This window comes from Mixophyes fleayi, chromosome 1 (genome assembly GCF_038048845.1).
Source record: "Mixophyes fleayi isolate aMixFle1 chromosome 1, aMixFle1.hap1, whole genome shotgun sequence".
NCBI classification, from domain to species: Eukaryota; Metazoa; Chordata; class Amphibia; order Anura; family Limnodynastidae; genus Mixophyes; species Mixophyes fleayi.
The window spans coordinates 399,451,751-399,523,839 of NC_134402.1; positions in this window are offsets into that span (position 1 = coordinate 399,451,751).

A 72,089-nucleotide genomic window follows, 5' to 3' on the forward strand; every position below is an offset into this window, starting at 1 on the left:
AAAGCCAGAAAAATAGTATGCAAAGCTATAATTTAGACATAAAAGATACAACAGATGGAGATCATCTCAACAGTTATGGTTTGAAGAGATTTATTTTAATAAAAATACTATTTGTATCTAAACTTTGCTATTCCTATCATGTATAGGTGTGGTTAAATTTAAGAACTGAGTAGAGAAATGTAAAAAAATTAAAAGGAAGGAATATGGAAAAACCTTAAAAATTTGTATTTTGTGTGTTAACAATGTGTAATGGCAATATGTAGTTGCTGTCCAATTAGTAATAACCAACATTTGTGGTGGGGGGATATTAGTATTTAAGCATTATTTGGGTGTGGCTCACAAGCCAGCCCTTGCTACATGTAAGCCCCTATATCTTGGAGGTGAGTGCATGTGATTGTAACATAATTTGTCTGGTGTTAAAAGCATATAGTAATGTAAATTGGTTTTACAGTGTAATTGGATGAAAAACAATAATAAGAGTAAACATAGCTGACCATTAATAGTGAGGTGCGGTCAAGTGCACATTTTGGAAGAAAATTAGTACGATTACACCTGACTGTTTATTTGAGATTTTACCTTGATGTTGATGGAGCTGGAAGGGGTTCGGGACTGTGGACTACTGCTTCCTCTTGACTGGAGTCTTGAAGTCGTCGCTCTTCCTCTACCTTATCTTGTACAGAAACACACCTCCTATGATCCCTAGACATAATGTAATATTATTGGACTACTGCAACCTCCTCCTCATTGGCATCCCCCACTCTCATCTCGCTCCCCTTCGATCTGTTCTTAACGCTGCCGCTAGGCTTATTTTCCTTTCTCGCCGCTCCTCTTCTGTCTCCCCCCTCTACCTAGACCTTCACTGGCTCCCATTCCCCTTCAGAATCCTCTTTAAGCTCCTCACACTCACCTACAAGGCCCTTGCCAACTCCACTGTGCCCTACATCTCCACCCTCCTCTCTATTCATGCTCCATCCCGTCCTCTCCGTTCTGCCTCTGACCGTCGCCTCTCTTCCCCCCCTTATAACCTCCTCCCATGCGCGTATCCAAGACTTCGCCCGCGCTTCCCCCCTCAACTGGAACAAGCTCCCTCCATCAGAACTTCCCCTAATCTGTCCAGTTTCAAACGGGCCCTAAAAACTCACCTTTTTCTTAAAGCCTTTCTGTCTCCCACTTAACTTCCTACCTTGTCTTCTGCCTCCGTCCCCCTACTATCCCTCTCTCCCCTGCGTCTCTCTGTCTGTCCACCCCTCCCCTTAGATTGTACGCTCCTCTGAGCAGGGCCATCTCTCCTCCTGTTTCCACCACTTCTAACTCTGCTTTCCAGCTACTTAGCCCTCCTCCTTGAGGGTCCTCCACCCCACGTCCACTCTCGCTCCCTCCTCCCCCTGGGGATCTCCCTGTCTTCTGTGCCCTCCTTCTTGGGCCCCGTCGTTTACGGATCCTCCCGCCCCTTCCCCGTCCTCTCTAGCTGTGCATTGAGCTTATTGAGTTACTGTGCTTACTGTTTACTGTACTGTGCTGTCTCCCATTGTATTGTAATTTGTTTGTCCCTGTACGGCGCTACAGACACCTTGTGGCGCCTTATAAATAAAAATTAATAATAATAATAATAATTAGAGAAGTAAATGAAAATAAATTAATTGTGCTTTTAAAAAAGCAGTTTTGGTGTCGGGAATTCGGTTGCGAATGAACCACTATACAAACTCTGCAGCACTGGAAAAGGATTTCTAGAACCAGAAACTGGGTCAGCAAAGTCAGATCCACCACAACAACCAGCAAGCTCATCAGAATCGTAGAAATGACAGCGAGCATATTCGCGCCAAAGATTTTTATAGTAGGGGTTTATAAGTGTGAAATGTATCAATTTTATGCTAATCATTTGCATGTGATAGGCTAGTAATAATATATTCATATTTGTGTGACATCATCAGTGTATTAGGAGTACAAGTACCTTTTACTTTATTCGAACAACTGTGACTTTATTTAGCACACAATTGCAAAGGCCTGTTTTAGTACCTGTTATTGTATTTGAACAACTTTGACTTTATTAAAAAGACAATTGTAATGTTCTTTTGTTTGTAAAGGGCTATTTCGAGGATAATTGTGTTTTGATACCAATGAATAAAAAGGAACATGAGATAAATAGTATTGATATATGTAAATAGTGGATGCGCATTCTTAGGTCAATACTTATGTCGTGTAGATTAATATGTCTGTATTTGTGTAAGGGTTGGAGTTATCTAAGTCGTGATTTCTCTTAGTAGTTTATATTTTGGATCGTTCATTAAGTTGGTCTGGTTCATAAAGATTTCGTTATTTGTGTAGTTATTTGGTTGTGGTCGCGGTTATGTACGTCATTATTAGTTTTGTCAGGTATGCAATATTTTCTTTTTTTTTTTGGTAGGTATGTTTGATATCGGTTTTGTAAATGTGTAGAGATTAAACATGTCGTGATTTTCATTACCGATTTAGTTTCATTTTAGTGATTTTGTACTATCGTTGTTTAGGTGGTCGGGTAATGTCAAGCGTCTACATATTAGCAATCGCTATTTTCGCTTCTGATTTTTTGTTGTTGTGATAATCAGTGTAGGGAATGTGACTACCACCGCGGTGATTGAGGTTAGTTGTTCGCATTTGAGCTTCGCAAAACAAATCCGGTAAGCTTGAGTTTGAACCGGCTTGAAAAATGTCAGACAGACTAGAACATGTTTGAACCTGTCACACTAGATGTTGTAACCAGTTATAAAATTCGAGAAAGTCCAAATAATTTTCATTGATTGTTTTGAGCATCCCTCGTGGTGATGATACACATGTTGATTGTTCTTGGATTGTTAGATTTCTGCAATAAAATCATAGCTATTTCAATATACGCTGCCTCTTTCACCCTATGCAGTTTTCTACAAGCCACTTTATGAGCACAGAATTGCAGCAAATGTTTTAACCACATGCTGGGCCACCATCAGGGGAGGTACGGACAATACAGATGTTAGGGGCCCGGCTGTTGTTAAGGGGGTATTGGAAACAGCCGGCGGCAGTATAATGTAAAAGTGTTTGTCAAATATTTCAAATGGGTCTTCTCATGGATCTATCAATTTATTCTCAATAGTGCCAGAATCGGTTAACACAGCCATCCACGGTTCATATAAAAAATATAAAAATATCTACATAGTGTGATACTGTATCAAACTTTAAAACTTTTTATTAATAGCATTCAGATAAAATATTAACGACTAGCATCCTTAGTTAAACAACATAGTACCCGTACCAGATATAAGATGGAAATAAACCTTGTATGATCAATCAGTGCTTGTACCCAGGATAAAGCAGTGAAAGGCACGGGTTCCAGTATGTGGTTCAACAGATGACAGGTGCAGTCAGATCCCCACTCTCACACCAACGCGTTTCAGCTTACCTGGAGCCTTTCTCAAGGTGAATTGGTCCAATTGATCATACAAGGTTTATTTCCATCTTATATCTGGTAAGGGTACTATGTTGTTTAACTAAGGATGCTAGTCGTTAATATTTTATCTGAATGCTATTAATAAAAAGTTTTAAAGTTTGATACAGTATCACACTATGTGGATATTTTTATATTTTTTTTATATGAACCGTGGATGGCCGTGTTGATCGATTCTGGCACTACTTGACTAGATTTGAGAATAAATTGATAGATCCGTGAGAAAACCCATTTGAAGTCTTTGCCATTCTTTTGTGAATGTGATCTGATACGATCAGAGTAGCGTCCACAGGTCTATGAGAGCTCACCACTGAACTGCTATATTATCGTGATGTGAGAACTGAGATCTACACTGAGAGTTTCAGGTTCATTTATCACGTCTGTAGACATATTGACTGATACGAATGATATAAGGAGCATATTTATTAAAGGAGCTTTATTGCTGATTTTGATGATAGGATCATTTCTGTGAGGATCTATATCTTCAATAAGACTCCTTCTTACTGACTTTTATGTGTACATTTTTGCTATATTGTATTGTCTTCTTAAGTATTGATTGGCGCCTGTCAGTTTATCCCTTATTTTTGTGATGTTATTTACTTTTAGGGTACGGGTGTGTCCCTATTGATTTAGCTACAAGCTGCCTTTCTGAGCGCCTGTTTGACTGAAGTGACACTTTATTTGTTTGTCAAATATTATTTTACATCATCGGCTGCTTCCATTATCCCCTTAACAACAGCAATAAGAGAGTCGCATCGCAGACTGACGTCATTTCATCGTGTCGGGATCTTCAGTCATCACATTAGTTTCACGTCACTGAAAGTAACAGTAGGCATTAGAAGTGAGCCAGAAATTACAGCATCGCCCTGAAGTTGCCGGGTAAGTGTTGTCGGGGTTTAGGCCATCGGAAAAGGGTACCCAACCTGAGAACAGGAGGAAGGGCTACATATAGAAGATATTGATCCAAAACTCACAAGATCCGACACTTTACCAGAAAAACCAAGTCATGACTCAGTACCCCAAACTTTATCTCTAATCTAGATGCATTCTATGCAGGAAAGTACATATACTTTGCATGCACATATAAATAATACTTGATATTCTGATTATAACTTTATTAGTGTAAAACTAATATTGTTAATTTTCATACACATAAAAATTGATTATAATTTTAAAAATCATTAAACTTTTTAAACTTATAACAACTTATAAAATAGCAGCAATCTAATATAACATAGAAGAATTCTTTATTTAATCTTGCAGACTATATGTTATGATTCCTAGCGAATTCAGGAAGCGGCAACAGAAGTATAAAAACCAAATGTCTTTATTCAGGCAAAATATAAGAAACAAGGATTCAGTTCATGGAATGTGCAGATTTCAGGTAGCAGGATAAACAGGTATACTCCAATACACAATTATGAACAGGTATGATGAATTGCAGGAATAGTCCACTGAAATAACAGGTTCCAAGCAATTGCAAATACAGTTGAATGCAGGAGCAAGTATATTGCATTACCCAATTGTCAGGAGGCACAAGGCAGTCCGGGGAAGCAAACAGAGTAGCTGAGTCCAGTGACCAGGCAGAGGTCAGGCAACAGGAGTTCAAGCAGAATCCAGTATCCAGGCAGAGTTCAGGGTCACAAGAAAACAAGCATAGTCCAGCAATCACGCCAAGGTCAGGGCAACAAGAGTTCAAGCAGTATCCAGTACTCAGGCAGAGTTCAGGGTCACAAGCAAACAAGCATAATCCAGAACAGGCAGAAGTCACAACGGGAGATCAAACAGCAGAAGAACAAAACTGGAACAGGGAGAAACAAGCAACAGCCAGGGATAAACACAGATTGAGGCAGGTATTTGAAGCTGTGAGACTGGTGCAGTTCTAATCAGATATGGAGCTTAACTCCTACAGGCATGGTGTAAAGTTCAGGGGCAGAACAGCAGCACCTCTGGTGGATTTGAGGTACTACTGCCAAATACAAAGTATAGGCAGAGTTGTAACACTATATTTTTAATCTCGCAGACTATATTTTTAAAAAAGGAACTAAGTCAAAATCTTTGTTCAACCCATTAGGAACTAATGTGTTCATATTATAAATCCACTTTGCTTCTGCTTTTGCAATACTTTCTGTGTAGTTTCCTCCTCTCCAGCATTTTGGAATCTGTTCTATTTCCATAAATTTAAGATTCTTAGGATCTCCATTATGTTTTGTTAGATAATGTTCTGACACACTATGTGTCTTCAGACCTTTTTTAATGTTGCAGATGTGTTCAGCTATCTGTGTTATCTTGTCATACCTATATACTCTATACAAGGACATTCCAACACGTATATGATTCCTTCCAAATTGCAAGTGATCCTTTGTTGGATGGTAAAACTTCTGCCATTTGTATTTGACGTAAAATAAGTGGTAGATTCTGTTGTGATATATATCATTGTTTTTGCAAGCAATTAAGACAATTGTAAAATCCTTTATTATCTTTGTCTTCATTTTGTTTTTATACTGACGGAATGCAGCTTTTTGTTAAAATGTTCCTCAAGTTTTTCGCTCTCTTGTATATGATTCTTGGTTTCTTTAAAATCAAATCTTTGCATTCATCATCCATTTGGAGCATATGCCAATGTCTCTGGATAATAGATTCTAATTCCTCTATATTACTGTTAAACTGTGCAGTGAAACTGATATCAAAAAGATTTGAATTATCTTTATCTTTGCATTTGAGGAGTATCTTTCTTTCTAGTTTTTTTTACTTCATCAAAAGACAAATGTATCTTCTTTGCATTGTAGTTTTTTTTTATGAATTTCTCCTTAAGTTTCTCTCCTTGTGATTCAATGGTTTCCACATCTGTACAATTACGTTTTATCCTTCTAAATTGGATTCCCGGTATATTATAAATCCTTCTCTTGTGATGATTACTTGAGGGTGGTAAAAAATTGTCACAATTGACTTCCTTTCAATAGGCTTTAGTTTTGATTGTCTTCAATGAAGGTACATCTTATTTCTGCGGTGATCTTCATTTTACATTTATTGTTATTAAGATGTTGGATGAAATCCTCTAAGAATCATAGTTCACCATCCCAAATAAAAAATATGCCATCTATATACCTATTCCAGCATATGAGATGATTTTGATAGGGATTGTTTGACCAAATGTGGTCATCCTCCAAGTTGGCGACAGTTATATATGTGTAGCTCAGCGCAAAACGCGTACCCATAGCAGTATCTGTTACTTGATTATAAAATGTTCACTCATTCCAAAATAATTGTGCTCTAATATAAATTCTAGTCTGCTCACAATGAAGTTTACTTGTGCTGTCTCCAATTTTGTGTAGTACATATATAGTGGGATATATGTTCACATCCTTCTGCATGTCTAGTACATGTATTTAAAGATTTCACATCGCATGTGACTAGAAAATAGGTATCCATCCTTTTAAAGTCTTCTAAAATTTGGAGAATGGAGGTGGTATCTTTCAGATAACTTCTTTGCTAAACATAAAATCTTGTAGAAAATGGTCTATGTAGCCAGAAAGGTTCGCCTTAATGGACTTAGTTTATCTTTATGCACCTTGGGAAGATGATAAAATACTGGAATTCTTGGATGTTCTATGTAGATATATTCATATACCTTTCTATTTAATATTCCTAAGTGAAGCCTCATAAGTGTCACAAAACCCTTACATCCTAAGCTATCAGAATTACTCTTGATATGTATGATACTAATTTAACAGGTATGGATAATGGAACATGAAGGATGCAGTAACCAAGTTCTACCAGCACTACTCTTGGCAGTAAAGACTGCTGAGTAATGTAAAAGTCACTTATTTGTAGATGGCAATTCCAGTGTTGCCCACTGTTGCTGTGGCAGTGTGAAGTAGCACAAGTACTGATAGAACCTGGCAAAACAGAAGCAGTTGGAAAAGTAGTAGCATCAGTAATCTAATGTCCAGGCTAGAGATGTTCACTGACACCCGTGTTCTGTTTTAGTTTTGGTTTGGATCTGGAATAAGTTTGTGTTTGGTTTTGGCAAAACCGCCCTTGCGTGTTTTGGTTTTGGTTTTGGATCTGTATTTTTTAGAAAAAATAGCTAAACTATGCTAAAATCACATAATTTTGCTTTTTTGTTCTTACATTATTATTAACCTCAACAAGACTAATTTCCAGTCATTTCCAGTCAGTTTTGAACACCTCACAGGTCACAATATTATTTTCATACATTCTCGGAGACAAACTGCATCGAGCTGGCTGGATGCTAAGCGAAAGAGCAACGACACAAACACACGGCAGTTCATAGCACATCTAGGAAACATTGCCACACAGCAATAGCAGAAAAGAAAAATGGTGCAAGATGAAATTGTCCTTGGTCCCTTCCTCCCACCCTTATGTAAAATACTGAAAAGGACATGTACAGTTTAACAAAGCAAATGATCCAGCGACAAGGAGTGCAACTTTTATGGATGAAGTGCTTGGATTGTTAGGGCCCCCACAAAACAAGCTAACAATGGGCTTAAGGCACCTAAGCAAACAGTGCTGTTAATTAACTCTACTGTGGTAAGTCCTGCACCAGTGGAAACAGTTCTTGCCATTGTCATGCTTGGGCACAAGACCAAAAAATCCCCCTCTTATTTGTGGAATTATTTTTACACAAATCCTGACAACAGTTGTCCAGCCATTTGTAGCATTGTAAAGCCACAGTTAGTAGAGGTAGGGACCTTAACTATCTAGGAACCTCATCCATGTTACGCCATTTGAAGCTAGTTCATGGAAATCTTTTGTGAAAATCAGAAACTTATGCTAAAAAATAACAACAAGCAGTTAGTCCTGCAACGAAGTTGCTAAGGCGAGATGACTCCACCACTATCCAGGACTCCTCAGAAGAATCCTTGAGCGTTAGGCCCACTGCTGCTGCTCCTGCTGCTGTGGGTGATTCTTTAACCTAGAAGCAGACCAAGAAGAAGAATACTATTAGTTTACAACAATTGACTGTTAAACAATCCTTTGCAAGAGGAAGCAAGTATGGCAACTGTCAACAAGTCTCACAGCGGATCACAGGCGCCATGGTAACTATACTAGTATTAGATCTGCATTCAATATCCACCATTAATACAGCAGGAATAAGACAGTTAATTGAGGCCCTGTGTTCCCGTTACCAAATTCCATCTCAACACCATTTTACTAGACAAGCAATTCCTCACCTGTACCAGGAGGTTACAAAAAAGAGAATTATTGGGCTACAAAATGCCATTCTACCCACTGTACACTTAACCACAGATATTTTGACAAGTGGACCTGGGAAAACTAAAGATTATATGACTGTGACAGCCCACTGGGTTGGTAAATCGCCTTCAGCAGCAGGAACAACAGCAACACCTAACAAACAACGCCAGATCTTTCAGAGGCAGGCTACTCTGTGTATCATATGATTCACTAAGAGGCATGCCGCTGACAACCTGTTTGAAAAACTAAGGGATGTCAATGCCGCATGCTTATCCTGCTTGGACTCTCCTGAGGATATGTGATTTCTGATAACGCCATCAATATTGTTAGACCATTACAGCGGGGGAATGCGATCACATTCCCTGTTTTTCTCACACAATCAACTTGGTGGTACAGAACTTTTTAAAAAATGATAGTAACACGCAGGAGATGCTGTCTGTGTCCCGAAATATTTAGAGTCATTTTCGGCATTCTGCAAAAGCATGTAGGAGAATGCAGCAGACTGCAAGAAGAATATAATTTAGGGGGAATGTACTTTAGTACAGCGCAGTGGAGAATAATTTCCGTGTTGTGCAAGGTGCTGAAACCACTCGATGTAGTCATCTGTGAAGAGAGTGCAGACCTTAATTAGCCTTTTTGAAAAGCAACTAGAGAACTTGAAGGAGGAAATCAAACAAAGCAATTCTGCTATGTTGGACTTGTAGATTAAGTACTTTATTCGCTTCGCCAGGATCCAAGGGTTAACAACATCTTTAAATCGGATCATTACATTTTGGCAACTGTGCTTGATTGTAAGTTTAAGAGCTATGTCTTCTCTTTCTTTCCAACTGACCCAGCTCTCAAGAGATGCAATGAGCTCCTGGTCAGCAAGCTGACAGCTCAAGTAGTACATGACACGTCGACGTCTCATCTTTCAGTTTCTCTGGAAACTGCTATTAGGAAAAAACTTCGTTTTTCCAAGACACTCAGTGGTGATGCAGATGAGTCAGCACAACATTTTGACATTTGGTCTAGTGTAAAAGAATTGCCCAAAACTCGTGACAGCTCTGCCGTAAAATGATCTACAAATTCCATGAGGAAGGCCATTACCGGCAATTATATCAAAGTAAACAGACTTCTGTGATGGTGGATTCCAGTGGGGATGAATTAGTGTTGTTTGAGGATGATGTACACACTGATGAGGGTTAAATGAGGACAGCGTAGATTGCAGGTGCTGAGATCTTGTTGAGAGAAGGGAGCTAGCTGATGCTAGTATGCTTGATAATATTTTGGGTAGAATGGCATGTTGGAAATTTTATGTGTTTCTACAGCAAACTTTCACCATTTTTAGAGAAGTGTTTTTTCGCAAAAGAGGTACAAGCTTTTTATTTACAGTTTTGTTTCCCTGACTTAAAACCACTATGCACTTGAACATATGCTTAAGCACATGAGGTAGAGGGATTAGTATCATTATGACCGAGATTGGAGAGTGACAGAACAATGTGACTGAAGACTGGGGAGTGACAAGGACACTGCCACCCCTCTTGTTTCTGAGTGAGCTATGGCACAGTAAAATGTAACTGAAGACTTTTAGTAACACAGCCAATCCTATTATTTGAATTTCTGTTTCACCACTAAACACTGCCACCTCTCCTATTTCTGGGTGAGCTATGGCACAGTACAATGTGAATGCAGATTTTGAAGAACACTGCCAGCCCTATTATTTCTATTTCAGCAATGGCAATTAGCAATGAAGCAATGGAACTGTCCTGTTTGTGTGTTAGCTGTATAACACATTACAATGTGACTGCAGATTTAGAACAAGACTGCCAGCCCTATCATTTCTTTTTCAGCAATGACAATTAGCAATGGAGCTCTCCTATTTCTGTGTGAGCTATAACTCAGTAGAATGTCACTGGAGACTTTGAAGAACACTGCTACCCCTCCTCTTTCTTTTCTAGCTATGATGCTGCCCAACTGCACTAGAGACTGCCAAGAGCCGTGCTACCCCTTCTGTGTCTCTCTGTGGAATGGTGCTGGATCGCCGTGGTGGGCAGTACTTATAGTATCCAAAACTTGCGAGATCCGATGACGTGACAATGATGTTTTGCCTCGTTTTCAGTTACGAGGGCGCGCGAAAGTCCTGAGCTCGGTACGCGGATCGGTTCAGTTCTCGGGGAACCGAGCCTGAGCATCTCTAGTCCAAGCACAGCATGAATGTGCTTTTCTGCCAGATGACAGAGTAATAGCAACCACAGAAATAGAAAAGTGTCAGTCTACAAACATGGTGTGCAGAGTAAGGAGGTGCAGAATGCAAAGAACTAAGTAAATGGCACAACAGACATTAATGTGCAAAAGGCAAACTCCGGTCCAGGCAGAAAATCTGGAAAATCAGTGTCACAGGCTGAGGTTCAGTCCAGTCAACAAACAAGATAGTTGGGGTCACAAGTAAGATTCAGATACCAAAAAGCCGACAGGTTTCATAAGAGAACAGAAATGCTGGCATGTGAATGCTAAAACCGGCAACGTTTTTTCTGACACACATAGATATTAAAACAGGTGACAATGAGTATCAGTTTAGGATCAGACTCTAGGTGACATATAATCATATGATTGCACAACAGCACCAGTGAGATATACCAAAAACACTGTATAGATGAGCAGTTATCTGCTGTTCCTAACACCAAGACCATTCTTTGGCTTTCTTTTTTTTCTCCATGCTCATTGCAGTACACAGAGTGACACAAAACAGGAGAATGACTCCTTTTCTCTATTCAAGCTTGTTTAATGATTATTATATTGCAGTCACCTGCTACTAACCACAGGTAAGTTCAGTTCCAAAGTGAAGGAGAGGTACCTGCTTGGAATCTAATTATATCTAACTACTTCTACAAGGTGAAAATGATTTTGTCTGGCCCATTTAAGGATTTTTGTGTGGAATAAGCTACAATTTAGTAAATGATTCTGCTTTTTGTCTTGTATTCCCCTGCAAACCAAAGAAATACAAATGTGGACACAAACATATTTTTTAATTTCAATAACTTTCTGGAAGAAATGGTGTATTATTATTATTAGAAGGACTAATAAAAACTAAAAACTGCAAGAGTGCCTATATTTTTGGCCACGACCGTATTTCAGTGAATGAGCATTTCAATTGAATGATGAGATGTGAACCTAAGGCTGGTTACACACTACAGGTTTCTTACCCGATTATTGTGCCAATCAAGCAATAAACGACTGTTAGGTCCAATATTGTATTAGTGTACGATCCCACGTTTATGTTTTATTGTTCCAAAGCACATTGTATCATTTAAATTGATTTGAAAACGTCATTCCAATTCTGCCGTGTCTATGCACTTATGACCGGAAGTGTCCAAAGAACTTTATGGACTGTGCAGAGTCACAATCTTTTTAGCTGATGGTTATGACAGATGAAGGTAAATCTGGTAAAATGTGTACAGTGTGTATACATGAGTTGGCATGCTGATTGGAACTTTCAGTCATTGGTAAAATCATTAATTATATCGCCTCTGGCAGAAATTTTCTGCAGTGTGTACCCAGCCTAAGTTTGTAGAGAACACATAAAAGAGCACTAAACAAGATGTCTTAGTAGCACTGTACCTCCTGGTCCAAGTTGATCACTACAGTGGATTTTGCTTTGTCTATGTGACTGGATATTTTCATGTATGTGTTCTACGGTATGTGCTTGAATTGTTTAGTATCATAATACAGTACAAATCTTCAGTGTCAAAATTAATTATTTCGCTTATTAGTTTCTGTGTGAGATCTGAGATTTTTAAATTAGCATTCTATCTTAGGAACATACTCTATATTATTTTCAGCTATTCCATAACAGATCTGTTAATAATTACCCTTAAAGCATGTATAAAAACTGGGGGTGGAAAGACTACATCAAGAAATTGAGAACTTATATTAAACATAGCTTGAGAAACAACTATAGGTATTGGTTTAAGATAAACTTTTATTTGCAAAGACATTTTTACTTGTGGTTCCTTTAATTTCCTATGTTTGGTAGTTTGTGTAACATATCATCTTCTTGTTTCCAGAGACTTGTTAATAATTCTCCTTTGTCCTGTCACTAGAGGTTATATTTTTAGTGGAGTTTTGACAATCAGGCTCCATATTGTAATAATGTTTAAAAGTTTTGGGATTTGCAACAATACTTCCATTATTGTAGATAAATGTTAATGACTAGAGTATAGTGACCAATTGTTCAAATTCATAGGAAATGGGGTGATTTTGGGTCCTGAAACTAAAGGGCTTATTTATCAAAGTCTGACAATCAGCATTGTCATTGGCTGTCACTGAAAATAAAAAAAACTCTGCAATTTTAGTCATTTATATGTCAGTGGTTGTTATTTATCTTCCTTTTAATAACAGCGTACACTTCAGAGCATATAAGGCAATTATAAATATATATTACATTAATTTATTGTAACAGCCTCCAGTCTCTGTATCTACGCTGCATTGGGAGTTATGGGGCAAGTACATTCTTGGACAGTTCCAGGGGTCCTGAAGCACACTGCAGCAATTGACTGCAAAAAAGACTACAATATTTTAGCAACACTGTGTAGCAGATAATGATGGCCACTCCACAGGGGTATTTACTCATGCCCCCCTCATACCTCTCTCTTCTGGTGGGACCAGAACCAGTGAAAGAAGAGCATACTATATGAGAAGAGCACCAGGCCAGGCACAGCTGGTGATATCACAAAGCAGCTGTAAGAGAAAGGGTACAGCTTACCTGCCAACATTGCTGATTGGGCTCACGCCCTGATATTACAAAACCCCAGATATGCCTAAACCATGCCCTGATCCACATAAACCACATCCATTTCAGGCATGACCATACCCCATTCCAGCATTATCATGCTCCTTCCTGAAAATTGGGACTGTTGGCAGGTATGGCACAGTGCTCCTCTGCCAAGTATTTTCAAGCCTTTTTGCTTGAGAGAGAAAACAAAGGTGTCTTAACGGTATCCTGAAAGAAATGGGGGCAGATACATTCAACAAACTGTCTGTGATAAATAATCTGTGAATTGAGAGAGAGAAATGAGAACAAAAAGATACAAAGGAGCAGGCCTCTTACCCGACTACTCAGTCTGCTGTTATATTGCACCTTTTCCTCAGCACTCTGTTGAGAGCCACCTCAGTGACCTGGGAATATGCAAATCATTATATCATGTATAAGATAGAAATTCCCAAACTGTACATATAAAAAAACTTTAATTGTGGCAATCCAAGTGTTTTGTAAAACAATAAGTGGAGTGAATAAATCACAGCACCCCACATGTGCTCACTATGCTACAAGTAAACTGATTCTGAATTATTAATTTACCCCACTACAGAAACTGTTCAGTATATTTACCACAATGTGTCTCCGGAGCAGTCCATAGATTGTAAGCTTGCGAGCAGGGCCCTCTTACCTCTCTGTATGTATTATTCAGTTTTGTTGTATTACTGTTTGTTCCCAATTGTAAAGCGCTACGGAATCTGCTGGCACTATATAAATAAATGTTGATGATGATGATGATGGAGTTTATACTCAAATCTCACTTTCCCTTATGTTTCATGGGGATGCGAAGAGAAAATGAGCGCAGATTCTGTATCGTAATGAACAGCAATATGTGCAGCTGGACGTCGAGATGATTGAATTCCCCCCATTAAAATTTTTAAAATGCATGTAAACTAAATCTTGATCCTGCCCATACCCCAAACAAACCAAGAGTTCATTATAACAGTTATACTATTCATAAAACAGCTGGTGCCACATTTATAGCATTTATCTAGTTAGTAAAGATGACTACGTCCACCTAAGGATTCACCTGAAGACAAAAATTAGGGTTTCTATTGAAGCTAATATACCATGTGGCACACTATGGTAAAATGACTATTCTTGGTAGTTGTTGTAAGTATAAATATTTGACATATCAGCTACTATTGCATCCGGACTACAATGAATCTATTAGCGCTGGTGTTCAAGAGAGGTCTGATCCAAGCTCACCTTCATCAAGTATTTTCTCTTTTAGCCACAATTATTGAGGACCTGAAGTCTGATATCCTAGTGCAGTTTTCTCCCATTCAACAGGATTACTGCAGCTCTCTTTACCTTCTTTTCGGTAAAGCAGCAACCATGTTTCCTAGGGCAGCTGATTTCCACATCTGTTGCATGTCTATTTATACCTGCATCTCATAGCTCATGATGCTGGTTATTAATTGTTTGTTAGCTATTTCAGTGATGATTCTTCCTGTTTTCCTTCAAGCTAAGTATATGTAGTGTACTCCTTGGAATTTGTATTTCTACTAGAGATGGGCGGGTCCAGTTCCCCGAGAACCGAATCCATCAGAATATCGCCTATCCGAGTACCAAGCCGAGTAGCTCGGTACTCTCCCGCCCGCTCCGAATCCAAATCGAGGCCGAACGTCATTGTGACGTCGTCGGATCTCGGGGCTCGGTTCTCGCGATACTTCAAGATTATAAATACACACCTCCACAGCAATCCATCGCCATTTGACAGAGGGAGAGAGCAGGGTGTAGTCACAGGCTGATTAGAGCAGGGACAGAGAATACAATATTCTTATTCCAATTGAGCTATCAAAAATCGCTAGAGAAGAGAGGAGGATAGAGGAGTTTTTTTTTTTCAATATTTGGCACTCCCCAGTGCTTTTGGGGTGTCCCCCATAATTGTGCATAAATATTTCTGGCTGTCAAAATTACTATCTGTCAGCAGTATCTACCAAATAATTTGTAGCACTACAAGTGCTTTGGGCTCAGAATGGATTCAAAGCAGTCCACATATGAGCAGAATGTAGTGTTCCCAGTACGTCATCTGGGCAAGGAGATGTCAAACTACACAGTGTTTCGAAATCAGTCAAAAAGAAAAAAAAATGACTGTGTTGAAGCGAAAAAGAAGTGTTACTGAGCAAAAGTTAAGTGCCGATAAAAAAAAAATTGCCAACATGCCATTCTACACATGCAGTGGCAAAGAGAGAATGAGGCCTTCACCTTTGGCTATTAGTGGCAGATCCCAAAAAGTTATTGAGCCTACAATTGGTGCACAACTACTGTTACGCGTCAAAGCCGAGCTGCAAGATAACAGTAAGGCATTAGAGGATAATGTTTGCTCTGATTCACAAATTACACCAATCCCTGTGGAGAGTCCATCCAACAGTGGTATGTCTAATCCTGAGCATTCTGTTAGTGTACCCATAAAGAAGGGCCCTTTCAGCAGTTTTGCTGATGTGTACCTGAACAGCCCGAGTGTAGCCGGTGATACACAAATTGAGGATGCCACTTTGGAAATAGAAGAGGATGAGGGGGGAATTTATGGAGGTGACGAGGGCGCTAATGAGGATGTTGATGATTATGATGCAGACAGATACCAAATTGCCTTTCTCAATTTCTATTTATATTCTAGATCAGGGGTCGGCCATCCCCGGCACGCGTGCCAGATGTTGCACGCTGACCACTTTTGTCTGGCACGCCGACGCTGAAGCTGCTTCAGTGAAGCAGTCGTTTCGACCATTACCGGCTGCTTTGCTGAAGCTGCTCCATTACCGAAGTATGCCACAGTGAAGCTGCTTCATTACTGAAGCAGCTTCAGCAAAGCAGCCGGTGATGGCCAAAACGGAGCTTCTGCGCATGCGCAGAAGCTCTGTTTCGCCCATCACTGGCTGTTTTATTGAAACAGCTCCCTGGTTTCTGGAGAAAGACGAGTCTACAAAGGTAAGTAAGAGCAGCAAATTGAGGGGCACATATACTTGGCATATTTTGTATTTCTGGGGGCAACTGTGGCATACTATGTTTGTGGGGGCAACTGTGGCATACTATGTATTTGTGGGGGCAACTGTGGTATATAAGTGTATTTCTAGGGGCAACTGTGGCATACTATGTGTTTCTGGGGGCAACTCTGGCATACTATGTGTTTCTGGGGGCAACTGTGGTATACTTTGTGTTTCTGGGGGCAACTGTGGCATATTATGTGTTTCTGGGGGCAACTGTGGCATACTATGTGTTTTTGGGGCAACTGTGGCATACTATGTGTTTCTCGGGGCAACTGTGGCATACTATGTATTTCTGGGGGCAACTGTGGCATACTATGTGTTTCTGGGAGCAACTGTGGCATACTATGAGTTTCTGGGGGTAACTGTGGCATACTATGTGTTTCTGGGGGCAACTGTGGCATACTATGTATTTCTGGGGGCAACTGTGGCATACTATGAGTTTCTGGGGGTAACTGTGGCATACTATGTGTTTATGGGGGCAACTGTGGCATACTATGAGTTTCTGGGGGCAACTGTGGCATACTATGTATTTCTAGGGGCAACTGTGGCATACTATGTGTTTCTGGGGGCAACTGTGGCATACTATGAGTTTCTGGGGGTAACTGTGGCATACTATGTGTATATGTGTTTATATATATATATATATATATCTGAGAGGGGAGGGGGTGGCTACAAATTGCCCGGGCCTGCTTGGTGGCCCGAGTCCCCACTGGAGACCTATCTTTAAAAATATTTTTTTTATTGAGTGCAGGGGGGATCGGTAGTGGCTAAATCCTCTTCAGCTCAGGTATCTTCAGACGCCAGGTCATGTGACTGCAGTGGTCACATGGTACTCGTGGGCTGCTGGATATCTTCCCATGCTGTGCAGTGGAGAATAAGGTAAGAAGAAGGTGTGCTGGAGAGGGGGCATTTGTGACTAAAGGTGATGGAGAGGGGCATGTGTGACTAAAGGTGCTGGGCAGAGGGGGGGCAAGTGTGATTAAAGCATGTGGGCAGAGGGGACATATGTGAGCAAAGCTGCTGAGCAAGCGGGCATGTGTGAGTAATGTATTTTTCTGTAAGAGGGTGGCCTGGTGCTTTTCATCTGCTAGACATGCCCCCAATGATGCACCGCCACGCCCCCAATTGTACGACCACTTGCATGGTAAAAAAAAATGTTGCTCCGCGGTGGCACAACATTTTTTTTACCATGCTTAACTATAAGGGGGGCACATGAAATTGCTGTACTGGGGCCATGAATTTCTCTAGGCAGCACTGTATGTATGTATGTGTGTATATATATATATATATATATATATATATATATATATATATACATATATACATACAAGTAAACCCGTGCATGATACTCATGCATTCTAGTCAAATCAAGCTACTTAAGGTGTTAAAAAGGTTCTTGTCATGCATTTGGGCCTAGCCCAGGCCTCCTCAGGGGAAGAGCGTTACTTCCCGACGCAAGCGCCCATTTTTAACGTGGTTTTGTCCACATGTCACCACCTCATCATTTTTCTCCATCACCTCATCCTTCATCTTCATCGCCACATCCTTCATCAAGCTACTTAAGGTGTTAAAAACTCCCCACTGTCACCCCCGGCAACGACCAACCACTCCCAACTGTCACTTCTCCTTCAAGAAATATATAGGTCAGTGTATAACTCTGCTCAGCAGGTGGCGCTGCAGCTTGGTTTTTTTTTTCCACACACGCCACTAGGCATTTATATAGTAGATATCACACCCAACTGGCACACCTGGGCTTCACTAGATTTTACCCGACACTCTGATAGAAAAAGGTTGCCAACCCCTTTTCTAGATTATATAACGGCTGAATAGTTTTCTATTTTACTCCTAGTGGAGAGGGGATCTGATGCAGACAGATACCAAACTGCCTTTGTCCATTTCTTTGTATATCCGAATTTCTAGTTCTACAGTCTATGCAGGCTGCTTTTTTTTCTATTTTACTACAAGTGGATGGGGGGGGGGTCTGATGCAGACAGATACCAAACTGCCTTTGTCCATTTTTTTGTATATTTGAATTTTTAGTTCCACAGTCTGTGCAGGCTGCTTTTTTTATATTCAACTACAAGTGGAGGGCGGGGGGGGGGGCATAGATAGCCACCAATCTACCGTGGTCCATTTAATTTTACTTTCTAGTTCCACAGTCTGTGCAGGCTGCTTTTTTTATATTGAACTACAAGTGGACTGCGGGGGGGGGGGGGCATAGATAGCCACCAAACTACCGTGGTCCATTTAATTTTACTTTCTAGTTCCACAGTCTGTGCAGGCTGCTTTGTTTATATTGAACTACAAGTGGAGGGCGGGGGGGGGGGCATAGATAGCCACCAAACTACCGTGGTCCATTTAATTTTACTTTCTAGTTCCACAGTCTGTGCAGGCTGCTTTTTTTAATATTCAACTACAAGTGGAGGGTGTAATATACACCCAAAGACGATGGCTACATTGCCAATAATCAAAGATGGAGGAGGTAGACAACCAGTTTTGTCTGTAAAATTTGCAGACAAGTGTTCGAATTAAGGACGGCCTACCAGGGATTAAACTGTTTTTTTCATAATTTATTAGCTTTAGAATTACCTCACTTATCTAAGAAACTGGTGGAGCACTAAATTAGGTTATTTTAGACCAACAAAATGGTATTTTTTTCAAAAATAGCAAAACAAAACCAAACAAAACCAAAACCAAAATACGCAAGGGCGGTTTTTCAAAACCAAAACACAAAAGGTAATCCAGATCCAAAACCGAATACAAAACCAAAACACGGGGGTCAGTGACCATCTCTAATTTCTACAACCAGTCCCTCACCTCAAGCTAAGTACCTGGACTTTGTTGTGTTTACCCTCAAGTATTAATTCAACAAGACATCTGTTGACCTATACTGTGTCTAGGACTCTTTTTTTCAATACCACCAGTTTTTCTTCTGCTAGAATTATTGTTTTTAGCTCTTAGTATTGTTTGCTATCACCTCTGCCTCCAGGATTTCATGTTTTGGACCCATGGTTGGCTTCAGCTGTGTTCATTTGCCACTGGGTATCCATAATCACTGTTTGCTACCAGTGTGTACCATAGTTATAATAAAGCTTTTTATTTTGCACTGTTTCCAGCTGTCAGTATATTTGGATTCTGAAGACACACTGGGTATACATAAAAGATCTCCTGGATTTCCCTTTCCCAATGCAGAAATGCAGGGTTCCCACATTAACAGAAAAGTGCACTGAAATGTAACACTGTGTGCAGCAAGCAGTTAGTTGTCCAGCAACCAAAATCATTCTTTCCTGTATTCCAAGCTAACAATGACATATGCTGCAAGATCCTGTGGTGACTCCTGGTGATTGGATGCTCAAAGCTCATGATAGTCACGTTTACAGATCATTTTATAATGATATTCCCAGTGCCTAGGCACCAGGTGTTGTAGGACAATCTAAGTGGAGATAAGGGGCCTGCTTAAAAGTGAAGAGGCGTGAGGGGGGAGAAATGGGGTGTTCTAACGAAGGCAATGTATAGTGTTTGAGAAATTGCATATGGATTCAGACTGGGACATAGTTGTAAATACAAATGAAAAAGTGTTTCAATTTGTGGGTGGTCAGTGGCAGGGGTAAGTAGAGGATGATGATTATGGACAAACAACCAATGTAGCAAATAGCTTGTAATTAGAGGTTTGCAAATGATTCACAGAAGACTATTGAGAGTAATCACTCAGTCATGGATTAGGATTTGCTCAGCATTTTGTAGCAGAAATAAGAAAACAAATATTGTACTCAAGTTGGGGAGTTTCTGTTGTATTAGCTAGGTTATTCAAGTTTAAATAATGCTTTATAGCAACTGCAATCACAACATATAAAACAAAAGTTTTAAGTTCATGTTTGCAAGTTGGAAGTAAGTGTCTGAGGGGTGTGTCTGTTGTCAAGAGGACGTATCTGTTACTCCTCATTCTGACCTAGGTACATCTGAATATGACGTACATACATACACAAGAGCCCTTTCAATTTCAAATTACGCTTATGGTTACATTACACTCGGATTCAGGCCCAAAGTGTTAAATAATAGACACTACAAAACTTTTGAAAATATGAGAATACATTGCAGCCTGCCATGCCATGCCAGCCATGCTAGAATACTGCCATCACATCAAAGCTTACTGGGTGTACTTTCACATGTCATAAATGTGGATCATGCCATTTGTCTTCTCAATGTATTCAGTTTGAGAAATAATAGAGTATTGTATTTATTGTTGTTTCTTTTTCAAGCAATAGTCCATATCATAAAGAAAACAGAGAGGGATATCAATCAGTTTGAATAACATGTGAATGAGTTTAAAGAAAGGGAAGAATAAAAAATAGTCAAATAAATAACGTATCATTGTCATTCAATTCATTGAACTGACAGTGAATTTACCATAAACAAAATGTAATTTGTAATAAGATATAAATAATTAGACTAAATACCCCTAATTAATGCAAACAATCTCATTATACAATAAAGGTAACTTGTAAAAAAGTGAAACTTCAGGTTCAAACCCTTTAAGTGGCATTAGCATAAGTGTTAATTTAATTACTATTGTTATTTCATTATATCAATTCTGCAATCATCCTATGGTGATTCCATATGACATATGGAAGTTTACAGGGCAAGGAAACCCGGGTATCACTTCCTTAATTCTGTTTACTGCTCTTAAAGGACACTATATTTGATTACATCCATGACATGAATTAAATGGCATATTTTGGATGATACTTAGGTCTGTTTGCCAAGATAGGAATACCAAGGGGAGCGTTCAACATTTAAGAGTTGAGACACAGTGCATACAACTACATAGGGGTGTACTTGATGATCACTTGTGTCTTTTTTTCCTTTTTGCTTTTATCACATGCATGATGGTATGAATCACAAATAAAAGACAGTCAGTTCTGGAAATTACAAGTGGATTCTCTGTTGTTTTTTAAGGAATTATGGAAGATTTGGCTATTCTTTTTGGTGTCACAGTGATATATTTAATTATCGTCTAGTGTTGTGTAGAGTTTAATGGAGCTCTGTATTTTTAAACTATTATCTACTTATAGTTAAAGGCCACTGTCTGCCATGAACCACTGTTTCTTCCCCTGGGCTCTCATGCGATCTTGTTCACTCATATCCTGAGGCATTTTTTGGGGATGGAGCAACAGGAACCCAGAAGCCTCACCTGTCTATTTTCTTTTCTTTCCTTTACAGCCAGCAGGAAAACCTTAGGGTATGGCTAAACACATTTCCTTCAGAAGTGCTGATACCAAACAAATGTTGATGCCCATGTAGCCAAAGATTATTTATTTTTTCCCTTTTTCAGTCAGCAGCTGGGAAAGGTTAATGTTAGCTCCAGTTTCTATTGGGCCTAGAATCCATAGTTGTGTCTCTGTGCATGCAGCTTTTTCTTTTTTTTTGTGAGCGAAAACATATTCTGGTAAAAACCCGTCAAGTGCAATTCAATGAGGAAACGTTGGGCACGCAGGTGTTTTATTGTCACACTTTTTTTTACTAATATATACCTATTGTTAATGTGTCTACGGCTTATTTCAGAGTTTTAAATTGTACTGACAAAATACCCTTGTCACATGTCATTGTTGTTTTGCAACTAAGGTTAAAAAAGCATGGCAAAGGATTTAAGTATGTAAGGCTGGTTACCCCTGGAATTAAGGTATCATCAGTGTTTGACAAGCAATTTGCAACCAGCCCTTGAGGTCAATGCAGAATACACTAATGAACCCCTTGCTTCCACTTTAGTGAACGCAAATTAATGGACCTGGTAAATTCCAAAGATGTTGACTTGCTGTCATTGCTACCAACTGCAGGTGCAAGTAGAATTGTGTGTGAGGTTATTGTAATAGATTCCATCCCCATCCCCTTTTACATTACTTTTAATGCCAGTGGGTAACTGCCCTAAGGACTATCTTCTCTTCTAAAGATTATTTTGACATTTCTGAAAAATCATCTGTTAGATCTTGTGCTGTTCTCTCCAGATACTATCTATTATGTTATAATTATTTTGTACAGACAAATAATCATAAGATTTATTAGTATAATTTTATCCTAATCGCACTACAAGAATAATAAAATCCCAGTCTTTTCCTATGGGCAAAATCTCAGGATGTTCTGACAGATGGCTCTGGAAAATGGAAACAATCCTTTGCATAAATTCTTCAAAATTGTCTTTATGCACTATTGAGTCCCACACTTATTAATACCCACAGAGCTATTGTTACACCCTGGGGTTAATAATTAGCTATTTTCAATGACAACAAGTTAATTAAAGCAATTGCTTGTTTAGCTATCTTCTGAGAAATTTAATCTAAAGTTTGAAAAGAGGTTTTAGACTCTATCACTCACATAAAATCGACATTACCCATCCTCTTTTTAAGGATTGCCATGTACAAAAAGAAATTGAAAACCATATAGTGGCCAATTCTAAAATGGAATTTCAGATAATGTATCTTTTAGAGTGAAATATATACTGTAAATGTCATATTTTTTCTATATACTTTTACATTTTTGTTCCAGAAGATATTCTTTTTATTATGCAATTCTGACATAAGAAAACAATTTGCCAGTTTAAATGTGAAAATGTGTTTAAATGTAAAAAAAAAATATAATTTAGACTTCAGGAGTAAACTAACTGCTATCTAAATATATGCAATGATATCACCACTCACAAAATATAAATACATATTATATATCTTGTTGTTGTGCTGTGCAGAGAACTCACTCACATCAGTCCCTACCGCTTTGGAGTTTACAGTCTAAATTCCCTAACATGTGCACACACAGACCGAGAGAGACTAAGGGCAATTTAATAGCAGCCAAATAACCTACTAGTATGTTTTTGGAGTGTGGGAGGAAATCGGAGCATCCAGAGGAAACCCACACAAACATGGGGAGAACATACAAACTTCACACAGATAAGACCATGGTCGGGAATCTAACTCATGACCCCAGTGCTGTGAGGCAGAAGTGCTAAGCACCAAGCCACCGTGCTGCCCCATAATGTGACCCAACATAGGGTCTCTCATTGTTTAGTTAGGACTCCCCTATAGCAGGAGCATCATGATGTGGCGGCTGGCTTATTATGCATTTGTAGATGTGTGTAACTAAGACTACTACATTTTATGTGCAAATAGAATAGTAGATTTATTTACTGATTCACTGCAGTGTGATGGGGGATTTTTCTGTGTGTCTGTTTCTAGTTAACCCCTCCATCTCTAGCTCCTTCTGTAAGAACAACAGCACTTTGGTCATCATCCATATTGCAATTGTTAGTGCTGCATAGTGATTAAACATTTCTCAATAAGCAATAAGAGAGGGATAATTTGAATTTTAGTAGCATTATTTTCACGGACATTTTGACTGGTACGATTGATTAAATAATGGTAGGATTGATTAAAGTGAGGTCACATTTTGATTGGCAGTGACAAAATAATTCTGACACTACAATAAAAGTAAAGTTGCAATAATATTGAAGACATAAGCAAAGTAGGAAATGTGAGTAAATAGACCCATGACACAGTGCCATTATTCTATTTGCTGTCCAGTGCTAAATAACTAACTTGCAGTTACTAAACAGTATACCATAGAGCTGACACTATGATTTGGAAACATCTTTTATATTAATATAAAATAAAATCATACTAAATATTGTTTCCTTCTAGTGGGAAACAAAGCATGATAGAATACTTTATTAAGGGAGTAGAATACTTCTTTGATGTGTGTTATGGTGGTGGTGTGGTTCATTGTAATCATCACAATTTATTTATATAGGGCCACTAGTTCTGCAGCACTGTACAGAGAACTCTCTCATATCGGTCCCTGCCCTATTGGGGCTTACAGTCTAATCTCTAAACACTCTCTAAATTCCCTAACACACACACACACACACACACACACACAAGTCAATTTGTTAGTAGCCAATTAACCTACCAGTATGTTTTTGGAGTGTGGGAAGAAACCGGATCATCCGGAGGAAACCCACACAAACACAGGGAGAACATGCAAACTCCTCACAGATAAGGCCATGGTCGGGAATTGAACTCATGACACCAGTGCTGTAAGGCAGAAGTGCAAACCACTTAGCCACCATGCTGCCCATTGTAATCTGGATAGTGACAAAGATTCATAGGAACACTGTACAGTATTCCTTATATATTGATGCTGCAGAGGTAGCAAAATGTAAACCCAACATGTTTACAGCACCTACATGACATGACCCCATGTGTTGTTGAACAGACAAGTTTTCTATTGATTTGGAAGTAAATATTTTATTTTATGTAACATGTCCTTGTTTTTACCTTTTTAAAGATTGTGCATGGTGTTTACTTGCCCCAACTGACTATTATTCAGTATTCTAGTGGCCCTAGAGACCACAGAGATCATCCTCATTATCCTCGTTGCACAAAACATAAATCATGCCTCTCCAAAGCTACTCTATTTTTTAAATGCACCACTCAATAATTTCTTCAACCCCCTTTATCTGCCCCCTTTAGCCACCTCACCTGCTCCCTTCAGCCTCCTCACCTGCCCCCTTCAGCCTCCTCACCTGTCCCCTTCAGCCACCTCACTTGCCCCCTCCAGCCACCTCACTTGCCGCCCCTCCCCTCCAAGACATTAGAACGGACTTACCTGCTGTGAAGTCCTCTCTTCAGCACTGTGGAGTCCTCTCTTCAGCACTGTGTATGACAGGCAATCTGGCAGCGATCTCTGCTAGCTGCCTGTCAGTGCAGCCCAGGCTCTTCTTACTCTGGTCACGTGAGATGTGGAAGTCCTGAAATCACGTGACCAGAGAAAGAAGCTCCCGCAGCCACAATGACAGGCAGATAGCAGCGATCTCTGCCAGACTGCCTGTCATGGGATAGTGACAGTCGGGACCGCTCCTTTAGACCAGGGGCGGTCCTGATGACTTTGGCCCCAGCTACATTTAAAAAAAAAAAAGAAAAGAAAATACATATTGGTGATGCTGCGCCCCCCCAGGCTCCAGCGCCCCAGGCTGCAGCCTATTGGCTGATCAGGCCCTGCGCACAGCAGCACTGTAATAGGGGAGTGCAGTAGCACTATATGCTACCTGTAACGGGGAAGCCTTGAGTATAATGACTGGGGTGAAAACTAATTATCCATTATCCCTACAACCCCCAATTTTTACATTTGTATTTTCACCTCTATCCAAATGTAAAGTAAATTCTGGCTGCACCTTCTTGCTCTGATTACTCTTTATCATGAAAAGTCATTGCTGTAAACAATTTTATAATTGACAAATGTAATTTGCATACACTAACATCACCAGTACGTATTTTTTTTATCCAATGCTGATGTTGTTGTTACTTTAGAGTTTGTGTCAACATCAACAAGAAAACTACATGAAGGTATTATAAATTTATGATATTCAGGTGCTGCTCTGGAAATGGAAGGATGGGATTTCTCTTGATATTTTATGCTCTTTAGTATGTTAATAAAATAGACGTGCAAGTAAGCTTGATGCACTAAATTAGTGTAGCTGATATCAGTATGACTATTTCCAGCTTCAAGGCTAGATGGATTTCTTCTACAACAGCTCTAAATGCCAGAACAACAGGTGAATTGTTTTGAGTTTGTAATTGACAACTTCTCTTAACAGCCATGTTTTTGGTTGTTGTTTTATAACGGCATTCTTCTGTTTCAGCATGTTTCATTAATATTATATTACTTATTAATAGACAAAATAAAAACAGAGACTGAAATAGTGAAAAAGTCTATCCAATATTGCATAATATTTTTGTATCTCTGCTCTCCAGAACTGGTAGCAGAACTAAATCGCAGTACAGTGGGCACATGCAGTCTGAGATCAAAATAGTGAGCAGTCTGAGATCAAAACAGTGATGAATAACTAGTCTGTCTAGTAACTTGAAAATGTGAAAGACCACAGGCAGGCCTTTAGATTTGTGAAAGACAATTACTAATTCCAGCAGGACAGAAACTTTTCACACATTGATGAGTAGGTTTGTTAGTTAGCCACTAATTGTGAAAAGGCCAACCAAAAAATGTACCTGTAGTAATATATTAATTATGGAACATAAATCAAGATAAAAATAAATTGTATGAGTAATGTGGGTGGAACGTTGACACCCCAGAAGTAGCGTAACATAGGATTTCACAGGCCTGGTGGTATTGCAAAGGTCTCCACAGTAGTATTGGAATTGAACAAGGGACACAGGGCTAAAACTGCTTGTGGGTTTATTCTCTTTGCTTGTGGCGGATGATTTTACCACAGCGGCATATAAGTAGCAGTAGTGTAGGGAAGTAATACCATAAGACCTTCAATATACAATGTTATTCAACATGTGACAAAATATATAACAATTTACAGCTCTTGTTTCAATAATATTAGCAATGTGCAAACATAAATCACTCCAACACGTAGGTCACTATATAAATATATCTCACTTTGAAGTTAGGCACTAGTGCTTAAGTGAAATGGGTGTCACTAGGTAAATACTTTTGATAGACGATCAGTTTCTAATGGGTTAATTAGAATATTACACTAAGTGCTTCTGCAGCAAATTATCTAGACAAATCAATCACAATAGACTTTAGTGCAATTATAAAGATTACACTTGTCACACAAAAATCAGTATAGATGCAAGACGGATTAATCCAACTTGATCAGGTTAAATGCTTTATAAGAAATGACTGTAGACTATGGTCACCTTACAATAGAGAGAACAGAACCTCTGGTGGTAAATTGTAATCCGCAGGTGAAAGCAACATTTCAGCTGGACACATGAATCGTTTTGACTTGTAAAGGATGAAATCAGTAATCGACTTGACATATACAGTAAGTGACTCCTGAGCTCGGCGTAACAAAAGGTAATACTGCACAATACATTTCCAGTGTAAGGGACACAAACTTCACTTAGTAATCCTTCTTATGAAATAAACAAATCTCTCCCAACAACTGTGGAGTTAAACAACTTGCAATTCTACTCAGCAACCATTTTGAGCAGTTTCAAAATAGAGTCAAATGTCTTATGCAATATAGACAAACTCTTGTGACAAATAATTTCTCTCAATGCTCCTAGCACTTTGTGTCAGCTTCCAGATAAACTTTAAATATAGCAGATTTGAATGGTATCATCACTTCCTTCAGACAGCACCGTAACCCATAACCTCTCAATAGCAATATTACAGTCCCAGCCAGAGGTTTTAATAACACAGCTTAATGTCTCACTTGTTTCACATTAATAACTTGAACATACATAGCAAGACAAAATAAAACAAACTTCTTTGTCTTCATATGAGTCCTGCTCCAAAGATGCTTCCTTCTGGGCTGGCTTTTAAAACTGGCAACCAGCAACTAGTCTCTAGCAATCTGTTTTTGTCTCCTCCCTTTTTTCCCCCCAGAATCTCCTGGAGACTCCAGTACATTTTGTAGGCTTTTTGTAACTTGTTGCGGTGTCTTTTTTGGGAAAAGGGGATGAGACAAAATGGACTGTTAGAGGCTAGTTGCTGGTTGCTGTGAGTTGTGCTGTGTTAATGCTGCCTGGGATAATGGAGGATATACCCACAAGTAACCAGTGAGTGCTGCTGCTGGACTATTGCCTGAGAGAGGTTTTCAGCTAAAGTTCCAGTTTTAAAAACCAATCCAGAAGGAGACATTTTGGGATTTAAGTCTATCAGATGTCAGCAGAACTCATAAGAAGACAATTAGTTTATGGTTTATCTTACCTTGCTAAGTATGTTCAAGTAATTAAAGTGAAATAAGTGAGACATCAAGCTGTGTTTTTAAAACCACTGACCATGACTGTAACATTGCTATTGAGAGGTTATGGTGCTAACTGAATAAAGAGTTTGCTCCAGCCAAATCAAATGAATTTAAAGTTTATCTGGTAGTGGACGCAGAGGACTAGGGAAATGATTTGTCACAAGAGTTTGTCTATATTGCATCAGAAGTTTGACCTTACTGTGAAAATGCTTAAAATTGTTGCAGAACAGAGAATTGCAAACTCCACACAGATAAGGCCATGGTCGGGAATTGAACTCATGACCCCAGTGCTGTGAGGCAGAAGTGCTAACCACTTAGCCACCGTGCTGCCCAGATTTATTTTGATGCCAGAAGGCTTCAGCCACATGAAACCCTTTGGGAGGTTGCATTCATTGATTTTGATTTTGACTCACTCAGTCTGCAAGAAATCCTGAGGGACATTCATAGTTATGATGCTATTGAAGTTATAAAGGTGCATGATACTTTAATATACCAAATACAAGAAGGTGCGTCTGAAGAAACCCTTAAGGTTCAACTGTGCATGCTCAGACAGCAGGGTCCAGCTAACACCTTTCCAGAATTTAAGGAAACCACCATCAAAGTCTTGGGCTCTGAGCCATGTAAAGAAAGCACTCCATTAGGAAAACCCAGATATAAAGAAAAAAGTTGGTGGTAGTCTTCAAAGAGGCTCTGAAAATTCGACAGCAAATACCCCAACACGATGACACCAATGGTGTAATCCCTGACAGACTTTTCAGAGTGACTGCTTGAAAATCGGACTTGAAAGGATTAAGGAATAGAGATGCCAGGTAGCTAGTATGATGTCACTTTGAAGCCCAACTGTATTCTTGCTGCTTTTAAGGTGGTAATTTAAGGAGGTGATGGCTGAACAATGTGCTTTAGAAAGGCTTGTACATTGTACAGCTGTCGCAGCTGGGAAAGGCCAGAATTGTTTATCAAAGGCTGGTGGCACTGGAGGCAAATTCAGAAACGGATCTGGTGCAAGCCCAGGATTGGGCCTAGTAGTTGGAATGATGAGGCAATTGAACCCTGTAAAGCAGAGCAGCGAAGTGGCTTCGCTATAGCCATGCCCTGGTGAACAGTGCTAGAGGCAGATTGCCTGTAAGGCTTTTTAATCCGCATGACCTGTGGCAAAGCTGATCAAAGTGATATTCCAGTGTGTGGTGGACGGGGAATATACAGGGACTGAACAATGTAAAGTGACTGGCACCTGTCCTGAAGCAGAACCTGTTCCCCCAACATGGGAGGAAATTCAAATAGGGAATAATAACACCCCAGGAATGGAGAAATCATCAGTCTTGCAAGTGGTCAAGTTGCACAAAGCGATCTTTAGCAAGCACCCTGTAGACTTTCTGGGAATGAAAGGTGTATGACACTGCATACCTACGGGATAACAAGCTCCCATCAGAGATAAGCATCGGCCTTTGGCTCCAGTTATGTAGAAACCGGTCAAGAACCGGTCAAGAAAATGATCTATGAAATGAAGTTCACTGGAGTAAATCACAGACTTTGGGCTGCACCACTGGTGCTGGTGAAAAAGAAGGATGGTAGCCTACATTTCTGCATAGATTACTAGATTTTGAATCCTGTGACCCTTAAAGATGCCTCTGCTGAGGATAGAAGTATCATTGACTGAATTGAAGTCTGGAGCATATTTCTCCATGCTGAATCTGACCAGTGGATACTGACAGATTCCTCTGGCCCCTGAAGATTTGGAGAAAATGGAATTTACAATCCCTATGGGGCACTTTGAATTAGAATGAATGTTGTTCAGACTACTTAACGCACCAGCTACATTCCAATGAGCCACGGAATCCTGCCTGGGTCACATGAATTTTGAAATGGCGCTACTGTATCTGGATTATATTATCATCTTCAACAGAACATATGAGAAACATTAGAAGCAACTCTTAGAGCAGCTTGCAAGGTATGGTCTGAACTGGAAACCGTCTAAGTGCCACCTGTTAAAGCCAAAAGTCCAGTGTGCAGCATGGGGCTGTAGTTTGCAATTTGCCCAACCCAAAATGGTTGACGCAATTTGCAATGTACTTCCCAGAGGCACTCTGGGAGATGTAGATTTCTGAATGAGTGCATGCAGAAATATATAATGTTTTACAAGGTATTACATATGCATTTCATATGCATTATAGAGCTATATTACAGCTGTACCTCTGCTGTCCAGAATTGACGGCATTATGAAACTGCAGTGCACTGTGCATATACATTCTGGAACGAGAGAAAGATGCTCTGCACAGGGATAGCAAGAAGACACAAAAAAACCGCTTTCAGTGCATAATAAGATATAAATCTTTAGTATATAGCACTCGTTCTGAACCGAAAAAGATGTTCCTCTGATACTTATCATTCACACATTATATAATCTCTGTTTGTTATATAATTATTTTTATGCCCCATGGGTTGTTTGTAGTTTATATCTGAAGTAGTAACTTGGGTTATTGTTCTGTTTTGTTGTATAGTTAATGCATACTTGAGAGGGGGCATGACTGGAGGTCGGGAGGGGGCGGGGTTGGCAAGCATGAGTTAATGTAACTGCAAGAAAACAATGGATGTAAAAAAAAGTTAGAATTATATTTCTGAGATCATTTGAGAAACTAACTTGGGCAACCCACCAAATTAGGGCACTTGGTCTATTGTGAAGAACAGGGTGTTTAAATCAATCAATATTATCCCTGATAAAGGAGAACACTTAAAAGGTCTACTATAAGTGGTACCTGGTTCCCACTAGATTAAAGAGGATCTATGGAACTCCCTCACTTCTTATCTACTGATATCCCCACCATCATCATGGGTGATTTCAACATCCCTATTTCTAATCCACTTTCCAATGCTGCTTCCAAACTACTCTCTCTAACCTCCTCACTTGACCTCTCCCAGTGGATTGATACCACTACTCATCAGGATGGCCACTGTCTTGATCTTGTTTTCTCTAGACTATGCTCAGTTTCTCAGTTCCTTAACACTCCTTTCCCCCTATCGGATCATCAGCTTATTAGCTACTCGCTCACCCCCAGTTCTTTACTCTCCCTAGTGTCAAACTCTTCCAAGCCTCCTCACAACCGCAGGAATTTCAAATCTATTGATTTTCAACAGGTTTCCACCTCTCTCCAACACCTTCTTTCCCCAAATTCTACATTCTCCTCCCCTGATCGGGCAGTACCCCATTTTCATCAAACCCTAGGAACTGCCCTGGATCAAGTGGCTCCAGCGACACTACATACTTTGCGTAGAATTCGTTGCCAACCGTGGCACACTACAGTAACACGAACTCTACAAAAACTTTCTCGTAAAGCAGAACGTCACTGGCGTAAATCTTATGCCTCTAATGATTTCATCACATATACTGATATCTACCACTCCTATAGAAATGCTCTGGACACTGCTAAACAAACCTACTTCCAATCTCTCATCTATGCTCAGGCTTCTAATCCCAAACGCCTCTTTAACACATTTAACTCTCTTCTGAATCCTCCTGCTCCTACTCATCCAACTAACATCAGTGCACAGGATCTTGCTTCCTATTTCAAGGACAAAATTGATAAGATCAGACTTGAAATGGTATCATCTCCCTTGACAAGTAATCGGCTCAATTCCTTTGTAGCACCCTCTGACACTCTCTCTTCATTAGATCCCACAAATGAAGAGGAAGTTTCTACTCTCTTCTCATCTTCCTACTCTACCTCCTGTCCTCTTGATCCCATTCCCTCACAAATTGGTATGTCCCTGTCTCCTGTGCTCATTCCCCCTCTAACTAAAATCTGTAATCTATCTCTTTCTACTGGTATTTTTCCATCACTATTCAAGCATGCAGTGATTACTCCCATTTTAATAAAACAATTCTGACCCTAACTCTCTCGTAAATTACTGCCCCATCTCCCAGCTTCCATGCCCCTCCAAGCTTCTCGAGAGAATTGCCTACACTCGCCTCACACACTTTCTTACAGCAAACAACCTATTGGATCCTCTTTAGTCAGGCTTTCAATCTCAACACTCCACAGAGACTGCGCTGACCAAAGTTGTCAATGATTTGATCACAGAAAAAAATAATAACCATTACTCTCTTCTAATTCTCCTGGATCTCTCTGCTGCATTTGACACTGTTGATCACTCTCTCCTCATACAAACGCTACAATCCCTAGGTCTTGAAGGCACTGTACTATCCTGGTTCTATCTAATCGCTCTTTCAGTGTTAATTTCTTCTGGATCCACCTCTGCTCCGCTTCATTTATCAGTTGGAGTACCACAAAACTCAGTCCTAGGTCCTCTGCTATTGTCTATCTACACCACTTCTCTTGGAAAATGAATAAGCTCCTTTGGATTTCAGTATCATCTCTATGCGGATGATACACAAATTTATCTATCCTCTCCTGATCTTTCACCATCTGTGTTGTCTCGCGTTACTGACTGTTTTTCTGCCATTTCATCTTGGATATCTTCTCGCCAACTCTAAATCAATCTCTCAAAAACTGAATTAATAATATTCCCACCCAAAAACAGAAGCTTCCTGCCTGACATTTATATTTCTGTTGATAACATGACCATAAATCCCACCCCACAAGCTCGTTGCCTAGGTATAATCCTTGATTCACAACTGTCGTTTATTCCCCACATCAACTCTATATCTAAATCATGTTACATACACCTAAAGAACATTTCTAGAATACGCACATATCTGACACAAGACACCGCAAAAACATTAATTCATGCACTCATCATCTCCTGCATTGACTATTGCAATTCCCTCCCTACTTGTCTTCCCAAGGTCAGACTTGAACCCCTACAATCTATTTTACACGCAGCGGCTAGATTGATTTTCCTTACAAACCGTTATTCCTCTGCTGAGCCACTCTGTCAGTCTCTACATTGGCTGCCTGTATTTCAACGAATCCAATATAAAATTCTTCTACTAACATACAAGGCCATCGACAAAAGTGCACCGACATACATTTCCTCACTTGTCTCGAAATATCTCCCTACTCGACACCTCCGTTCTGCACATGATCTACGTCTCTCCTCCACTCTCATCACATCCTCCCATTCTCGGGTACAGGATTTTTTCCAGGCTGCACCTACTTTGTGGAATTCCCTCCCTCGCACAGTAAGACTTTCCTCTAGTCTTCAAACCTTCAAGCGTTCACTGAAAACCCACCTCTTCAGACAAGGTTATGATATTCCTCAACCATCATCTTAATTTCCCTAGATTATCCTATTACCATCCTCTACACTGCTAACGCAAGACAACAACCTTCTGACCAACATTGCCACACACACAGCACACAATACTTTTACCTTTGCAGTCTAGCTGGTCCATTGTGCAATATGATGTAGCACATGCCCTTGTGTTTCTAATTCCCATTGTCCCATAGATTGTATTCTTTCGAGCAGGGTTCTCTTACCTCTCTGTCTGTATGTATTACCCAGTATTGTCTTATCAATGTTTGTTCCCAATTGTAAAGCGCTACGGAATTTGCTGGCGCTATATAAATAAATGTTGATGATGATGATGATGATGATGGAACTGATACTGGAGGTCTGAGCTGAGATAGGATCTTTTGTCTACATCTGGTGGTCCTGCCCTAAGATTGCTCAGTTTTGGGACAGCACAGCCAGCCTTATCAGCAATATTAATAAAGTAAAGTTCTTATAAAAAAAGAAGTTAGAACTGTATAACTTTAAAGATAAAAATATATGTTTTTTTCCTGGAAATATTTTATGTTCACTTTATAACTGTAACAGCACAAAATACAAATCAAAGAAAGGAATCTCAATGTGAACTACTTCAAAACATAAAAATAATTACCACAAGTTGTGCGGTGAAACAGATCACACAAATAAGCATAATAACTCTATTCCATTAAATAAATATTGTAAGCAGCATTCCAGTTTTCTGATTTGTCACATTCATACTATAATAAATTCCTAAAGCATTGCAGAAGTAAGACGTGTGGAGATTTGCAAGTGGGAGGCAGACTTAAAATTAAGTTTATGAATCATAGCTAGCAAATGACTGAAATAGATAATAAAACAAAAAAAATCTGAGCAATTTTTACAATAGAATTCTCATATTGATATATGTTTATGGTAAAGAAGTAAGTGTCAAGCATTTGGCAAAAACAATACTTACACAAAAAAGAATCTAAATGTAATATTACAAATAGAGAGTATTGTTAACTTAAAGGACTCTTGTGACTGACTGACGTGTAAGATGCCCTGACACTGTGCAGTTTCCCCTAACAGCATGAAAAGATTTATATAGAGGTGCCTTTATACCGTAGATTTTCACTTGTTACCATTAATGTACAAGTGAGTACATTTTTCTTCAGAAATGATATATTGTGAGATTATATTTTTGAACATTTGAGAGTGACAGATTATAATATGGGAATTTAGCTCAGTAGTTTTCTAGGCTGCCCCACTTCTTATGTTCACTAGATCACAGGGGACACCACTACCAAGATAGGAGAAGGAGCATATTAACAAGACACAGTGTGATGTGGTGAAGGGGACACAGTGTGATGTGGTGAAGGGGGACACAGTGTGATGTGGTGAAGGGGGACACAGTGTGATGTGGTGAAGGGGGCACAGCGTGATGTGGTGAAGGGGGACACAGTGTGATGTGGTGAAGGGGGCACAGCGTGATGTGGTGAAGGGGACACAGTGTGAATAAAGGAGGGAGCAGTGTGATGAACGAAAGGTGCAGTGTGATAGTGAAGGGGACACAGAATGATGAAGATAGGGCACACAAATGATGAAGGAGGGGGCACAGAATGATGGAGAGAGCACAGTGTGATGAAAGGGACACAGTGTGATGAAGGAGGGCGCAGTGTAAATATTTTTGTACATATTGTTGTTTTATTTTGTTTGATCTTTATCCTGATAATGAGTGCTGTAAACTGTTCTTTAAAAGAAATATAATTGAAAAAGATATAGATATATATATATATATATTCTTTTTCCTTGGATTTATGTGTATTTTTTTTTGCAGACAGCTTAATATGTATTTATTTCCTGACCTAAATACTTATTACATTATTTTGACCCAACTACTTAAAGTAATTATCGAGCAGTCCAGTTTTTTGTCTTAGGAGCTCATTGAAATAATTATGGAGACCCTAAGGGTGCCTCAGACTGAGAAAGTTTGGGAACTCTTGCTATTTATTGCTATTACTTGGAGTAGGAAGCCTACTTTGTATAATAATAAATGATTCAGAGAAGATAATAAAGGATTAGTTAGCAGTGTGCACCTAACCACTCCTGAGACAGAAACTAAAATGCTGTTTTTCTCATTCCTTGTACAACCTACCATAGGTTCTGTGCTTGAATTATGTGTAATGTAAAATAAACCTATTGCAGGTTCTAAATATTATTTCTACAATCTAACAACAAGATAAATAACACTATTTTACATTTTTGCATTAAGAAAATGAATTAATTCATTAATTAATTTTGCTGTCCTAAAACATCTGCATCAGTTTGCTCCATTATAGGCATAAATCTGTCAGTGGATGAAAAAAAAGTATTGGAAATTGGGGCAAAGGGTTGCCATACCAACTACAAGAAAGGTGTATCTAATAAAGTGGACACTAAGGGGTAAATGTATCAAGCTGTGATTTTTACCCTGATCTTCAAAATTGCTGGTCATCGCTGGCAATTTGCTGCAATTTCAAACATTCCCGAGTTTAGCTAACTCTCCCGTGTTTAGTTTAAAAATCCCATAGACAACACGCTGCTTGCTAGCAGCGTTTATAGTAAACACATCACTGTTACACTGCCTGTCTATACAGCCGCAGGTCCCCGCAGCTGTGTAACAGAATTTACTTACCGGTAAATGTCTTTCACTGATTCCATAGGGGACACTGGAAAGTCTTGACAATGGGGTATATAGTGGTGTTTGCTTGGAGTTGGCACAATAACGTTTTGTTTGAAGTGCTGACTATATCCTCTCTATGCCCCTCCTACAAACCAGTTTAGTACTGTGCCCGAGGAGAGATACTTAACCGATTTTTTGGAAAGAGATTAATAAACATAACCAAAGATACAGTAATTGAAAAGATATAGACAGAATTAGTCAACAGATAATTGATACAGGGCAGGAAAAAGGCCCAGAGCTGGGAGGGCGCCCAGTGACCCCTATGGAATCAGAGAAAGACATTCTGTAAATTCTGTTTTCTCTTTCATCCATAGGGGACACTGGAAAATCTTGACAATACTGACGTCCAAGAGCAACCCTAACGGGAGAGAGAGCCCTGTGACCCCTGCAACACAGAAAGGCCAAAATGAGTGTCAGAAGCCGACAGCATATCAAATTTTTAGAAACGCAGGAAGGTATGTCGTCCCGACCAAGTGGCTGCTTTACACAGTTTCTCAATAGAAACCCCTCTAGCAGCTGCCCAGGAAGGGCCCATGGATTGAGTGGAATGAGCAGCAATAGATGGCGGAGGTGTTCTTGATGAAGCCACATAAGCATGTTGGATAGTAAAATGTATCCATCATGCTAAGGTCTGCTTAGAAGCAGGCCACCCTGGATGTACTGCGTCATATAATACAAACAGCGCATCCGTCTTGCGAACTGTTGCCGTTCTTTCCACATATATTCTTAGAGCTCTGACCACATCCAGAGAACGGACTGATGGAGAATTATACTCCAGGATAGGTACCACTATCGATTGGTTAATGTGGAAAGCTGTTTTGGAAGGAACCCCAATTTTGTACTTAATTCAGCCCTGTTATTAAAAAACTCTAGATATGGTGTCTTATATGACAGGGCACTGAGATCCGATACTTGCCTTGCTGAAACTAAGGCCAATAACATGACCACTTTCCATGAAAGATATTTCATTTCTGTTAATTCCAAAGGCTCAAACAGGAAGGACTGGAGGAAGGATAATACCAACTCCAGATCCCACGGCATAGTTGGTGCAACAAACGGAGGTCGTAATCTCAGAGGTCTGCACCTCTAGGAGAATTGACAGTTTCTGTTGCAAAAATACAGATAAGGCTGAGACCTGCATTTTCAAAGATCCCAGTCTCAATCCTGCCTTAATCCTGCCTTTAAAAACAAGAGAAAAATGGATGTTTTAAAGGCTGAGGTAGATGCTTTCCAAACTTCGCACCATTTGATATATGATTTCCAGATTTGATGGTAGTGTTTTGATGTGACTTCTTTCCTTGCAGCCACCATAGTTTTAATGACTGATGATGGAAAACATCTGCGCCTTAGGATTGCCCTCTCAATAGCCATGCTGTCAAACGTAACTGCTGTAAATCTGGATGAACTAGCGGACCTTGCAGTAGAAGGTCTCTTCTTAGCAGCAGAGACCATGGATCATCCAGAAGCAGGTACTGAATGACTGAGTACCATGCTCTGAGGGCCCAATCCGGCGTTATCAGGAGAATTTTTACCCCCGGCTTCCTGATCCTCTTGAGAAGTCAAGAAAGCATGGGAAAAGGAGGAAACACATACCCGTACTGGACGTTCTACTGCCACTGCCTTTGAATCCCTTGTTCGAGCACAATACAGTGGAAGCTTGTAATTCCGTCTTGATGCAATCAGGTCTATTTGTGGTAGACCCTACGGGCTTACTGTGTTCAATTCCCATTCCCCTTGAGGAATGTCCTGGTGTCTTAAATAGTCTGCATCCCAGTTTTTTATCCCTGGTATGAAAACTGCTGATATCACCTCTGCATGATTCATTGCCCAGCTCAGAATGCTCGTTCATTGCACTTCTGCTACGAGTTCCGCCTTGGCAATTTATATATGCGACTGCCCTTTGATGAATCACCCCAGAGTCAAGGTATTGTCGAATAGCCACTTGAAGGGCTAGGCACTTGTCTCTGGAAACTGGCAAACTGGTTGTAAAAAAACAAATCTGAGGTATTTCTTGAAATTCTATTTTGTATCCATGAGTGACTAAACTTGTCACCCATGCATCTGAACAGGTCTCCCTCCAAACCTGAGCGAAATCCCGAAGATGGGCTCCTACAATGGAATCCCCCAGGTAGGACTGGAGACCGTCATGCAGAGGGCTTAGTACTGGATATGCTGTCTTGCGAAGAGGATGCGGCAGTACGACCTCTGCCCCTGGAACCTCTAAAAGACATGGCAGCTCCTTTGGTTGTTCCTCTATATCTGGAGGAAATCTGTAAGGACCAAAACGATTGAGCAGCATAGCTTTTACGTGGAGTTGGAGTAGCTGATAGTAGAAAAAGTAGATCCCCCCTCCCCCCCGTAGCCTGGGAAATCCATTTATCTAGCTCTTCCCCAAACAACATTTTCCCGTTGTATGATAGAGCTTCTACTCCCCTCCTAGAACCTCCATCAGACTGCCATTACCTAAGCCAGAGATTCCTGCGACCAACAACAGCCATAGCAGATACGCAGGATCCGACCATATCATCATCATCATTTATTTATATAGCGCCAACATATTCCGTAGCACTTTACAGTTGGGGACAAACAAAGTAAACTAATAAACAAACTGGGTAAAACAGACAAAGAGTTGAGAAGGCCCTGCTCGCAAGCTTACAAACTATGGGACAATGGGAGTTTGACACATGAGGCTAAGGCTACATTTTGCATTTCGGCCCAGCCAGGCTGCAAAGGTAAAAGTGACTCATAGGCTAAATGATCTTGTCACACACCAATGTTGAATAGTTTAATAAAAGAAGGGCTGAATAGGTGCACTAATGCTCTAAATTATAGAAGGAGTATGAATCACTTAAAACATAACTTTTATTACTGACATATCAGCGAAATATAAAATAAATTGAAAATCTTAAAACGTGATGTGTAGTTAAAAATTCGCTGGATGCTCTACTAAATCCTATTAATCAGTAATAACATCCTTATGCTGGATCCTTATAATATCTCATGCAATATGAACTAGCCCAATGGATCAATTATCTCACCACGTCTGGTTTCGATAATATAAGGTAAATCGTCCTTAGGTAAGATCAGAGGTCACTATAATATAGCCATCGGTTCATTCACTTCCCTCCTGGCTGACTTGATAATACCCTTGGCTGTCTAGCTATCAATGGATCTATGAGGCACGGTAATCTAGCAAGTAATCTCCGTTTGTCTATATAAGGTGTATTGCTAGCTACCTAACATTAACTCCATCTATCTTTGGATCTAATAGGAGCAATGAAAAGGATCTAAAATTTTTTTAAATAGGTAAGTCGAAGCACCCAGCGAAACGCCGATGCGCGTTTCGCTATGTGTGCTTAGTCGTCTCTAGCTGCTTCACCTAAATAGGACGCAGCCTCTCTTATATGGTCTGTTAATCTTACCATATCCTCTACTACAGCTCCCTTGGATATACCAGTTTTGAGCTGAGTAGCCCATTTCTCTATAGCTTTGTTGACCTATACACTAGCCATGATGGGCCGCAATTGTACTTCAGCTGCTACATACATATTTTTAGGAATGTATCCTAGATTCCTGTCTGAACCATTCCTTAACGATGTAGCTCCCGGTACTGGTAAAGTCATTTTCTTTGACAACCTAGATACAGAAGAGTCTACTAAAGGAGGTGACTCCCAGTCCTTCCTATTATCCTTTGGAAAGGGATAGGATGCCTAAAAACTTTAAGGCACAGAGAATCTCTTATCTGGCTTTTCCCAGGTTTTTGAAAATGCTTGTCTAGTTCAGTAGACACTGGAAATGTTACAGCTGGCTTACATCTTTTGGTAAAAAACATTGGCTGAGATGGTCCTGGCTCAGGCTCACTGACCTTAAGGACCTGGCATACCGCCATTATCAAAGCCTCTCAACCCTGCGAAGCTGACTCTGTAACAAAACGGGCAAAGCTCTCTTTATAGCCAGAGAATTGGCATAAGACAAAGAGGCTGCCGGAGCCACTGACTGCGCTAAGAGCTCTACCCTGTATAGCAGAGATTGAGCCCATTCGGGCTCAGGCTGCGACAAATCCGCAAAATGCGACCTAGACGTTTCTCTTTCATGTCTTGAAGTGGCTAATTCAGCTGTTAATGCTGACATAACCCCGCCATCTCAGCTACCCAAACCAGGGTCGCCTAGCTTTGAGAGGGGACCAACTGTGACTAATAATAGGTACACAGACTTCATAATATTGTACAAGTTCACCCTGCCCCGTAATGAACTTAGTTTTACAAGTTCTGCAGACTACAGATTTTTTAGTAATCTTAGCTGCCTCTTTCCCTGCCATGCTTTTTAACCACAGATAACATACAACAGGAAGATACAGTGAAAGGAAATGCAGGAAAAGCAGATAGAGAGGAATATCAACTCTAATATGTATATACCAAGTACACACTGGGTTTGTATACATGCAGCGTATGAGACGGACTTGGTCCTTATACTGTGACACCGTACTCACAGTTTTACTACTAACTCACTGCTCTATCCCACACTGTTCAACGGCTTTGAGAGTGATCCCGGCTGTACGGTTCATGCTGAGAAGGGACTGCAGCGAATCTGCTGAGACCTCCTCTGAAGCTAGCAAATTAGACCACCTCCCCTAGAGAGAGGAATTTTTATATCTGTGGCCGCCCGCAACATGCTCTGCCCACCTTTTTTTTTGCAGCTGTGAACCACAGCCGGCCCCGACTTACTAATACCGATCCTCCCACTAACCAAAGAATCGGCTATACAGTACCTGTTGCCTGTCTTCGCCGAGTTCTGGGGTTTAGCAGCGGTAACTAGATGCAAGCTCTTCCAACAGCTGTGGTGCGATGCCTAGACATGGTGGTCTCATTTGCTGGGATACCGTGTCTCACTCTATATGAGAGATGGGCCGGGTCCCCCCAGCGGATCCCTCGGTGCAGATTAAGGTAAGAGAAAGAACAAACTGGTATAGTCAAAGGCAGTGGTTACTAAACTTTTGCAGTTCGCGGCACCCTTAGAGTCTCCAAATTTTTTCAAGGCACCCCTCCAAAATAATTATTGAGCAGTTTTGTTTTAGAAGTAGTTGGGTCAAAAAATTGTAATAAGTATTTAGGTCAGGACAGAAATACTTATTTAGTTGTATGCAAAAATGCCCCCTCTGCATCCAGACACTCTGCCCTCAGGCACTCTGCCCCCTCTGCATCTAGACACACTGCCTTCTCTCACACTGACTCCTCTGCTCTCTGTCATGCTGTCCCCCCTCCTCTGCTCTCTGTCACGCTGCCCCCACTTCTCTGCCCTCTGTCACGCTGTCCCCCTCCTCTGCCCTCTGTCACGCTGTCCCCCTCCTCTGCCCTCTCACACGCTGTCCCCTCCTCTGCCCACTGAATATCGACGTCAGTAACAATCTGCTGTGGGAGAGAGGAGGCTGCTGGGTCCCGGTGCCCGGCGGATTGGTAAGTTTCTGTGTTCTCTCTTTTTTTTTATGGCTGGCCCGCGGCACCCCAGTGACAGCGCCGCGGCACCCACTTTGGGAACCGCCGGTCTAAGGGATTTTCCCACGCTGTCATGGGGAAATCCCTTAGACTATAAATAGAGCTTGCGACTCTGTTATAGTTATTGCGCATCGGAGCTTGTACAGTGTACAAGCTGTTTAGCGTCTTCTGTCATTTTTTTTTTTTAACCAACCATGTTCCGGATTTGGATTACAAATATGGGGCCCCTCCTGGGCTGAAGAAAAGAAAACTGCAAACAGCAAGGGGGCCTCTTTGGCCAAGAAGAACTGAATTACAAATTATTTTGGACTTTAAAAGCAGGGACTTTGGAATTACAAATTTTTAGGGACATGGTTCAAGCATTTTGAGATTAAAAGCTGCTGACAAAAGAGGACAAAATCAGATTGGTAATTATTTTTGGGTTTATTATTTTTAATAAATGTTTGTGGTATGAATGAGGGTGTTTACTGTATTAATTGGGGTTTTATTATTTTTATTAAAGGTGTGTGGTTATAAACAGGGTGTTGTGGTTTTGTAAACATTTTGTGTTATGGTACTACAGGTCTCAGGCAGCCACGGGTGTCAGGGCATGTTGGTACTTGTGGTTCTCCAAGTTCCAGTCCTGGCTGCCATGGGAATGCTGGTGCTTGTAGCTATTCAAGCATCTGCATGCCCAGACTGTTTAGGGCACCCTGGCATGGCTGGGACTTGTAGTTCCACAAAACAAAATGGCATCTGATTGTTTTTTTCACATAAATTTTGCAGTTATTAACCTACTACCCACAGCCCACAGGGCTAGGAAGAGGCCTAGTGCTTTCAGCACTGGTCTGGTTATTCCTAGAGGGGGTGCCCGCTCGTTTTCTTTTGTAAACCCCACTCCCTAGGGAATCCAGCCCAGCGCTGAACAGCCTTAGGTTGGTTGTCAGTATGGCAGGGGGACCCCTGCCACGTGTCCCCCTGCTATAGTGCCACCCACCCCATCTGGTCTGCCTAGTGTTGGTTGAGTGAAAATCAGGGGGGGGGGCCTTCGCAAATTTTTCCCGCAACCAGCAGTAGGCTGGTAGCACTAGAGTTAATGGTAGTCGGACGGGGAACCCCCGCTTTTTTTAAAAAAACAACTTTTATCTATTTTTGACAGCCGTGGAGACCTGCGGCTCAATAGGCAGGGCAGTGTAACAGTCATGTGTTTACTAATCACGCTGCTAGGATGCAGCGTGTTTTACCTGGCGATTTTTACATCAAACTCAGGAGAATTTGCTTAATCGCACCTTCATACATTTGAGACTTGTATAGCTAGAGTGGCGAACAGTCAGGACTTTGATCTCTATCAATTTTGTAAATAGCGGTTTTGACAGTAACACATCTCTGGCGATTTTACATCAAATCTCACTTTAATACATCTGCGAGATGAAACACCTGCAAGAATATCGCTGGATTTTCAAAATCGGAGCTTGACACATTTACCCCTAAGTGTATGTGCCCCTGATATGCATCTAAAAGAAAGCTATTGTCCTCTGTTATCCTCCATTTTAGACTCCACTCCCTGCAGTGACCTTTAATATGATATTGGCCATAGAAATAACCATATATTTTTTATGTTAGGCAAGACAAGTGGCAATTTGAGAAAAACAGAGGCAGCGGCCACTGTGTGATGTTTCCATTAATGTGGACACGTATACTTTAGAATTGCATTTTGTCTCAGGATAAACACCATTAATGCATTTACTGTGCAATTCTAGATTGCATTATTAAAGAAGTTGTATAAAAATAGCAAGATCTTGATTACTTCTTATAAATCACAAAAGTCACAAACAATTTGATTGATTTTGGCCAAGCTTATTTGTGCTACCTAAACAATTGCGTTAAACTCAAGCTCCAAACAAAGAAAAATTTAATTGCAAAGTCTTGATGGCTTTGGCCTGTGTGTGTTGGGTCATTAGACAAACATTTTAACCCTTTCTGTTTGCTCAGCCATCCCACTGAGTGATAGTATGAGATACACAGGAAAAATACAGATTCTACTCAAATATCTTCTGTTGCTGAAATGTGTGTGTAGTTCTATCAAATTTTTTGTTTAAGACAACTTGTATTTTAGGTTTCCACTGCAAAATACTTAATGTAGGTGCCTAATGCATGTTTATTTGTGCAAATGTACTGAATTGTCCACCTCACACACAACAAGGTGCTTAACTTCATTCTGGATTTTGGGACTGCCCTTGTAACAGTGGTCTACATGGTCCAGATGATAGTGCCTATGGTGGAGAGTGTAAAGAGTCATTCAACTACTATTTAAGGACTAAGGGGTATATTTACTAAACTGCGGGTTTGAAAAAGTGGAGATGTTGCCTATAGCAACCAACCAGATTCTAGCTTTCATTTATTTAGTGCATTCTACAAAATGAAACCTAGAATCTGATTGGTTGCTATAGGCAACTTCTTCACTTTTTCAAACCCGCCTTTTAGTAAATCTAGCCCTAAGCCTTCAATTAATGTGAACTCTTCTGTTTATCTGCTAAACAACTGTTTGGTTTATCCTGATTTATGTCACTTTTTTGTGTTTGAATGTTCTTACTACATTGGTCAAAATTGGTTAGAAAAGCACTTTCCAGTTTAAAGTGCACCTTGATGTTTCCCATTCACAGGATAGACTGAGGCCATGTTTCTACCACCTTAAAGGCTGAGTGATAATGCAGTTATTTTGTGGTGAGAACACATACTTTGGTTTCATGTGTGAAACAGGAAATGCTCACTCTAAATGCCCTTCTCCATCCCTTGAATCCGTTGAAAAATTAAATATTCACTTCTCACAAAACAAAATTCAGTTTTTGCATGTGGGTTCATGCACCTAACTCATACATGCCAACTTGTAAGATATCTCCCCCGGATCTCTCGGGGGAGGAGGGCATGGTGACATTGTCGGGTCACCATAGCCCCCACTATAAAAAGCAGAAATTCACGGCATTGAATGGAGGGGGCGGAGCTTAATGGCGCTATTAAGTCCCAACCCCTCCGTGAATTTTGGCAAATGCGGGAGCATTGCCTACTCTTCCGGGAGTCCGTGAGGGCTCCCCAAAATTCGGAAGCCTCCCGGGAATTCCGGGAGAGTAGGCAAGTATGACCTAACTGATCAAAGAACCACTGAAGCTCCTCCCATCAGAAAATAGGAAACTAAGCACCCTGCAGATGCCTCACATCTTGGCCCATAAATCCAATAGCTTCCCCATAAAAACATACTATGAGCCTGATTGATTAAGGAAAGTAAGGCAAAAAATGAGTAAGTTTTCTCCTGGACAAAACCATGTTACAAAGCAAGAGGTGCAAATTAGTATTTTATTTTGCACTTAAGTTAAATACTGGCTGTTTTTCATGTAGCACACAAATACTTGATAGCTTATTTGTACACTGAAATTTAAAGTTGATCTAGGACATGCCATACCTCAAATATATATCTGCCATCACATTTTAAATTTACACCCCCCTCCAATGCAACATGGTTTTGCCAAGGTGCAAAATTAATAATTTGTTTTGCTTTACTCTCCTTAATGACTCACACCCTATATCACAAACACTGCAGTTTGAGTCCATATTTTTTATATTTCAAGTGCCCATTAGTGATATGTATTATTTCAAGACTGAAATCCATCCCTCTGCAGGCACTCCTTACAGCTAACAACTTAAGCACAATACTAAGGGACTTAGGGGTATATTTACTAAAATGCGGGTTTGAAAAAGTGGAGATATTGCCTATAGCAATCAGATTCAAGTTATCATTTATGTAGAACATTCTACAAATTGACAGCTATAATCTGATTGCTTGCTATAGGCAACATCTCCACTTTTTCATACCCGCAGTTTAGTAAATATACCCCTTATATTCAAAAGCATTTCAGTTCAAAAGTCCTGAAATTTACTTTGGAGTCATATAATTCAATGTATAACATATAGTTTTGTTTGTAGTTGCTCTGCACCAATAGCAAAATATTAATATAATCAACAGTGTGGTCAATTATGTTCTTCTACTGTGTTTACCAAGTCTCACAATTAATTTTGGTGTGACATTGAGGATATAAAAGAAACCTGCTTGAGAGAGATAACTGTATTAATTGTAGTAAGTTTAATCCTGTGTCTGCTAGATAGTAATGTGTTGGATTGGATGGGTGGTTGAAAGTGATAAGAACAAGGTTATCCCTAGTTATTAGGAATGAAGGTTTGGCCTGTACAACCTTAATGCATAAATAATGTATGGAAAGGTGTAACACTACCGTGACCAACTATAAAATACAATCCAAGGCAAAAGAGCACAATATAAGCACTAGAAAAATAAGTTCTTTAATATAATATCCCAAAAATAAAGATAAGTCTCTATAACCAGATTCAGAAAAATTACCCTCCCCCAACCCATGACATTTTTAAATCTGCAAACACTACAGACAGGGGGGTGCATAGCAAGATATTCTTTTTTAACATACAAATAATAATTGAAAATATATGTTAAATTAGAAATTAGCAGGTCTTTGCAAAATAAATCATAAATGTAGTGTGCTATGTACATTATGGCATGATAGAAAGTTATGCAGGTGCATAAATTTGAGTCCGAGCAAAAATCTTCCCACGGGGTAGATTAGGAACTTAAAGTGGCCTTGGAAAATATTCTGAAAGTGTTCTCATTTTATAGCATGGCCAAACTGCCAGTAACCAGGGTCAAATTGTCAGTCAGCAGGTAATGTATGTCTTCTGGTTTGGATGTAATTGCACCAATAGAGTGAGCGTGGCCATCATGCAATGGGCATCATCATAATCATCATCATTTATTTATATAGCGCCACTAATTCCGCAGCGCTGTACAGAGAACTCATTCACATCAGTCCCTGCCCCATCGGAGCTTACAATCTAAATTTTCTAATATAGACACACACTCACACACAGACATAGACATAAACAGACAGGGAGACAGACTAGGGTCAATTTTTGATAGCAGCCAATTAACCTACCAGTATGTTTTTGGAGTGTGGGAGGAAACCGGAGCATCCGGAGGAAACCCATGCAAACACAGGGAGAACATACAAACTCCACACAGATAAGGCCATGGTTGGGAATTAAACTCATGACCCCAGCGCTGTGAGGCAGAAGTGCTAACCACTAGGTCACTGTGCTGCCCACAATCACTTTAGACAGTGCGGGTTTGCCCTCTAATCCCTTTGACTTCAAATACACTGGCAATGCAGCATGCTCTCTGTTTAATGCACACAGCTTCCCCTTCAAGGTAGAGCAACGTGAAACTGGACATATCTCTCAAAAGAGTTGGACGATGGTATCTTGCACAATATAGCAGTACATATGCGTACAAAAGGACCTTAAACTAATGAATACAATTAAATGCAATTGAACGCAGTGATTACTCCTATTCTGAAAAAACTAAGTTCTGACCAGTGTTCCCTCTAAGCTGAGCAATGTGGAAAGGAAAGAGTTAAAAGGTCACTCTAATGAGGGCTCCACCCGAAAGGTTTGCATTCACAATCTGCAGGATGTTTCCTATTAAGATACAGGTTTAACTCTATCATTTCCAGATTGCTCAGCTTAGAGGGAACACTGGTTCTGACCCAAACTCTCTCTCAAATTACTGCCCCATCTCTCAGCTCCCATGCCCCTCCAAGCTTCTCGAGAGAATTGCCTACACTCGACCTCACACACTTTCTTACAGCAAACAACATACTGAATTCCCTCCTTACTGGTATTCCCAAAATCAGACTTGAACCCCTGCAATCTATTTTGCACACAGTGGCTAGATTAATTTTCCTTGCAAACTGTTCTTCCTCTGCTAAGCAACTCTGTCAGTCTTGTCAAAGTTGAATGATTGGATGAAAGAAAGTATATTGATTAATATTGTTTTACTGTGCGATTGCGATCAGTATGCCACGTTGCAGGGTAATGCATGCGTACCGGAAGTAAGTGTTGCAAAGCGAAGAAAAGTGAGTGCAAGCGCGTCCCCACCGCCAAATTTGGTTAGGGTGGTAAGTACAGCCGATACCAAAAATGTTAAAAATTTAACTAGTAACTTGCATCCTGTAATAAGTTATGTTAAGGGTAATGTTTCAGAAGAAGAAGGTGAACCCACCGTCATTTCAACCATTGCCCATGCCAGTAATATGCAAGAGGCACCACACAGACAAGGAAAAGGAACGGTCCCACCAGTAGGGGCAGTGGCTGAAATTGGTGAGAATAATGTAGAAATTAATAAAAGGGGGAACTTTCATTGTATTGCAACAGTAATTCCAGCAACTAGTCCAGAATGTAGTGATTTGTTAGGTTTACATCCTATCCGCACAATAGCAGTTCCCAATGGGAAGGCAGACAAAGATGGTGTAGTTCTCATTGAACATGTAGCAATGCATTGTCCCTGGACTAGATCTGAACTGCATTCAATTATATCTGATTTTCCTGATCCTAGAAAAGATTTGAGCAAGTGTCAGAAATTTGTTAGATATTTTGGTAATGTACATGAGCCAACTAATAAAGGTTGGAGAGTGGTGTTGAGGGCCTGTCTTCCTCTCGATACTGATATACAAAAGTTTACTAAGGATTGTATGTTGGAGGAGGATAGATCCTTAACAGATGATGATAATCAGGAAAATATTAAACATATAATCTCACAGTTGGATATATATTTTCCAGTCGTAGTGAACTAGAGCAAGATTTTCACTATCAAATAAAAGGATAGTGAGATTGCAACAGATTATTTTGTCAGACCTCTGTCAGCGATGACCAAATACACTGGGATATCAGATATAAATGATAAATGATGACGTGTACCACAGGGAACTAGCTGTTACAGTACTAATGAATGGTCTCAAGGAGAATCTGAAAGCTAGGATACAAACCTCTTTACCTAAATGGAGAGGCATCACGGTAGATGCTCTTAGAGAGTCTGCCTTGGAGCATGACAAAAATATTGGTAAAAGTAAAGAAGCACAAAGTACTAGGTTAAGGATGGTAAGTATCCAGGCTTTGGAAGGACTGCACTCCCAACCACAGTATACAAACACTTATTATAAGAAAAGGAAACAACATGAGTTGAGGAAGTGTTTTAGATGCACTAAAACAGGACACTTAGCAAAGGACTGTAAGGAAAGAACCAGAGCGGAAGAAAGGAGACTGGGACCCCCTAAGGGGGAATCACATAGATACTCACAAAGAGGGTGGACACAAGACTCAGGGGTTTCCTCAACAGTTACCAGCACATGTTTTAACAGCAGATGCTTTGCGGGACACCTGTAGCCAACACTAGCGGTAAGGTCATACCTGTAATCCTACAATCAGGCAGGGTAAAGGTTAAACTGTGGTAAGTGTCATTGTGCAGGTTTGGAGAGAAATTAACTTAAATAAATACTCTCTTGTTGTTGCTCGTTTGTCTTTTGTTGTATGGTGTTTACTTTCCTGTAACTGGTTGATGGTAAGGAATTAAAATGTGTGTTTTTCTTTGTTATTTTCATGTTGGAGACAAGGTCTGGCTATCCACTAAAAAAGTTGGGCCATTCAAAATTCTATCCCAAATTGGTCAAGTTGCCTTCCGCTTAGATCTTCCTGCCTCTATGAAAATACATCCGGTATTCCATACTTTCTTGTTCAAACCATTTCCAGACAACCCCTTCCCTGGCCAGATTTCAGCCCCACCACCCACCAGTCATGGTGGAAGGAGAAAAAGAGTTTATTGTTGAAGAGATCCTGGACTCCAGAATACACAGAAATAGATTACACTATTTGGTAAAATGGAGGGGATAAGAAAATTCGTGGGAGCCTGCAGAAAATGTCCATGCCTCCAGATTGACCAGACTGTTTCACCAGAGACATCCTGGCAAGCCAGCTCTTGAGACGTCCAGAGGACATACTGGAAGGAGGGGAGTACTGTCAGGATTCGAACCCAGGGCTTCTGCCTCTGTGGACTGCTGCTCTTCTGACTGAGCTATTCTGGCTGCTGGACAGTTCCTTGCGTTTATTCTGTGTTATAGATCAGTTCCAGTGATCTCCTGATCTTCCAGCATGCCTTAGCTCCACCCCTTGACTTCCTATAAAAGCCTGGCCAGTTCCTGTCTCCAGTGCCTGATTATTGTGCTCTGTGACTGTGATCTAGCTCCTGCTCCTGTTCCTGTCTACCAGCATTTACTACATGTGTACAGACCTCGGCTTGCCCTCCACTTCGCTTCTGCCTCAACCTTTGGTCCTCTACGCCTCTCTGTGTACCGAACCTGGCTTGTTTGACCTTTCTTACCATCTCACCTCTTGTTAGCCTGCCTTCCTCCCTGCCACTGGGCTCCTATCCTGTCTCCGGACCGTGACATCTATTTCTCATCCTTTACATCTCTGTCAGTATCTCATTGTTTTCTTATAAAGAGATATAAAAACACATAGACATGGTCTCACTCATGGGGCTAAGACATTTGTAACATTGGACAGAATGAGAGGTACACACACTACATTGACATAGTCACGGAGGTAGCTAGGGTTGGTTTTTATGTGTGTAGAAGCTGCTGATTTTAAGCAGGAGTTTTGTTATGGAAATATAATTCATGTTTTATAGATTGCATGTGGTATCTGCCTTTTTGTCTCCTGTGTAAGGTGTGCCTCTATATGCACAAAGGGTGGAGACAGGTGACTAACTGAAGGTAAATTAGGTGGACATACAGATAATACAGATATGCATTTCTGTGTAGAAAATTGGAGTAAGATTATTGCCACAAGACTTGACATAAGTGAAACCCTAAAAAATGTAAAATTTTCATGTTTTTATATTTTTCACCGTTAGACAGACATGTACTGGATATTGTTATAATTGGCGAAAGTGTTATAAAAATGTACCCCTTTGCCCTTCTCACTTAGCCAAGTAGCTGAACGTGTGGGATTAAAAATGGCATGTGAATTGGCAGAGGGTAAATCAATTGATATACATTGGTCTTCAGTATTTTTCCAGTATAGGGGGTGACGTTGTGGCGATTAAAGAACAGTCACATTACATGTAGGACTTGTGACAGTGACACAGTTACCAACTGAAGTAGCTATTAGTTAAGTTAACACTTACACACATGACTGTGCATGACTTCTACAACAGGGCGGACATAGCTGTCAAAAGGATAGCAGGGTTTATGTGACTACTGACAAATCAATGTTTTGTTTTTCTTTGTATTGTTTTAAATTTTACTCACACACAAATTAGCTAATATATGAGATTTGTGTTACCTGAGGAATAAGCAGTCTGGAAGGCAAAGGGATGTGGTCAGGAGTCTGCTGGACAAGGTAGGCCTGTGGCTCCCAGAGTGTATCTTCCAGGCCTGGCTGAGACAGCACATGGTCTGGCTCAGCTGGGTAAAGAAGGTATGTGCAAGCTGGCAAAAGTATATTGGTGTGTATCAGACGTTTTTTCTCAGGCTAGTAGGAAGACAATGTCCTGTCTTACTTGATTAAAAGAAAATATCAGGCAGACAATACCAATAGAGCCATCCCATACCCCTCCTACAGATGGACTTTCTCCAGGTAAAACAAATCCATTTGATCCAATTACCACCTTGCAGGATCCTCAAGTATGCACTGGTGTACCGATGAAATATATCTGGGTAAAGATTCATTGAAAAATTTCTAATGTATTGCTGTGTCATACTCAAGGCTTTTGTTAGTAGATGTGGTATCCCTAGAGTTATAGAAAGTGATAGGTTATTCATATTAATGATAATAACGTTATAACGTATGAGTAGTGATAGCAAGTTACATACTTTTGCTTAGCTACAAACCAGTGGCAATATTGATATAATATCACGGTACTAACTAGAACAAATTGAATAGAATGAGGGTTGAAACTTGATTGGAGTGGCTGGTAGCTTCAGTCAATAATCTTCCCCACTATCAAAATCACTCCTAAACTGCCTCTTAACCTGTCATCTTTTGAAATGTTTTTGACTTTTCTTTCGATGAGTTTGTAAGTGTGAGACTGTTCTAGATATTGAAAGGAAAAGAAAATAGTGAGAAAGAAAACAAGAAACACTGTCACCTGAGGTGTTACACTAACTGTTATGATGTTGGACTGGGAGAGTATGCTATGGAACTTGTAATTTCCTATGCTCAGGTTGTTTGACAGACAGGTTCCAAGTGTTGACATCCAGCAACACGTTCTTAGGGAAACTTTCCTTTACAATTTAAGCTGTCATCTAGCCGATCTCGCGCGGGATGCAAAAACCGGACTATGATACATTTACCCCCTGGAGAAGGTTCCAGTTACACTTGTGAGTCTGTTCTGGGAGACCCCAATTGCAGTTAACAACACCTGAGCCCAGGGCTTTGCAAATGCTGTTGTCCAGCATGAAGTAGCAGTTTTTCCTGTTTTTCCCTGTCCCGTGTTTCTTTCAATTGTGAACAAGTGACAGAGGCTGCTTCAGGTAGTGATATTGAGGAGTTGAGGATGAAGGAGAAGTTGTTAGCACAATCGGTTCAGCTAATAACTTTATTCAATTCAGGGGTAAAGGAAAATTTGCTAACTTTGGAGCTTGAAGACAGTGTGAGGAGTATTGCCCCGGTAAGTACTTTGACCCCATAGTTGAAGAGAGATGCATCCAGCGATGCCAGTCCAGTAATATTTGGACTTGAGCAGGCATCCTTGAGAATGATTATCATTCTTGGGTGGGTAAGGTTTTAGACCAAACTGAGTGCTGGGTGTGCTCTCACGTGCCTCAGATATTGTATTAAGTAGGACTAGTTCTCTTTCCACTAAATATTTCTGAGGTACCCGAATTATGCGGTTAGAGGCCAGTAGGGGAAAGGTAATACAGCTAGGTCCCTTAGTTTGAAGTCTCCCAATATTTGGCAGTTCGATCAGGGCCGTCTTTCCCATTGGGCACAATGGGCAGGTGCCCGGGGGCCCTGCAGCCAGGGGGGCCTGTCGGAGGCAGCAAAAAAAAAAAAACTTGAAAAAAAGAAGTAAATACTTACCTTGCAGTCAGCTGGCGATCTGGCTCCCTCCATGGTTTCCTCCTCCGTCGCGCTCCGCAATGGATGTCGGGCGGGCGTGATGACGTCACGCCCGACATGCACTGCACTGCTGCCTCCGATGGGCCCCCCTGGGGTGCAGGGCCCATATATATAATCATTTTTATTTTTTTTGTATATATAGGGGCCCTTGTGCACTGCTGTGCCCGGGGGCCCAAGAGTTCTTAAGAGGGCCCTGTGTTCGATCACCGTTTCACGTACAAAGAAATTTGAGTATTTGGCAAAATGAACAGACAATAGCCCCCTCCACAAATGTTGATGAAAAACCTGTTGATATTATTAGAGTGTATTTAACTACAAAGATCATAAATGAGATGCTTAAATAAGACATGCTTTGGACAGATGAACATGCTAAGCATGAAGAACTTTAGTAGAATATTCTATATTGATGTTATAGATGTTCCATTGGAACAAGCTCCCCCGCTCCATCAGAACTTCCCCTAATCTGTCCTCTTTTAAACGAACATTAAAAACCCACCTTTTCCTTAAAACCTTCCAGTCTCATGCCTAAACTCCCACCGGTCGGCTACCTCTCTTTCTCATCCCTTCTTCCCTTCTCCCCCTTCCTCCCGTCTCTCCGTCTCATCCATGTGTCTGTCTGTCTTCCCCTCCCTTTAGATTGTTCGCTCCTTTGAGCAGGGCTCTCCTACCTTCTGTTTCCATCACTTTTAACTGCGCTCTCCAGCTACTCAGCTCACCTCCTCTCAGTCCCTCTGCCCTCTGCCTCCTCTCGCTTCTCTCCGCTCCCCTCTGTGACTCTCAACCTGTCATCCGTGCCCACCCTCTTGGGCCATAGTTACCTGCCTGTACTCACTTTTCCCCTCCCTCCCTCTCTTTCATGCTGTGCCTGAGCCCCCAGAGTTATAGTGCTTACTGTTACTTGTACTGTGCTGTTTCACCTTGTACTGTGCCATTGTTTGTCCTTGTACGGCGCTACGGATACTTTGTGGCGCCCTATAAATAAAAATTAATAATAATAATAATAATAATAATAATAATACATATTATATCGTAACTTGTATCCTTACAGATAATGTATTACATATGTGGGTGAAGGGCATACAAAAGGTTAACTCCGAGCATCAATGGTACATGTTCCATGGGAAAAGAAAATGGTTTCTAGAATTTTGACTCTTTATGGTAACCTGACTGATATCCACAGACATTGTGGTTATACGTAAAGGGGGACATGCATTACAGAAAAATGAAAAGCACTACTGAGATCCTACAATAAAATTTTAAGGTAATAGCTTTGTGTACTATCAATGGGTGGCCTGTGGAAGTCAAATAATTGGATGAAGTAAAACAAATTGATTAATATTGTTTTGCTGTGCGATAGTACGCCACATGTTATGACGCAATTGCACGGGTTAATGACACACACATTTACATTTGCACTTACACTCGTAAGTAACACACATTTATTAAGGTTCCAATCCACATTTGTTTATTAGTAAAATGTATTATAGATTGTTTATACATAAATTACAGTATATTAAAGGTATCTAAGGCTCAGGATATAGGAAATGTATCATGGTTAGTGTCATTTTGATATGAACATTACCATCTATAATCCGCTACTTTCGGCTTTGCAATCGCTTCCTGTGATCTATAGTTATGGAAGATAAAATATTAATGATGAAAATTACATTGTGTTTTAAGTTTGTTGAAAACTGGTTTGGGTCAGTTTCCTTAAGCAGCACATGTTTTCAGCTGTTGGGGGGGAACTTAGTCACACCTTCCCAGAGGAATCCTTTGAATTAACCTATGAACAAAAACAACTGGAACATCATTAACACTGAGCCAATGATGACCCCTAGACGTGATGCTTCTGTACATAGTGACAGCGCTACGGAATTTGCTGACATATACCGTATTTCCCCATGTATAGGGCGCTCCATTGTATAAGACGCACCTCCATTTTTTTCTCTGAAATTGAAAAAAAATATATATTTGCTGTTAAGTTTTGTTCCATTCAACTGAAGTGTGCTGAGATTGTGCAGCAGCCAGCCAGCACACTCTACCTGCAGGTCCGTTCGGCAGAGACAGCCAGGGAGAGTGTGCTGGCTCTGATTGCAATCAATTGGCACAGGTCACCGGAGGAAAGAGACAGAGGTTGTGCTGCTCTGCACTAGGGAGAGTCGGTAAGACAGCCAAACCTCTGCAATGCTGGAACCATCTCTCCCTCCCCTGGTGTATTGCTGGTTGATTCCGAGTGAGCAGCCGGCGACTGCACACTCTCCCTGCAGGTCCGTTCGGCAGATACAGATACAGGCAGGGAGAGTGTGCTGGCCGGCTGCTCAGATCAGAGCAGCCGGCCAGTACACTCTCCCTGCCTGTGTCTGCCGAACAGACCTGCAGGGAGAGTGTGCAGCCGCCGGTAGCAAGCACTTCAGCACACTATAGCGGAACAGATCTGTCAATTGCACCCCCCCCTCTCTGGATCCCCCGCTTCCCCTGTATAAGACACACCCAGTTTTTAGACCCTAAATTTCTTATACATGGGGAAATATGGTATAAATAAATGTCGATGATGATGATGATCATCAATAGTTTTTTTTCTATACTGAAGTTGCATATAAGCACCCTGCCCATTGTTCTCTCTCTCTGGTCCTGATTACAGACAGCATGACTCTATCTTATCCTGGACCTGGGTGAAGCGTTAGAGAAAATGTAATGTATTCGGTATTTTATATTTTCCTGCTTTATTGTAATATCTTTTATGCGTAATAATGGCTTGCTGTAAATCCTGTTATATTTTGCAAATAAATAGCTTTGTGCCCTGGAACCACAATAATCGCATTGGACAATGTTTGTTTGATAAGCGATAAAATGAATTTAATAAGTGTGAGATAAAAGAGAAGCTTATCTGATACAAGATTGTATAGCTCCTCTAAAACATCTTCTTGGTCTAGAATGAAAGTTTCCAGTTGTCTTCAAATATAAACAGCCAACATAGTGTGGGACATACCAAACATAAAGTTTAAAAAAAGAAGCAGTACATGTACAATAGATTAAAAACAAAACAGCTTATTTCAATGGGATCTATGCCTCCATCTCCACTGTCCCTATCCAGGGTAAACAGTCCATTCCAGGAAGGGATCCCTTTAAGTCCTTATGAAATCACCAGCAGCAGGCAAAGGTCATCAGGGGGTTCACAACACATTTTGTCTGGCCCATATTCAACACTTAGGACTTCGCAAGAGGAGGAAGTCCTAAATGCTTACAAGTAATCCTGGGATATTTATACCATCACAAATTGACTTTAGTTGACAAAGCACAAGAGCTGCCATATTAAACACTGTTCCACGAATGCATCACAGAGACCTCCTGGGACAAAGGAGGTGTTGTGGAGGAGCGTTACACTTTTGGTTCTGATAAGCTTTAATTATTTCTCACATTGGTACAGGGCCAATTTAGACATAATTTATTATATTTATTCACTGACAGGGATTTGGAAACATACTGCACTGGAAGGAGACTCTATTCTTTTCATGTTTTTCAGAACTGTTTGTATTAAAAACCTATTTGGCTATTACTCCTTACTATTACATCACCTTTGACTACAGCTGAGTACTCTGTAGCATCAAGACATCAAATGGCAGCAGAAATTGTCAGTGTCAAGTGGACATTTTGTCTTTAGAGAGCCAGAAGAGAATCAATATATCTACGAACTGTTCAGTCTTTGTTTTTTTAAAGAAAGCAATGTTTTAATGTGGTGAAAGTGAAAACCTGGAAAATATGTTGTGGATAGGGCTGTGTTAATATTGTAGGGCAGCAATATTCAAAAGTGTTCATTCACAGCTAAAGCAGAGAAATTAAGAGAAAAAAAACAAATAGTCCATAAAAAATGTGTGTATCTGCAACATAAGAAATGGGTGGGGTCCAGAATCTGTACGAAGTAAAATACATTTTGGAAAGAGAATTAAAGTGCCAGTTACTGTGCTGATTATTGTAGTGCCAAACTGTTTGCTTGTTCTATATGAAAATCAAGTTTGCCTTATAAGTTACAATAAAGCAAAGAAAAAGTTGTTGTCAGTGCTGTGAAGATTCACACTTCTCGCTGGTTGGCCACCCAGGGGTGCATTACTATGCAAGGGAAGCATACCCATGTCCTTCTAGGGTTCTTATAGTCACTCAGGCAAATACAGTTACAAAGGTACAACAATATATTTATTATAACAAAAACAATCACTAGAATACTAAATACAAATAGTAAATAAATGGCAGGCAGGTTTACCACATTATCTGTCCCTAGCTCTATTATCTTATCTTACTCTACTATCTCTCCTCTACCCTTTTGGTAAGAGTCAAGCCTCACCTCACCTTAAATTAGTAGGCCCCACTAATAAATTAAATACTCCACCATCACCACACAAATAAATTAATAGCACCTACCGTTAAATGCTTAGCCCTCACTCACACTACACTATTAAATTAATAGCCCAACTATATTACATAAAGATTCACCCTTGCAATAAATTAGTAGCATTCACATTTAATCAATATACATATTTCCCACAAGCATTCCAACAATAAATAATTCATATTAGAGATAAGCACTTTGGATTATGTAAAATCTGACGAAATTCAACGTTGGGGATCTAAGTGAAACCGAGTGGTGACTTGGTTTATGCCGCCAAACTCAGATCTCAAAACGAGGCAAGAGGTTATTTACGTGATTTTTTTTTTTTGCAAAACTCTTGTGAGTTTTGGATCACTGTCTTTTGTCTCTCAAGGGCCATTTTAGACGAAACAGCATGTAGAGAAGAAGTCATCTGTGGTGCTCTGCTCAGAAAATAGCGTTCAGGGTGAACCAGGGACATAGGAAAGAAATACGAAAGCAATAGAATCCTGTCATCATTGTAAAGTAGCTCTCTAATAGTCATTTACAATAGTTTGCTGATCAATTGCTTTTAATTTCAATCTTAAGACACTTTACACAGATTAGTGGCTACTGATTGTTAATGAATTGCATTGCATATATCTAATAGTAATAGACAGTATATACAGACTGAGTTAGATATTAATCATTCTGATCTAACTAGTATATTCTTTGAGAAAAACAGTGCTTTTTGCTGTCAGAATATTCGCAGCAGAATCCAAAAAACAGATTTATTTCTTTTAAAAGTGAAAGTTTTTCTAGTGAAAATAATCTTGTATGAGGCAGTGACATGAAATAATTTTGAAAAAAATGGGGGCTTAGAAGTGAGATTCATCAGCAGTTGTACACCACTAAAAAACTATATATTCTAATCTTTTCTATTTTCAATACTTTTATATTTTGGAAGGGTCATTGAGTGAAATCTACAGTATATTAAAGAAGCCTGTTTATCAGGGTCAACATGCTGCTGGACCCCCCAAAAATGCTATATATTGTAATCTTTTCTATTTTTCAATAGATTTATATTTTGTAAGGGTCATTCAGTGAAATCGATTTTTAAAGTAGGCTGTTTTATAAATCACTCACCACACCACCAGAGCAGAATATTATTTTGTTTCTAGGATCTTTAACTTCCAATCTATCCTGTTATGTTGACCATTATGTTCAGGGTGTGTTGTCTCCCAGATATCATATATTAGAGACACAATGTATGTTTTAAATAATATGGAAAAGATTACCTGGTATCTGGAGTTGGAATTTCTTACCTTGGATGTCCAGGCTCTTTATATACATATTCCACAGGTACTCACGCTGTAAAAGAAGCTCTCAATAATAGAGGGTAGAGGTGGTATCTGTGGGAGACACCAAGATTTTCAATCAGAGCGAGACCAAATCCCCCCAAAAAATTAATTTCATTTTTAATTATTTTTATTTAATTTCATTCATGGGAAATTTTCCCATGAGTAAGCCTACACGGCAAAACATACGTTGGGTCACGTGTGACACATGACGTCACAGACCTGGAAGTAAGAAGCCGGTCAGTGGGACATAGCCGCGATCGTGCTGAACTCCAAGTTATAACAGCTTAATTATGGTGCGATACTTTCTGATTATATAGTATGATGCTATCTTAGAGGACTTGATAGGAATAGACTGTGCCAAAAATTGACAGCTAACGATATTAGCATTATGTTATTGCAAGGGACTCTTTCTTTCTATGGCACCAATTATTTCCTCTCCCCCCTCTGATCACCTAAAGTGTTCTATGTGTAATACCTATATCTAATAGGATATGAATAGGTTATTTTAGAGTGCAATAGAGGCACGTACACTAACAAGGGTATTCTTTTATCCTTATATCAATAGACCTATCGGTCAGTACTCTATGGGATCACTACTTTAGACTCTATTCTATTTAAAACGCTCATAACTATAGGTGCTGTGATTATTCTATTTGATATTATTCCATACTATTCTAGAGCTTCGAGTGGCTGCACCAGATAAATATATGAGGAACCATAACCCATTAATAAATTAAATTTAAAAAAAAATTGGGATTTGGTCTTGTTCTGATTGATAATTTATTTATAATGTAGAACCAATACAAATGGATATACTATATATAATTATCCTCATATATAAGGATTACTAACAATAATATTAACTTATGTGACCGGCTTCCCGGAAGGGTCTCTTTTATATCTTTATCACTTATTTTTCAATCTTTGTCACTTTTCTTTACTTTTAATCAATTCGCTGATCTCTTTGACACCTGGTTATCCAATTTAAAATAATTTACTAATAAAAATCGTTTTTATAAATTGGACTAGAGTGCCTCACTAACAAAACCTTTTCAGGTGAGCTTATCACCATCTGTGTCCTTTTGCCCTGAGTTTTGCCAACATATACATTGGGACATTTGAAGATCACCTCATCTGGGATGGCCCCTCTGGGGCAAGCCTGGTATTCTATGGCCGTTATATGGATGATCTTCTTATTATTTGGGATGGGGATCTAGAATTAGCTTTTGAATTTGTCACTTATTTGAATGATAACACATATAATTTAACATTCACTCATCAGTTTAGTTACATTTCGGCCAGTTTCCTGGATGTCACCCTCTCAGTGAATAAAGATAATAGGATGATATCGACTAACTATAATAAGCTGATAGATTCTAGTTTGCATTTACACTATAAAAGTGGACATTTCAAACCTTGTATTCAAAATATCCCAAAGGGACAGATGTGCAGAATTAGATGTAACTGCACTCTGGACAAGGACTTTGCTGTTCAAGTTGATATTATATATTCGAATTTCCTTTTGGGAGGGATTATCCTAGCCAATTATTAGATGAGGCTAGGGATTTTGCATTTAAACAAGAGCGACGCAATATATTGGTTCCCAATAAGAAGAACAAAGAGAATGTGAAATCCAGAAATTCTCTTCTATTTATTTTCATATTGAATGATAAATCTAAAATGGTGGAGGATTGTCTATAATAATTATAAAGTTCTTCAACAAGATCATATTTTGAGTAAAATTCTAGACAAAAAACCAAGTGTTTTATAAGAAAATAATCATGTATAGAGCTTACTTACCCCTAGTGTATTGAAAAAACAATTCAAGCCCACCAAGGATGTTTCTTGGTTACCATCTCGGCCATCAGGGTGCTTTAGATGTAACAAAAAAGTCTGTTTGACATGTAAATGTATAACAAGTTGAGTGTGTAAGGTCAAATCTACAGCGAATGGGTGGGAATGACAAATATCCCAATTTATAAATTGTGAGACCACTTATGTAATCTACATACCGGAGTGCCCTTGTGGACTCCAGTATGTGGGTAGGACTACCCACTGCACGGTGGCCTAGTGGTTAGCACTTCTGCCTCACAGAGCTGGGGTCATGAGTTCAATTCCCAACCATGGCCTTATCTGTGTGGAGTTAATGGTGAACCATAGTGGTTGATATGCATTCAGAAGATTAAATGATTGAACACAATATGTATTATATATGTTTTCAATATATGTTTCCTTTATATACATATATTTATATATTTAATTATTTATTTTTTTATTTCTACATGTATATTTAAATATATTTTCTAAGATTTAAGACTTTGAATTTGGGATTAAGATGAGCATTTAATGATGACACATGTGTTATATTTCAGAATGCCTCCTCCTTTTCTTATTTAAGAAGAGCCCATTGAACAGTGAGTTATACAGCTCGTCCACATGCAGTGGACGAAACGTGTCGCTTTTATCACGATTAAAGCTATCCACTGAATCACAATCACCAATATATGGAAATTATGCAATCAAACTTTAGCGATATCATGGAGGAATTAGCTTCTAGCTTCCGTTTCTGTCCGGACAGACTAAACAGGTGCGCACCTACAGGAACAGACTGGAACTTAACCGGAGCTTACGAGGAGTACACTAGTGATCGACTGTTCGGTTCAGCTTCTTAGCGGGTGAGTTCCTATATACATTATTAGTCATAAGGACAATTATATATGCGGACGTGTTCTAAGGAGTGCGTGGATTTAATCATTTACTCATTCTGAGGTCTCCACCTAAGTCCAGAATACTGGCTATTGCTTAAGAGATATGATCAAGAATGTATTGTCACCCGTTAATACTGGCTCTCTACACAAACTTCTGACATATCAGGAGTCTGATTTCATCAATTAATCAACGGAATTCAGGATATTTTAAAGTCTGGATTATACCAAATTATTTTCTAATCTATTGTACCAGCAAGGCTGATGGATTAGATTGGTGCCTTCTTAGATCATCTGCAACTATATACGCTATTGTGTATGATTGGACTTTTTTTCTTGCTGCTTATTTGCATGTCAAATACTGTTTTCATACTTGTGATTTTTTTTTTGTGTTTTTATATTTGTAATTTATGTATTATTATTAAAAAAAAATTATGATATTTTTTGCTTCTGTAGGTCTACAACCACCTACTACTAATGGTATTTTGCACCGAGGCACTTGCCGATATTTTTATTGATATTCACTATATGCTAGATGTGCCCCATTATACTGGCGCAGTCTATTTAGGCACCTCCTGCGCATTTCTATTTCTTTTTTTGCTTCTTCCATAATGCTGCCCGTTTCAATTAAACCAGGGATTCAAACATTTATGTAGGTCAATCAATATGAAAAAAATAAATTAATTAATGCCGTTACACAATTAGTGCTATTTTCATATTTTCTTGCATCAGGTGTTATATTATATTAATTGTGCCTAACTTTACACATCTACATTGCGCCTGGGATCATATATTGCTATTAGTTGTTAGCTGACTCGCATTGCTCTCTACACCACCGTTTTTGTTTAAATAAAATCTGTGACATTTTCTCATATTTATATTGTTGTCCTTGTGGTTATTTATTTACTCAATTACAGTAATAGTAAGGAGGTTTGGGTGAAATGAAAGGAAGATATCAATACTATTCGGTTTATTATTTTTTTAATTGAATCAGAGAAAGCAAATGCAATGATGGCAAAGTTTTAAAATCTTTCATCAAGATACCTCGCTACAAATGGTGAAAATTTGGACTGTGGTACAGGATCATTATAAAATAGACTGGAGATGAATGAAAATAAATGTCAATGCTATAAATAGTAATATAGGAGCAAAAACAGTTCAAAACAGGGTCACCCTCTCCTCCTGTCTTCACCACTTTTAACTCTGCTCTCCAGCTACCTTGCCCTCCTCCTCTAGGTTCCCCCCCCCCGTGCCCTCTCACTTCCTCCTCTCCCCCCTGGGGGTCTCCCTGTTATCCGTGCCTTCCTTCTTGGGTACCGTCGTATGCGGACCTTCCCCTCTCCCCTCCCCCACCTCTAGCTGTGCTTTGAGCTCTCAGAGTTATTGTGCTTATTGTTTTACTGTACTGTGCTGTTTCTCCTCGTATTGTAATTTCGCTTGTCCCTGTACGGCGCTACGGACACCTAGTAGCGCCCTATAAATAAAAATTAATAATAAAATTAATAATAATAATATAACATTATTTTACCTATTTTTCGCAATTTTCAATTAAATCCAGATCCAAAACCAAATCCAAAACCTTTTGCGTAAATTCGACAAAACCGGTAGCAAAGTCAAAACACGAAGTTGGGTTAGAACGACACTGGTTTTGAAACCGAAACATGAGGGTCAGCGCACAACTCTAAATCATATTCATATTTAATAAATAGCCCTCCTTCTCCCCAAACTCATTCCTACATTCAATTAACAGCCCCCAAACCAACCCAACATTAAATTCATAGTCCCATAACCCCACCTTAAATTAATAGGCCACACTATCCCAGAGGCCAGCCACCAAGAACCAGAGGGGGGAATTCAGTTGGCCGCATTACTGGTAAAAGTAACGCGGCCTGCGCTTTATTACCTTTATTGAACTCCCCCCATAAAGTACCTAAGAGAGTACCCCTGGATCACCTCACCCCCCTCCCCTCTGTTAATCTAGCTCTGATTGCACCGCCAGGTATCAGGAGACTGCTGACTGCAGAGCCAGTGTCACAATCTACCTCCGGCTATAGTGCAGCATCTCCCATGGGGATGCTGCTTGTCTTGTGCCTCCTGAGAAAACCTTGAGTCCTGACTAATGTGGTTAATCCAGTACCTTTTGCCCTGTGCCTCCTGAGTAAACCAGGTATCCTGACACAGTGGTACATCTGGTGCCTTCAGCCTTCTCTATTTCTCCAGCCTCTGATCTAGGTCTGGCACCCGGCTACTCTCTACTGCTTCTACGAACTGTGTTACCATTTGTGAATTCCTGAGTTATTCAAGCTATAACTGCCAGTCCTGCCGTTTGTAAATGCTGCCTTGAGCTGTGTATCTTACTGTGAGTACTGCTGCTACATCCTTTGACATTCTGTTCTGAGATTGAACCAGTAAGGCTACATGAATGTTATGTTTATAATGAGTGTGACAGTTCCAAATGTTGTCCGTGTACAGACCCTTACAATGTAGATCGTGCTCTAAATACAACAGAATAATAAGGAAAATATGCTGTATATGTCATATGTCTTTAACCATGTACTTAAACCTTAAAAGACAGTAAAACTTATAACTTTAAACTCAAGAAATAACCAAACAACAACTTTTAAGTTGGTAAAAAGGTAAATTGTTTATTTATTTATTCCTGACCGAATTGGCGGCGAGAGCAGAGCAGTCAGCAGGCAAAACGCAAAGCCAAACAATGGAAGATCATACCCTTGCCCACTGGTCCCAGGAGTAAAACTTCTTTACGATTGACCTGGTGTTAAATTTGGGCTAACGAGGCAGCTGCACCCCTCCTGGACTCGACATTGGCGCCCCCTCAAAGCCTTCCAAGGTGTCCTTCACTCAGGAGGACCATGAGTCATGATTCTCCGGAAGGGGACAATGACCCCAGCCATACTGGTAACACCATCTGCTTATTTATGGCTGACTGCCGGCTCCCCTATCCCATAACCTTAGCACACGGGCAAACTTGCAATCAAGAGCTCAACCAGCCGGGCAGGAGAGTGGCAAGCGATGCAGGAACCAAGAGACTGCCCCGCCCACAGAGAGAGGATATAAACTGAAAACTCTGACCCTCTTTGTGCCCCCAATGGTCGGATTCTGCATCATCATCATTAACCTCCTTTCCAACTTTAAGTCCCTGCCAGACCATATACCATAACTTTAAGTTCGTTCAGCCTATTACTTCACTCCTCATACTTTGACAAATTAATAACAGAATGAAGATAACACAGCATCTATAGGATTATAAAGAACTTCTCACTGCTGTGATTCTACCTGACCCTTCCAGTCTATGAGTTGCTAGAGAGATAAACAGATAGATAGGTGCAAATAGCATGAGAAAGTGTCTCTGTCCATCTCCTGCCAGCCCTCTGCTCCATGTCAGTATTTCTCGCTGGTGTAGCGCACTGTCATGGAGCATGGTCATGATTACCTTGTTGACTAGACTATTTAGCATATTAGCCTGGTCAATTACCATGCTAAACAGTCTTAGTAACATCCTTATCACGAGAGATGCAGAGCCACTCCTGGCCGAATGAGGGGAGAAAGTTTTTTTATATACAGGTTAGAAAGCCCCTGAAAAGAATACCAATCAAAAACGTGATGGAGAAGTTAAAATTACCATTGGTATATCTGGCAAATGTATAAACATAAATTTCAAATGAGACATTAGGGAACTAATTTACTAACATATTAATACTGTCACCTCTAGAACAAAAATATTTCTTCAGAGTGATGACCTGCATTATATAGTAGTACCTGTACACATCTGATAATACACTAGGATTACATTTTGTAACAGGGCTATACCAAGCTTAAAAAAAAATAAACCTGCACACTGATATACACTGGAGAATCAGGTTATAGAAAAGGGAACAAATCAGGCAATTACATGGAAGTGCTTACTGAGGCGTTAACATTGATTCTTAGGTTAAATCATGCCTCACATAAACATTCAGTTTCAATTTACTACAACTTCGGGAACTGGATTTATCAGAGGATGCTAAAGGTTAGCAATCCTTATTTCCCATTTGCACATTAGGGAGAAAAGACATTTTAAACAAGTACATTTGCTTTCAGTTTTAATAAGGTACATTAAGGTTTAATTTAGCTCTGAAGGGGACAAAGCACCACTGTTTTACTTACAATATATCAGAATTTAGCGGTGATGCTGCCCCTGGCATGGTAAGCAAATTTTTCACCCCACATGAACATGTTCCTCTTCCCAACCCCCACTTGTCCATTAATTGTTATAGAGAAAAAGAAGTTCAATAGAAACCAAATATCCAAAAATTAAAAATAAACAAAATCAACTGAAGACCATGGCCCTGATTCATTAAGGAAAGTAGGGCAAAAAAATAAGTACATTTTCTCCAGGGCAAACCATGTTACAATGCAAGGGGTGAAAATTAGTTTATTGTTTTGTACATAAGTTAAATACTGTCTGTTTCTGCATGTAGCACACAAATACTTGATAGATTTATTTTACACTGAAATTTAAAGTTGATCTAGGACATGGCCTACCCCAACTATAAATCTGGCATCACATTTTAAATTTATCTCCCCCTCCAATGCAACATGGTTTTGCCAAGGTGCAAAGTTACTTCTTTTTTTTGCTTTACTTTCCTTAATGAATCAGGCCCCATGTATCTACTGCCCCCTAAGCAGTGTTCAACTACTCTTAGCTTGCTTACACGGTAAATAAAGCTTTGCCATACAGTATATTTTAGTTAACACACAGAACAATTACATTGATGTTTTGTCAGGAAAAGAACAATGGTCACTGACCATGCAGAAGTTTATTTTGACAATAAAGGACAGAGCAATCTATATGCTTTTCATTGGTTTAATAGGTAAAAATAGGTATGTAGTTTCCAATTTAGGGAATTGTTTCTAGAATTTTTCTGCTGTTAATTTTGTTAGTATTGTCACCTCAACTACTACTTTGCTCTGTTGCTTCTCTATGATTAGGATTTCAAAGATGAAAAAATTAAATTAAATTATTGCCTAATTTATACATATGGACCAGGCCCTACAAATGGAACTTTCACTGATTTTTGCTTCTTTCATGAAAGTAAAGTAATAAAGCCCTTGTAAAACACTCCTAATTTATCCTGTCTTTGTGTACATTACAAACTTCCTATGGCATTTCACATTGTAAAGGGTACTGCTGCATATGGTGTGTAGTATATTGATCTGAATCTTAATATGAGATAAGGCATTGCTCCCTAAGGTCAGAGCTTACCAACAATGTTTTCATTGGCTCAGTCATATCCTGTCCAGATTGGTTAGCTCTGACAGACAATCCCACCCCTGGCTAATATAGAGCAGACACCTACGGGAATTGGTGCAGATTTCATTAACTTATTTAAATTTACGGTAGATCTGTGGAGCTATATAAAGAGCTCATATGTTCCTCTTGGATCTGGACAGATCTCATGCAGGGTTACGGTTGGACTGGTCAGTGGGGGGTTTGGCCACAAGTGTGTTCTGAAGCCTTCTCACTTCAGACTTGATCGATTTGTAAACCTGCAAAAAAGCATAATGACATCGGACCTTGTTCCTACCACGTGGGTAAAGGAATGAAGAGTGTGGATCAGCAGCCAGCCCAAATACTGGACTCAATGCAATGAGGATGCACCACAGAACTTGAGGTAAAGATGATAATGAGAATTATAAGTGTGTATTGTGCAGTGCTGTGACATCCCCCTGGCATTGATGTTTGGGATTACTGATTTTGTGTATTATATTTTTAGGTGTGTGATATATTTATTGTGATAAACATGGCAAACATAGGATGCTCACACAGGTTCGTTAAACTACTTTGATGTTCTTTATGCAGAGATGTCTAGATGTCACGTCAGCAATAGGTAAATTTCCAGGAATCAAACAAAGTATTCACAATTTCCTGTATCCCTGCTTCTAGCTAGGCACTCGGGGGTAAATGTATCAAGCCGAGAGTTTCCAGCAGGTTTGAGAAGTAGAGAAGTTGCCTGTAGCAACCAATCAAATTCTAGCTTTCATTTTGTAGAATGACTAAATAAATAACTAGATTCTGATTGGTTGTTATAAGCAACATCTCCATTTTTCAGACCCCCCAGAAACTCCCAGCTGGATATATTTAGCTCTCAGTCAACTCCCTAGTCACTGGCCACTGCCTGACTTCGATCATCCTGCCCACAAAACAAACCTAGCTTTTTATGCTTCCTCCCCAGAACTAACTACCTAAACTAGAAATCAATCACACCTATATGCTTCACTTGTGAACCTGTCTTCTATGTGTAGAGAGTGTAGAATTAACCCTATCTGCAGCAGGAGCCTGCAGACTCCCAGAGAAAGTGTCAATCACTCCCAAACTGCCCTTTTTGCCACAATATATATTAAAAACTGTGAATTTATGCCTAGGGGATTCCATATGACTCCCTCGTTCGGTTGCATTCTGCCAGGAATATAATTGCAAATTGATTACATACTTGTGCCTTATTATTCAATACCTATGATTTATTACTTATTGTCAGGAATCCAAGTGAGATCCTGCTGGTCTCGACTGGAATTGGCTAGACTCCACCCAGAGGAGTAGATCCTAACAGAGCGGAAGGTTTTCACCAGGGATCTCTGCAAGGGGATTTGGGTTTTGCTGCTTCCACCCTGCAGGTCACGGCCTTCTAGGGAAGTTTCCAGTGAGACATGATAGATAACTGACATGAGAGATGAGGGTAATCCCCAATAGTACTAAGGGCAGGATGAGATGATGCTGGGAGGCAACATAATTGGAGAAGTAAGGAGGAGGAATCTGTGGCAGTTACCACTAACAAGTGGAGCAGTTGAATGACGATCTGCGGCAGCACACTAGAGAGAAGGGAACGATGATCCACGGCAGATACCACTAACAAGTGGAGCAGGTGAATGACGATCTGCGGCAGAACACTAGAGAGAAGGGAACGATGATCCATGGAAGATACCACTAACAAGTGGAGCAGGTGAATGACGATCTGCGGCAGAACACTAGAGAGAAGGGAACGATGATCCATGGAAGATAATACTAACAAGTGGAGCAGGTGAATGACGATCTGCGGCAGCACACTAGAGAGAAGGGAACGATGATCCATGGCAGATACCACTAACAAGTGGAGCAGGTGAATGACGATCTGCGGCAGAACACTAGAGAGAAGGGAATGATGAACCATGGAAGATACCACTAACAAGTGGAGCAGGTAAGCGGAGATCAGTGACAGTACAGTAGATAGGTAGCGGATGATGATCCACAGCAATTACCACTAACAAGTGGAACTGATAAGCGAAGATCAGCGGCAGTACACTGGATAGGTTGCGGGTGATGATCCACAGCAATTACCACTAACGAGTGGTAATAAAAACAGATAAGCAGAGATCAGCGGCAGTACACTGGATAGGTAACGGCCGAACACCATGCGGAGAAGAAGGAAGATGATTCCAAGCCAGAAGTAGACATGAACAACCAGCACTGATAAGTGAGGGGAGGAGCCTTATACAGAGATGTCCGGAAAGTACAAGCAATGGGAAAACAGGGCAGGTAGAACAGGTGAGACAATCTGCACAAGCGCAGGACCGCTGCCGACATAACAGCCGGCGAGGAAAGCGGAGAATCAGGAGGGGGGTTGGCGCGCCGGTCCTTGAATGGTGGCCATGGGAGGCCGGTGTGTGACACTTATTTGTCAGAGCTCTCTTCCATTTCAGGCAAGTGAAGGAACAAATATGGAGCATATGAAATCACCCATAAAGGAAAAATGCATACATATGTTCAGTGGCCACTTTAATAGGTACACGCGTACGTGTGCTCGTTAATGCAAATATCTAATCAGCCAATCACCTGGCAGCAATACAATGCATAAAAATCATGAAAAAATGTTCAATGTATAAGTTGCTGTTGCTAAGACCAAAGACCAGAATGGGAAGAAATGAAATCGAAGTGATTTTGATCATGGAATGATTGCTGGTGCCAGACGAGGTAGTTTCAGTATCTCATGGGATTTTTATGCCCAACAATCCCTAGAGTTTATATAGAATGGTGTGCAAAACAAAAAATATCCAGGGAGCTGCAGTTTTGTGGGTGAAAATGCCTTTTCAATGAGAGAGGTCAGATGAGAATGGCCAGACTGGTTCACGCAACAGTAACTCAAATAACCATGCGTTACAACAGAGGTATGTAGACGAGCATCCCTTGAAGCATATCACGTTGAACCTGGAAGTAACCACTGAATGTATAGCCACAAGGCGGGAAATTAATTTGTCAATAAGAGATCAGGAGAGTTGCAGCCATTTTGTTGTGGTTCAAATCTTCTCTGTAAACAACCTGAATATACAACACTGACTTATTTATACAGGTAAAAATAAAGGTGACCTTTTGTAAGCACCAGAGCTACAGCAATATCTTTACGTCACTTTTATATAAAAATATCCAGTTAATTTGTGCACATTTCTTCTTCTCCTTCCATACACTTTGTCAGGATCTGCCTGCAGCCCTCTGCATTTCATGCTGCTTTGCATTGGCAGCTCCTACCTTCTGGACCTTGGACTTATTATATTATGCTTATCTGGCAGTACCTCTGTTCACCAGAGGTGCTGCTATTGTGCCTTTTCCTTTGTTATTGCTAGGGGTTTACTGATACACCACTCAGGTTATTTTATGGTTATTTCATGTTTATTTTTTGTCTATTATTAATGTACTACTGATTTTGTTTCAAATCTGTTCTTTTTACCTTGTGAGCGCAGTTGGGACTCTTTATTTCATAATCATGAATATGTAATTCTGTTGATTTGCTCTGTTGTATGCTTTATATATATATATCTGTCAGTAAAGTAGTGGTGTGCTCACCTTTTGTAATATTGAAATTTTATCTTGGGCTCTAAGATATGTGTATTAAAGTATAATTACCTTGAATTCTCTATTTATTGCATACGATCATAAAGATATTACTACATATAATATCACACACATGAGATTATTACTGCAATCTGCTTTTAAAATGCTCTTATTCAAAATATTTCTAAAACTATTAACTACAGAGAAATTGCCTTAGTCAGATGGCATGATACGGACACTGAGATTAGATATATGGTTAATTTCACTGCAATAAAATACCATGAAATAGAAATTCCAATGACTGATGCAAGATAACTTCAATTGGCCTAAAATGCGATAAGATCTTAATAAATCATTTTTACAACCTATGTGCCCCAAGTCATTTAACGAGTAGTTAGATTTTATTGCCTGCCCTCCATTTTACAGCTCACTTTGGTGAAATGACTGCAGCCAATTAGGTGTGTATTCCAGCTATTCAGCGCTGTGTGTGACACTCTCTTGTTTTATGCTTGATTATGTACAGCTTATCTGCATTAACATGCAACTCTAGCTCATTGGAGATATAGCGTGTGAACTACATTAACTTAAAGTGTGACATTCAAAAGGTAATATCCACTTTACCTTAAACATGTCTACACATATACATATATTCTGCTCTTATTAAGCACTATTGCGGTCATTTAAAGTTTGACATAAGCGTGTATCCCTACGTCCAATATTAAGATTTTTGTATATCCCTAACGTGCACCTCATCGCGGAATGGAGATGGAAGGCTTGAGTACAGTGAAGGTATGTTCATTCAATTGCTATAAAGTTAGAGCAGTAGATCCATGCTGATGATCATAATCTTTATAACTTTGCAGTGTAAAAAAACAAAGGTATTAAATAAATAAATACATAATCATCTATAAATCGGTAGCAAAATGCATTTGAAATGACAATATGCACCAGCACTGAAACAGTTTGTTTATACTTCGTTATATTTTATTTATTATTTTTTATATTTACTGCTTTCTTTTCATAGTATATTTCAATTTGTTTATTGATATATTAATATTTGCAATTTATTTTAATCACTTATTCATATCAATTTAATATTTTATTATTTTATCTATGTGCAAAATATGTATTTATTGCAAATAAATTATTTATTATCTATTTGTCATTAGTTCTATTATCTTCTCATTGTTTGATTCACCACTACTGATTTGTTTAATATTTTTAACTGCCTTTATTCTACTTAAATACCTGCTTCATTTATCCTGTGAACCATCTGCTTCTCGTATTGTCATCATACATTTTTTTTATTCACCTTTTATACTATGCAATTTTATTCACCGTTTATTCTATGCAACCACCACAACATAAGTTAACCCACTCACACATTCTAACATCACTTTACTATTCTTCATAGAACAAAGAACATATTTATATTTCACCATTTTAATTAAATATCTTTCTTACCACATTTTCCTTTTTTATCAGCCTTCTATCCAAGTCACCACTTTTCGTCCACACTCATTTTCATAACAAAATTTAAAAGTGTATTTTATTTATATTATTATTAGAGATGCTCAGGCTCGGTTTTTCCGAAAACCGACCCCCCCATCAAACATCGCCAATGTGTAGACATGTTTAAGGTAAAGTGGATATTACCTATGAATGTTACACTTTACGTTAATGTAGTTCACACGCTGAACAACAAGAGGGAGGACCTGAGGACCAGTATTCGGGGTATTTACCGAACAAGAAGAAGGGTAAATCAGCTTACCCACCTCCTAGACAGCTGTGCCCTGTCGTTGCCTTCTATTCCTACAACCCTTTGGGAGTTGGAATTTGTTTTGACCTTATCATCTAAGGCCATCATATTTACTTTGCCAACGTTTAAGCTAACTATTTTTGCCTCGATATCTTCATCATCATCACCAATTATTTATATAGCGCCACTGATTCCGCAGCGCTGTACAGAGAACTCACTCACATCAGTCCCTGCCCTATTGGAGCTTACAATCTAAATTCCTCACACACAGACAGAGAGAGAGACTAGGGTCAATTTTGATAGCTGCCAATTAACCTACTAGTATGTTTTTGGAGTGTGGGAGGAAACCGGAGCACCCGGAGGAAACCCACGCAAACACAGGGAGAACATACAAACTCCACACAGATAAGGCCATGGTCGGG